Below are 72,089 nucleotides of genomic sequence, written 5' to 3' on the forward strand. Positions count from 1 at the left end.
GCCAGTCTGGTGCCCCTTTCTGGCGTTAAACGTCCAGAATGGTGCCAGACTGGGCGTTAAACGCCCAATTGCTAGCCTCACTGGCGTTTAAACGCCAGTGGGTTCTTCCTACAGGGTGTGCTGTTTTTCTTCCTGTTTTTCATTCTGTTTTTGCTTTTTCAATTGATTTTGTGTCTTCTTATGATCATCAACCTACAAAAAACATAAAATAACAAAGAGAACTAGATAACATATAACATTGGGTTGCCTCCCAACAAGCGCTTCTTTAATGTCAGTAGCTTGACAGATGGCTCTCATGGAGCCTCACATTTTCTCAGAGCAATGTTGGAACCTCCCAACACCAAACTTAGAGTTTGAATGTGGGGGTTCAACACCAAACTTAGAGTTTGGTTGTGGCCTCCCAACACCAAACTTAGAGTTTGACTGTGGGGGCTCTATTTGACTCTGATTTGAGAGAAGCTCTTCATGCTTCCTCTCCATGATGACAGAGGGATATCCTTGAGCCTTAAACACCAAGGATTCTACATTCACTTGAATGATCAACTCTCCTCTATCAACATCAATCACAGCCTTTGCCGTGGCCAGGAAGGGTCTGCCAAGGATGATGGTTTCATCCATGCACTTCCCAGTCTCTAGGACTATGAAATCCGCAGGGATGTAATGGTTTTCAATCTTCACCAAAACATCCTCTACAAGTCCATGAGCTTGTTTTCTTGAGTTGTCTGCCATCTCTAATGAGATTCTTGCAGCTTGCACTTCAAAGATCCTTAGCTTCTCCATTACAGAGAGAGGCATGAGGTTTACACTTGACCCTAAGTCACACAGAGCCTTCTTGAAGGTTATGGTGCCTATGGTACAAGGTATTGAAAACTTCCCAGGATCTTGTCTCTTTTGAGGTAATTTCTGCCTAGACAAGTCATCCAGTTCTTTGGTGAGCAAAGGAGGTTCATTCTCCCAAGTCTCATTTCCAAATAACTTGTCATTTAGCTTCATGATTGCTCCAAGGTATTTAGCAACTTGCTCTTCAGTGACATACTCATCCTCTTCAGAGGAAGAATACTCATCAGAGCTCATGAAAGGTAGAAGTAAGTCCAATGGAATCTCTATGGTCTCATTTTGAGCCTCAGATTCCCATGGTTCCTCATTGGGGAACTCATTGGAGGCTAGTGCACGCCCACTGAGGTCTTCCTCAGTGGCGTTCACTTCCTCTCCTTCCTCTCCAAATTCGGCCATGTTGATGGCCTTGCACTCTCCTTTTGGATTTTTTTCTGTGTTACTTGGGAGAGTACTAGGAGGGAGTTCAGTAACTTTCTTGCTCAGCTGTCCCACTTGTGCCTCCAAATTTCTAATGGAGGACCTTGTTTCAGTCATGAAACTTTGAGTGGTTTTGATTAGATCAGAGACCATAGTTGCTAAGTCAGAGGGGTTCTGCTTAGAATTCTCTGTCTGTTGCTGAGAAGATAATGGAAAAGGCTTGCCATTGCTAAACCTGTTTCTTCCACCATTATTGTTGTTGAAACCTTGTTGAGGTTTCTCTTGATTTTTCCATGAGAAATTTGGGTGATTTCTCCATGAAGAATTATAGGTGTTTCCATAGGGTTCTCCTAGGTAATTCACCTCTTCCATTGAAGGGTTCTCAGGATCATAGGCTTCTTCTTCAGATGAAGCATCCTTAGTACTGCTTGGTGCATTTTGCATTCCAGACAGACTTTGAGAAATCAAATTGACTTGTTGAGTCAATATCTTGTTCTGAGCCAAAATGGCATTCAGAGTATCAATCTCAAGAACTCATTTCTTCTGATTGGTCCCATTGTTCACAGGATTCCTTTCAGAAGTGTACATGAATTGGTTATTTGCAACCATTTCAATTAGCTCTTGAGCTTCTGTAGGCGTCTTCTTCAAATGAAGAGATCCTCCAGCAGAGCTATCCAAAGACATCTTGGATAGTTCAGAGAGACCATCATAGAAAATACCTATGATGCTCCATTCAGAAAGCATGTCAGAAGGACATTTTCTGATCAATTGTTTGTATCTTTCCCAAGCTTCATAGAGGGATTCTCCACCCTTCTGTCTGAAGGTTTGGACTTCCACTCTAAGCTTACTCAATTTTTGAGGTGGAAAGAACTTTTCCAAGAAGGCATTGACTAGCTTTTCCCATGAGTCCAGGCTTTCTTTAGGTTGTGAGTCCAACCATGTCCTAGCTTTGTCTCTTACAGCAAAAGGGAATAGCATAAGTCTGTAGACCTCAGGGTCTACCCCATTAGTTTTGACAGTGTCACAGATTTGCAAGAATTCAGCTAAAAACTGATGAGGATCTTCCAATGGAAGTCCATGAAACTTGCAATTCTGTTGCATTAGAGAAACTAATTGAGGCTTAAGCTCAAAGTTGTTTGCTCTAATGGCAGGGATAGAGATGCTTCTCCCATAGAAGTCGGGAGTAGGTGCAGTAAAGTCACCCAGCACCTTCCTTGCATTGTTGGCATTGTTGCTGTTTTCGGCTGCCATGTGTTCTTCTTCTTTGAAGAATTCAGTTAGGTCCTCTACAGAGAGTTGTGCCTTAGCTTCTCTTAGCTTTCGCTTCAAGGTCCTTTCAGGTTTAGGGTCAGCTTCAACAAGAATGCCTTTGTCTTTGCTCCTGCTCATAAGAAAGAGAAGAGAACAAGAAAATATGAAATCCTCTATGTCATAGTATAGAGATTCCTTGAGGTGTCAGAGGAACAAAAAAATAGAAAGAAAAGGTAGAAGAGTTCGAACTTAATTAGATAGAGTTCGAATTGTGCATTGAGAAGGAGTAGTACTCCGTAAAGAGAAGGATGTGGGAAGAGAGGAAGAAATTTTCGAAAATCAAGTGAAATATTTTGAAAAACATTTTTGAAAAACTTTAATTGATTTTCGAAAATCAAGAGTGGGAAAGAAATCAAGTAATTTTTGAAAAAGATTTTGAAATTAGAAATCAAAAAGATATGATTAAAAACTGTTTTGAAAAAGATGTGATTAAAAAGATATGATTGAAAAGTTATGGTTTTAAAAAGATATGATTGAAAAGATATGATTTTGAAAACAATTTAAAAAGATTTGATTTTAAAAATTAATGACTTGCCTAACAAGAAAAGATATGATTCAAACATTAAACCTTTCTCAACAGAAAAGGCAACATACTTGAAATGTTCAATCAAATCATTAATTGTTAGCAAGTATCTTTGAAAAAGGAAAGAAATTGATTTTGAAAACATTTGATTGAAAAGATATGATTTGAAAAAGATTTGATTTTGAAAAACTTTGAAAACTTGAAAAAAATTGATTTGAAAACAAAATCCTCCCCCTTGTGCCATCTTGGCGTTAAACGCCCAGAATGGTGCACATTCTGGCGTTTAACGCCCAATGCACTACCTTTTTGGGCGTTAAACGCCCAACCAGGCACCCTGGCTGGTGTTTAAACGCCAGTCTGTCCTTCTTCACTGGGCGTTTTGAACGCCCAGCTTTTTCTGTGTAATTCCTCTGCTGCATGTTCTGAATCTTCAGTTCCCTGTACTATTGACTTGAAAATAGAACCAAGATCAAATAAACAATGCATTGCAAGACACCAAACTTAAAATTAGACACTAGACTCAAACAAGAAACATAAAATATTTTTGGTTTTTATGATTTTGAAATTTTTTTTGTGCTTTTTTTCGAAAATTATATGAAAAGAAAATAAAGGTATCAAAATTCTTAATGAGAATTCCAGGAATCATGCAATGTTAGTCTAAAGCTTCAGTCTAAAGGAATTAGACATGGCTAGCCAAGCTTCAGCAGGACATTGCATTCAAGAGCTAAATTGATGAAGATCAATCAGCTTTGGTGATGATAAGAACATCACCTTGAAACACTAGAATTCATTCTTAAGAACTCTGAAGAAAAAATACCTAATCTAAGCAACAAGATGAACCGTCAGTTGTCCATACACAAAATAATCCCCGGCAACGGCGCCAAAAACTTGGGGTGCGAAATCGTGATCACTACAACTTCGCACAACTAACCAGCAAGTGCACTGGGTCGTCCAAGTAATAAACCTTACGCGAGTAAGGGTCGATCCCACGGAGATTGTTGGTATGAAGCAAGCTATGGTCACCTTGTAAATCTTAGTCAGGCGGACTCAAATGGATATAGTGATATACGAATGAGGCATAAAGATAAAGATAGAGGTACTTATGTAATTCATTGGTAGGAACTTCAGATAAGCGTATGAAGATGCCTTCCCTTCCGTCTCTCTGCTTTCCTACTGTCTTCATCCAATCCTTCTTACTCCTTTCCATGGCAAGCTTATGCAAGGGTTTCACCGTTGTCAGTGGCTACCTCCCATCCTCTCAGTGAAAATGTTCCTATGCTCTGTCACAGCATATGGCTAATCAGCTGTCGGTTCTCGGTCAGGCCGGAATAGAATCCAGTGATTCTTTTGCGTCTGTCACTACCGCCCCGCCTGCTAGGAGTTTGAAGCACGTCACAGTCATTCAATCATTGAATCCTACTCAGAATACCACAGACAAGGTTAGACCATCCGGATTCTCTTGAATGCCGCCATCAGTTCTCGCCTATACCACGAAGACTCTGATCTCACGGAATGGCTGGCTCGTTTGTCAGGCGAGCACTCGGTTGTCAGGCGATCAACCATGCATTGTGTATCAGGAATCCAAGAGATAAACACTAGAGCCTTGTTTGCTTGTAGAACAGAAGTGGTTGTCAGTCACTTTGTTCATAGGTGAGAATGATGATGAGTGTCACGGATCATCACATTCATCAAGTTGAAGAACAAGTGATATCTTGGACAAAGAACAAGCGGAATTGAATAGAAGAACAATAGTAATTGCATTAATACTCGAGGTACAGCAGAGCTCCACACCTTAATCTATGGTGTGTAGAAACTCCACCGTTGAAAATACATAAGAACAAGGTCTAGGCATGGCCGAATGGCCAGCCTCCCCCAAAGAGGGTTTAATCATCAAAGCATGATCAAAAGATGTCTAATACAATAACAAAAGGTCCTACTTATAGAAAACTAGTAGCCTAGGGTGTACAGAGATGAGTAAATGACATAAAAATCCACTTCCGGGCCCACTTGGTGTGTGCTTGGGCTGAGCAATGAAGCAATTTCATGTAGAGACTCTTCTTGGAGTTAAACGCCAGCTTTTATGCCAGTTTGGGCGTTTAACTCCCATTTAGGTGCCAGTTCCGGCGTTTAACGCTGGAATTTCTGAGGGTGATTTTGAACGCCGGTTTGGGCCATCAAATCTTGGGCAAAGTATGGACTATCATATATTGCTGGAAAGCCCAGGATGTCTACTTTCCAACGCCGTTGAGAGCGCGCCAATTGGGCTTCTATAGCTCCAGAAAATCCACATCGAGTGCAGGGAGGTCAGAATCCAACAGCATCTGCAGTCCTTTTCAGTCTCTGGATCAGATTTTTGCTCAGGTCCCTCAATTTCAGCCAGAAAATACCTGAAATCACAGAAAAACACACAAACTCATAGTAAAGTCCAGAAAAGTGAATTTTAACTAAAAACTAATAAAAATATACTAAAAACTTAACTAAAACTACTAAAAACATACTAAAAACAATGCCAAAAAGGGTACAAATTATCCGCTCATCAACTAGCTTGGCGTCACCCTCCAATAGGATCTTGTGCATGAATCTGGCTGGGCTAATGCCCTTTAGATCACTGATGGACCACCCAAGAGCTGTCTTGTGTGTCCTTAGCACTTGAATTAGTGCTTCCTCTTCCTGTGGCTCTAAGGTAGAGCTTATGATTACCGGAAAGGTATCACCTTCTGCTAGAAATGCATATTTCAGGGATGGTGGTAATGGTTTGAGCTCAGGTTTGGGAGGTTTCTCCTCTTCCTGAGGGATTTTCAGAGGTTCTATTATTCTCTCTGATTCCTCCAAATCAGGCTGAACATCTTTAAAGATGTCCTCTAGCTCTGATTCGAGACTCTCAGCCATATTGACCTCTCTTACCAGAGAGTCAATGATATCAACACTCATGCAGTCATCTGGGGTGTCTGGATGTTGCATGGCTTTGGCAACATTCAACTTGAACTCCTCCTCATTGACTCTCAGGGTTACTTCCCCTTTTTGGACGTCAATGAGGGTTTGGCCAGTTGCTAGGAAAGGTCTTCCTAGAATGAGAGTTGCACTCTTGTGCTCCTCTATTTCCAGCACCACAAAGTCAGTAGGAAAGGCAAATGGCCCAACCTTGACAATCATGTCTTCAATCACGCCTGATGGGTATTTAATGGAGCCATCAGCAAGTTGAAGACATATCCGGGTTGGTTTGACTTCTTCAGTCAAACCAAGCTTTGTGATAATAGATGCAGGTATTAAGTTGATACTTGCCCCAAGATCACATAGAGCCTGCTTGGTACAAGTACCCTCTAATGTGCATGGTATCATAAAGCTTCAGGGATCCTTAAGCTTCTCATGTAAGCTTTCCAGGATAACTGCACTGCATTCCTCAGTGAGGTAAACTTTTTTAGTTTTCCTCCAATCCTTCTTATGACTTAAGATCTCTTTCATGAACTTGGCATAAGAGGGTATTTGCTCAAGTGCTTCTGCAAACGGAATCTTTATTTCAAGAGTCCTGAGATAGTCTGCAAAGCGGGCAAATTGCTTATCCTGTTCCGCTTGGCGGAGTTTTTGAGGATAAGGCATTTTGGCTTTGTATTCCTCAACCTTAGTTGCTGCAGGTTTATTACCTGTAGAAGTGGGTTGGGAAGCCTTTTTAGAAGGGTTGTTATCAGCACTTGTATGTGACTGATCCCCCACTGGCGTTTGAATGCCAGGGGTCGAAGCTGGAGTGGCGTTAGACGCCAACTCCTTATCTGTTACTGGCGTCTGAACGCCAGAACTGTGCTCCCTTTGGGCGTTCAACGCCGGATTCATGCTTGTTTCTGGCGTTGAACGCCAGGAACGAGCATAGTCTGGGTGTTCAGTGCCAGCATTATTCCTCTCTGGGCTCTGATTGTCCTCAGAGGAATTTTGAGTAGCCATTTGTTCATTTCTCGGCTTCCTGCTGCTTTGAAGTGAGGTATTTAATGTTTTTCCACTTCTTAATTGAACTGCTTGGCATTCTTCTGTTATTTGTTTTGACAATTGCTTTTCTATTTGCTTTAACTGTACTTCCATATTCCTGTTAGCCATTCTTGTTTCCTGTAGTATTTCCTTGAATTCGGCTAGCTGCTGAGTTAGAAAGTCTAATTGCTGATTGAATTCATTAGCCTGATCTACAGGATTGAGTTCAACAGTTACTGTTTTAGCTTCTTTTTTTATGGAAGATTCACTGCTTAGGTACAGATGCTGATTTCTGGCAACTGTATCAATAAGCTCTTGAGCTTTTTCAATTGTTTTTCTCATATGTATAGATCCACCAGCTGAGTGATCCAGAGAAATCTGAGCTTTTTCTGTAAGCCCATAGTAGAAGATGTCTAATTGCACCCACTCTGAAAACATCTCAGAGGGGCATTTTCTTAGCATCTCTCTGTATCTCTCCCAGGCATCATAAAGGGATTCATTATCTCCTTGTTTGAAGCCTTGGATGCTTAGCCTTAGCTGTGTCATCCGTTTTGGAGGAAAATAGTGATTCAGGAATTTTTCTGACAGTTGTTTCCATGTCTTTATGCTGTTCTTAGGTTGGTTATTTAACCACCTCTTAGCTTGATCTTTTACAGCAAATGGAAACAGTAATAATCTGTAGACATCCTGATCTACTTCCTTATCATGTACTGTGTCAGCAATTTGTAAAATTTGTGCCAGAAACTCTGTAGGTTCTTCATCTGGAAGACCGGAATACTGGCAACTTTGCTGCACCATGATAATGAGTTGAGGATTCAACTCAAAGCTACTAACTCCAATGGAGGGTATACATATACTACTCCCATATGAAGCAGTAGTGGGGTTAGCATATGACCCCAGAGTCGTTCTGGACTGTTCTTTTCCATTTAATTCCATGATGGAGCAAGGGAGATGGTATAGATGTTGATATTGTCTATTTTATTATAAGAATAATCTTCGAAATAATAAAATAAAGCAAAAACCGAAATAAAAATAAAATAAATAAAGAAAGAAAATTAAAAATTAAAAATTTGAAAACTTTTATGAAGATTTTCGAAAAATTTGATGAAAAAGAGAAAGTGGTTAGGATATTTTTGAAAAAGGTAATAAAATATATATTAAAAATATCTCTTTTTTTAAAAAAAAAAACTTAAAAAGATAAGAATTGAAAAATTTTGAAATTGAAATCTGAATTTTTATATAAAAATTTCGAAAATATAGTTTAAAATTAGTTAGAAAAGATATTTTTTTGAATTTTGAATTTTATGATGAAAGAGAAAAACACATAAAAGACACAAATCTTAAAATTTTTAGATCTAATGCTCCTTATTTTCGAAAATTTTGGAGGGAAAACAACAAGGAACACCAAACTTAAAAATTTTAAGATCAAAACACAAGAAAGACTCAAGAACACCTTGAAGATTCACAAGAACACCAAGAACAAAAGAAAGAACACCAAACTTAAAATTTTTAGAAAATTTCACTAAATTTTCGAAAATTGAAGAAAAATTAACAATAAAACACCAAACTTAAAGTTTGGCACAAGATTAAATCAAGAAAAATTATTTTTAAAAGAAGTTTTGAAATAAAGATACCCAATTACCAAGAACATAGACCAACGCTCTAGCCAATTAGGCAGAAAATGTAACAATTGTTCTGAATAGGTATATTTCTTTTGGAAGACTAATGCTTTAAAAAGAACACAAGTGAAACAAGAAAAGACACAGAACAAGAAAAATTAAAGATCAGACAAGAAAAATAAACAAGAACAACTTGAAGATCCAGGAAGAACAAAGAACACTAATACGAAAATTTTAAAGAAAAATATAAAATATGCAATTGACATCAAATTTAGAACAAGACACTAAACTCATGAAAAAAAATTAAAATTTGATAAAGAAAAATAATATTTTTGAAAAAAAATTTTGAAAAGGGAATAAAGGACTCAGATTTAATGACTCTATAGCATCAATACTATATTCCTAATCTAAGCAACAAAATAAACCTTTAGTTTGTTCAAACTCGAACAATCCCCGGCAACAGCGCCAAAAACTTGGTGCACGAAATTGTGTATGCCAATATTAATGGACTATTTAACACAGCTTCGTACCACTAACCAGCAAGTGCACTGGGTCGTCCAAGTAATACCTTACGTGAGTAAGGGTCGATCCCACGGAGATTATTGGTTTGAAGCAAGCTATGTTTATTTTATTAGTCTTAGTCAGGATATTAATTAAAATTATCAGTTAGAATTATTAGAAAAATAAAAGAGTGTGAAATAGTTACTTGTTGTGCAGTAATGGAGAATATGTTGGGGTTTTTGGAGATGCTTTGTCCTCTGAATCCCTGCAACATAATGCTTACTCACTTTCATAAATGCAAGGCTCCTTCCATGGCAAGCTGTATGTAGGGAATCACCATTGTCAGTGGCTACCTCCCATCCTCTCAGTGAAAACGGTCCAGATGCTCTGTCACAGCACGGCTAATCAGCTGTTGGTTCTCGATCATGTTGGAATAGGATCCATTGATCCTTTTGCGTTTGTCATCACGCCCAGCAATCGCGAGTTTGAAGCTCGTCACAGCCATTCAATCCTTGAATCCTACTCGGAATACCACAGACAAGGTTTAGACTTTCCGGATCCTCAAGAGTGGCCGCAATCATTTCTAGCTTATACCACGAAGATTCTGATTAAGGAAGCTAAGAGATACTCATTCAATCTGATGTAGAACGGAGGTGTTTGTCAGGCACACGTTCATGGATTGAGGAAGGTGATGAGTGTCACGGATCATCACCTTCTCCATAATTAAGCGCAAATGAATATCTTAGATAGGAACACGCATGTTTGAAAGGAGAAACAAAAACAATTGCATTAATTCATCGAGACGCTGCAGAGCTCCTCACCCCCAACAATGGAGTTTAGAGACTCATGCCGTCAAAGTGTATAAAATTCAGATCTGAAAATGTCATGAGGTGCAAAGTAAATCTCTAAAAGTTGTTTAAATAGTAAACTAGTAACCTAGGTTTACAGAAAATGAGTAAACTATGATAGATAGTGCACAAATCCACTTCTGGGGCCCACTTGGTGTGTGCTGGGGCTGAGACTTAAGCTTCTCACATGCCTGGGGCTGTTTTGGGCGTTCAACGCCAGGTTGTAACCTGTTTCTGGCGTTGAACTCCAGCTTGTAACCTGTTTCTGGCGCTGGACGCCAGACAGCAGCATGATACTGGCGTTGAACGCCAGTTTACGTCATTTATCTTCGCGCAAAGTATGAACTATTATATATTGCTGGAAAGCCCTGGATGTCTACTTTCCAACGATGTTGAGAGCGCGCCAATTGGACTTTAGTAGCTCCAGAAAATCTATTTCGAGTGCAGGGAGGTCAGAATCCAGCAGCATCAGTAGTCCTTTTTCAGCCTAACTCATATTTTTGCTCAGCTCCCTCAATTTCAGCCAGAAAATACCTGAAATCACAGAAAAACACACAAACTCATAGTAAAGTCCAGAAATATGATTTTTGCCTAAAAACTAATAATATTCTACTAAAAACTATTTAAAACATGCTAAAATCTACATGAAATTACCCCCAAAAAGCGTATAAAATATCCGCTCATCAGTACCCTAGGTTGCAAGTGAAGCATAAGCAAAACTTAAGGCACAAGCAACCCTAGGTAACACAAAAGTGAATTGAGTATTCGATATTAGTTATTGAAATTGTACAAGTGAAAGCGCAAAATTGATAGAAGATAGCACAATTAACAATAACCAATTTAATAATGAACCAAAAATACCTTATTCATCATGAAATATAAAGAAAACGTCACATGGTAAGATACTTGTTACAAAAAGTGACAAGCTTGATAAAAATCAAGTTGCGTCACTCAAATAAATGCAAGGCATTAACAAGGAACAAGTACCGGTCATGTGATGAATTTAATATGAAAATCATGATGAACAAGTAATATCTACTCAATTCACTTAATCCAATGCACTTATATGATTTGTCCTAGTGGTACAGTCAAAACTTGAGTATTCAAACCCACTAGATACTAGTAAATTAAAGCAAAGTATAAGTGCATTGGTGTACAATTTTCAAGCAACAAGCAACCCAATCAATCATCAAACAAACACTTGCAATTTATTCACTTAACAAGTAAGTAAACTAAATCTAATATAATTACTAAAGTGAAAATAAGATGCAAACAAAATGGACAATAACAAGGAGAAAATGGGGTGAAAGGAGAAGAAGAGAGAGGGAAAGAGAAGAAGTAGAGAGAAGAGAAGAAGAAAAAAGAAGCATAATAGTGAGAAAATAGAGGCGTGCGTACGCACACTATAAGGGAAAAGAAAGGTGTGCGCTCGCACACTCTATGCGAGCGCTCCTGGCAGAAGAGGGATTAAGTAGTGTGCGTGCGCACAATTTTTTTTACGACGGATCATGTGTGCGCACGCACAGAAGCAAAAAGGGGGTATGGGTTCATGCACACAGGCTGTGCCAACGCTCCCACCAGAAGGGATGCAAGCACGCACAGGTCGCTAAAAATCGAAGTTGTGTGCGCACGCACGAGGTGTTGCGCACTCACAAATGCCCTGTTTTCAAAAAAAATTTCTCAAAATTCTAAGGTACCAAGCCTTAGTTCAATGAAAGCTCAACCCCCAAAACATTCAAACACCCATAAATTCATGATCCATACCAAAATTAACCTAACAAATTCTCAAAATTAAACTAATTTTAAGCTAACCAAGCATAACAAAAAGAAACTAAGCTAAAATATATACAAAAAGAGAAGAGTTGGAACAATGTTACTGTTCATACCCTGGGTCAAGATGTCCGACCTGGGATGTTTAGCAACAAGCCAACCGACCTCTTCAGGTCAGGCTATCCGACCTCTTCTTAAAGAGCTCGGCCAATATCCGACCTCTTCTTAAAGAGCTCGGCCAATATCCGACCTCTTCTTAAAGAGCTCGGCCAATATCCGACCTCTTCTCAAAGAGCTCGGCCAATATCCGACCTCTTCTTAAAGAGCTCGGCCAATATCCGACCTCTTCTCAAAGAGCTCGGCCAATATCCGACCTCTTCTCAAAGAGCTTGGCCAAAACGCCACAGAGGCCCAAGAAGGCCCAAACGAAGGAACACAGCCCAATCCAAAGGCAGCCGAAAGATAAAGGCGGTTCCGTTGAAGATAAGCTGACCTCACCCAAAGATAAGATAAGATAAGATAAGATAACTAACTTATCTTATCTAAGAAGGTCACTTCTCACCATTATAAATACACTGGAGCACCCAAGTATAACTCATACTCTGATTCTACATAAAACCTGTTTAATACCCATGCTAACTTAAGCATCGGAGTCTCTTGCAGGTACCCCCCACCCTCCGGTGACGAAGGATCAGCAGTGCAACCAGTCCAACAAGTCGGACGCGGCAGCTCTGGCCACCATCTACAAGTCGGACGCGGCGGCTCCGACCACCCTCAACAAGTCGGACACAACAGCTCCGACCAGCACAGAAGATCTCATCCGAGATCGACCTACAGTTTCAGGTTACCCTCGGAACATTGGCGCCGTTGCCGGGGACCTGGAAGTCATCCCATCACCATGGCGGACAACCATGACAACGACCATGATTCAGATCTAGAGGATAGAACACCGCACAAAGACGCGGATACTACACCAAAAGATACTCTTCAACCCACCAAAGACGAGAATTCGCCAAAAGAGGAGGCTATGGAGGCACTTCAAGATCGCTTAAAGCAACTCGAAAAAAAGGTGGAACATCAACAAGAAGCTGAGAGAGACCTACGAAGGGAAGTTAGGTGATGCCACGAGTTAAAGGACAAGCTCCTAAAACTCGAAGCAGATCTCAAGGCCAAAACAACTCGATCCGGTCACGAAGACAGCCCCTACAAAGATCAAGACCCATTCACCAAAGATATCATGAAAGCTAAAGTCCCAAAGGACTTCAAGGCTCCCGACATGATCCCGTACGGCGGCACATTGGATCCAAGCCATCATCTCAGTAATTTCAGAAGAATGTACCTCACCGACACATCGGACGCCATTCGATGCAAAGTCTTCCCGACTACTCTAACGAAGACAGCAATATGGTGCTTCGACAGTTTGTCTCCAAGATCCATCACAAGTTTGACGACCTTGTTAAGAAGATTCCTCGCCAGGTTCTCCATCCAGAAGGATAAAGCCAAACACACTTCAAGCTTGCTGGGAATTAAACAAGGAGATCAGAAAAGCCTTCACAGCTACATGGAAAGATTCAACAACGCATGCCTTGACATACAAAGTCTTCCAACAAAAGCGGCCATCATGGGACTCATCAATGGCCTAAGAGAAGGACCTCTCAGCCACTCAATATCCAAGAAGCACCCAACATCTCTGAACGAGGTACAGGAACGGGAACAGAAATACATCAACATGGAAGAGAACTCTCGACTAGGAGAAAGCTAAAAAACCGAATTCTCCTAACCCACCACGGGACAAGGATAAAGAGTCTAAGAAAAGAGAAGATCAATCGGAGAAGATCCCACCACCTCGCCCAATCAAAAGCAAAAAGGAGAAAGAGGTCGGACGAGTTGAAGGCCCACCTCATAACAAAGAATTGGGCAAGTTGAAGGTCCACCTCACACCAAAGAGGTCGGACGAGTTGAAGGTCCACCTCACACGGAAGAGGTCGGGCGAGTTAAGGTCCACCTCACAACAAAGAGGTCGGACAAGTTGAAGGTCCATCTCACAACAAAGAGGTCGGACAAGGTGAAGGTCCACCTCACACCGAAGAGGTCGGGCGAGTTCAGGTCTACCTCACACCAAAGAGGTCGGACAAGTTGAAGGTCCACCTCACACTGAAGATGTCGGGCGAGTTAAGGTCCACCTCACAACAAAGAGGTCGGACAAGTTGAAGGTCCATCTCACAACAAAGAGGTCGGACAAGGTGAAGGTCCACCTCACACCGAAGAGGTCGGGCGAGTTCAGGTCTACCTCACACCAAAGAGATCGGACAAGTTGAAGGTCCACCTCACACTGAAGATGTCGGGCGAATTGAAGGTCCACCTCACACCAAAGAGGTCGGACAAGTTGAAGGTCCACCTCACAACCAAGAGGTCGGACGAGTTGAAGGTCCACCTCATACCAAAGAGGTCGAACGAGTTAAACATCTACCTCACACCAAAGAGGTCGGACGAGTTGAACGTCCACCTCACACCAAGGAGGTCGGACGAGTTGAAAAGGACAACGGAGTACGAACAAGCCTTCCGAGATTTCAAAATTCTTGGGGCAACCACCCATCTTTTCCAGACCACGGGAAAGTGAAGAACTCATTATACCTCGCAGTGGGAAGTCAGGCAATAGCCTCAGCACTAGTCAGAGAAGACGAAAGTGGGAAACAACTCGTCTACTTCATCAGCAAAGCTTTACAAGGGACCGAACTAACCTATCAACAGATAGAAAAAGTTCGCCTACACCCTCATACTCACCTCTCGACGACTCCACCCATACTTTCAAGCTCACACTATCAGAGTTCCAACCAACCAGCCAATAAAGGGCATCCTGCAGAAAACAAACTTAGCTGGAAGAATCCTACAGAGGACAGCTCGGATAATTCGGGAGACCTTGGACAAAACCAGAGAACATCTCGGACAATTCGGGGGACTCTGGACAAAAACAGAAAATAGCTCGGACAAATCGGAGAAAAATGAAGTCCGACACATAGAATGCCCGAGCTTATGCATTTTCAAAACCAGCCAGCACCAACAGCTCGGACAATTCGGGGATATGAGGTCCGACACATACCTTGAGAGCAGAATGCCCGAGCTGATGCATTTTCAAAACTAGCCAACCAAGGGGCAATAACAGAAGCCTCATCCGAGCTACATTACAAGACCACAACAAATCGGTCTCGAAGGCGGTATAAGGGATGTACTCAGGGTCAGCCACAGTAACACGCATTTAAACTATGAAATCCAGCTAATCAGACACGCTGTCCGGGATCTTAGTAGACATCTCAAAGACATAGGTCGACTATGGAATTACTACCAAACAACTCGGGCAAATAAGGAAACAACTCAGACAATAACAGTAAAACATAAAGTGACAGACGTGGCAGTAAAAGGGAAACCCCAGGACTCACACAAAAGTCCAAGGGCACCCTTTGGAGGCAACAACAGAGCAAAAACCCAAATACAAAGTCAAAGCTTTACATCAAAAAGCATGCCAACTTCCACATTGCCCCACCAGATGAGCTCATCAGTGTAACATCACCTTGGCCGTTCGCAAAGAGGGGACTCGACCTCCTCGGACTATTTTTCCAAGGATCGGGACAAGTCAAGTTCCTCATTGTAGGGTGGATTACTTCACAAAATGGATTGAGGCAGAGCCCCTAGCTAATGCCACTGCTCAAAGAAGTCAGAAATTCTTGTACAAGAACATTATTACAAGGTTTGGGGTTTCTTACTCCATCACCACAAACAATGACACTCAATTCACGGACACAGGTTTCAAGAAAAGAGTGGCTAACTTGAAAATAAAGCACCAATTCACATCCGTAGAACACCCACAAGCCAATGGACAAGCAGAAGCTGCCAACAAAGTCATACTAGCTAGGTTAAAACGGAGACTAAAGGACACAAAGGGAGCTTGGGCTGAAGAGCTCCCACAAGTCCTAGGGGCATATCGGACAACTCCACACTTCACCACGGGGGAATCACCCTTCCGATTGATTTACGAAATGGAGGCAATGATCCCAGTAGAGATCGAAGAAGGATCCCCCAAGAATGATCTTCTACAATGAAGAGGTCAACTCCCAAATCCAAAGGAAAGAACTCGACCTACTTCCAAGAGTCCGAGAGAGAGCTCCGATCAAGGAAGAGGCGTTAAAACGTCGAATGGCCTCAAGATACAATCAGAAGGTAGTACAGCGAAGCTTTGCCAACAACAACCTTATCCTAATCCGAAATGATATCGGAACAACTCGACCTGGAGAAGGAAAGCTAGCACCCAACTGGAAAGGACCATACCAAGTTGTTTAGAAGAACTGGGGAAAGGTTGCTACAGACTGCCCGAACTTGAAGGGCAAGAGCTACCAAGGTCATGGCATGCCTGCAATCTAAAAAGGGCGCCAGGCCGAGATCCAAAAAGATCGCCCGACCAAGAAAGGTAAGTACTAACATGTACACACTCTTATCTTTATATTATTGTTTAAAAGATTGCAGATTCCCTAAAAAGTTTCCTACCAAGACGCCCGACTACGGCAGGTCGGCAAGGTGAAACACCAAAATCATCGCCCGATCATGACAAAGTCGGCAAGATGAAAACCAAACTCATCGTCCGATTACAAAGCGACAAGTCGGCAAGGTGAAAACCAACTTCACCGCCCGACCACGATGAAAACCGAATTCATCATTCGATTTCGACAAAGTGAAAACAAAATTCACTGCTATACCAAGACGCATTAATCTGAAACGCAAATTTCACTGCCGGATCACGACAAGGTCGGCGGGGTGAAAACCAAATTCACCGCCCGATCATGATAAAATTCGGCAAAGATGAACACAGAATAATGTAAGAAGTTATCGAAAGTGATCCAAAAAAGAACCTGACGAGGTCTTACGGATTGCTAAAATAGTAACTTAAAGACTGGCCGACGTTGAGAAGTCGGACCAAGTCAACCCAAGTTATCAGCAAATCCCTGGAAAGAGGTCTGGACAACCCTATAAAAGAGGAATTGCTATAACTTAGAAGAGATCGACCTAACGAAGTCGGTTTCCTACAAAAATAAGTTATAAAAGTAATCCCTAAAAGAGACCTGGCAAAGGTCCAAGAAAGAGGATTATGAAATAACTTAGAAGAGATCGACATGACGAAGTCGGTCTCCTACAATAATAAAGTTATAGAAGTAATCCCTGAAAGAGACCTGACAAAGGTCCAAGAAAGAGGGTTACGAAATAACTTAGAAGAGATCGACATAAAGAAGTCGGTCTCCTACAACGGACAAGTTATAAAAGTAATCCCTGAAAGAGATCTGACAAAGGTCCAAGAAAGAGGATTACAAAAATAACTTGGAGAAGGGACTGACGTAAAGAAGTCGTCCCATAAACAAAAAGTTATAAAAAGTAATCCCTGAAAGAGACCTGACAGAGGTCCAATAAAGAGGATTACTAGAAATAACTTAGAAGCGACCGACATGAAGAAGTCGGCCCAAAGCTACAGCTTGGAACAACAAGAAAAAGTCGGACCAACAAAAGCTACAGCTTGGACCGACAAGAAGAAGTCGGACCAACGAAAACCACAGCTTGGACCGACAAGAAGTCGGACCAACGAAAGCTACAGCTCGTCGACACGAGAAATTGGACCAACGAAAAGCGTGCGCTAAAAGGGACATAGCTTTGCCCAAAAAGCCACGGCTCCATGACAAGGCTATCAAAATTGTTCAGACCAACTAAAAAGGTTCTACCAAAGAACACTAAAAAGTCGTCGGACAAGTTAGCCCCAAGGACCACCTCAACCAAGCAGAAAGTGGACAAAACCGGCAGTGATCAAAAGAGGTCGGACAACAAAATACCGACACTCTACAAAGATCCACAAAGGGGACAAAGACATCTCGCAACGGCCAGAGGAATGCCAGGAATGCTTTGCTAAAAGGTACGAAGTCTTGAAAAAAGACACTACTTAAAAGGCAAAAGCACAAATCAAAACGGCGCTAAAAAGTCATCCAAACAGACTATAAAAGGTTTCCCATCAGGAACTATACCTAAAAAGTTGTTGGATTATGACTAAAAAGCCCGAACAGTGAAGACAAACAAGTCGGAAGAAGGCTGAAAAAACCTCTCAACAAACTAAAAAAGGCAATGCCAAACTCGCACAAGATAAAACTACTCAAGATCGACCAAAGTCAGGATGCTTGAGTACGACTTCCCCCAAAGAGCACGATCTCACGGAAAGATCGAACTCAAGCAGGGGCAAAGTCGTACAGGTCGACGTCAGCTAAGAAGAGGCGCAAGTACAATCTCAAAAAAGAACAAGCCAAAAGGTTAAGAAAAAACCTTAAGGCTCAAAAGTGCTTAGCTAAAAGGGATACAACTCCACTCAAAGAAGGCACAATCTCAAACAGGGCTACGTACGTCATCCGAGACTAAAAAGGTTCTATACAAAGAACACTAAAAAGTCATCAGACAAGTCACTAAGAGTCCGGATATCAAGCCGCAAGGATAACTTCACCAAAGCAGAGGGTTGTCAACACAAAAGCAAGGCGTGATCCAGAAGGCAAGGGTAGAAAACCCACACTACTACTCAAAAGAGGACGGACTGTGAAGTACCAAACCTCTAGAAAATCTGCAAAAGATTTCAAAGCAATGAAGAATCAAAGCCAGACAGATGCTTGAGCACGACTTCCAAAGAGATCGAAGCTCTGAAAAACACGTTCTCACGAAAAGATCGAACTCAAGCAGGGGCACTGTTCATACCCTGGGTCAAGATGTCCGACCTGGGATGTTTAGCAACAAGCCAACCGACCTCTTCAGGTCAGGCTATCCGACCTCTTCTTAAAGAGCTCGGCCAATATCCGACCTCTTCTCAAAGAGCTCGGCCAATATCCGACCTCTTCTCAAAGAGCTCGGCCAATATCCGACCTCTTCTCAAAGAGCTCGGCCAATATCCGACCTCTTCTCAAAGAGCTTGGCCAAAACGCCACAGAGGCCCAAGAAGGCCCAAACGAAGGAACACAGCCCAATCCAAAGGCAGCCGAAAGATAAAGGCGGTTCCGTTGAAGATAAGCTGACCTCACCCAAAGATAAGATAAGATAAGATAAGATAACTAACTTATCTTATCTAAGAAGGTCACTTCTCACCATTATAAATACACTGGAGCACCCAGGTATAACTCATACTCTGATTCTACATAAAACCTGTTTAATACCCATGCTAACTTAAGCATCGGAGTCTCTTGCAGGTACCCCCCCCCTCCGGTGACGAAGGATCAGCAGTGCAACCAGTCCAACAAGTCGGACGCGGCAGCTCTGGCCACCATCTACAAGTCGGACACGGCGACTCCGACCACCCTCAACAAGTCGGACACAACAGCTCCGACCAGCACAGAAGATCTCATCCGAGATCGACCTACAGTTTCAGGTTACCCTCGGAACAGTTACCATGGTGGGGTGTCTCCCACCTAGCACTTTGGTTTAATGTCCTTAAGTTGGACTTATGGAGAGCTCTCATCAAACCTCCTTGAAATCCCAACCAAACTTGTATTCTCCAAGGCTTTTGAGACTCCAAAGCTTGTGCACACACATCTTGTTGTGAATTTCTTTCATTCCATATAGGTAACAAGCAATAGAAATTCTCAATTCCTATGGCACAATAGCACAAAACTCACAATGCAATGGGTGATAATTCATAGGATAAAAAGGAAATAGAAACCAAAGGTAATAAGAACAAGTAAAATGAACTCCTAAAACTAGCAAAAACAAGCAATCAACCAAAACAACTATTCACATATTCACATATTCACATTAACCATAAGCAAGCAACATATGTACAATTAACCAAAATTAAGCTATTCACACTATTCACATATTAACAATAGCCAAGAATACAACACCATTGCAACTCCCCAGCAATGGCGCCAAATTTGACAAGAGCATTTATTGTATAGTTTGGAATCAATCAAAATATAAGCATCAATTCGTTAGTAGCATAGTTCAAACCATCAATGAATTCTCTTAATCAAATGTTTACAATTTTTAATTAACCGAGAGTATTTAGACTCCCCGGCCGTTCTCTCTAAGAATTGCAATTAAGTGTCCCATTATTGGCTATGAGGAAATGGGGGTTGGATGATAGCAATTGGCAAGAAATTAAAAGGCAAGAAGGTAACTTAACATGCAAGAAATTAAATGAAGGCAAGTAAAGGCAATGCAATTGGAAATTAAATACTAAAAGAGCTCTTGGTAAGGATTGGATAATTAGGGCTTGCTATCCTAGTTGTGGATCACAAACATGGTGATTGTGTGTTGTAACACCCTAACTACCAAAGTTCACGCTTCCGGCTGCGCTACTCTGATAGCTCGGACATTACGACGACTCTTATACTATTTATTACTAAAATATGAGCCTGTTTGAAACTTTAAACTGCAAATACCGTTCCCAAAAATACTTTCGTTCGATAACGTACATCCAAAGAAACCATACAACTTACAAAAACTCATAAAGAGTACATCCATATATATACTCACATATATATAAATAATATTACAGACGTTAACCAATACAATTCCTATCCCTCTTACAGAATATATCAAGATAAAGGCGAGGGTGCAATAATTAATAATCTAAAGCAATACAGAGCATCTCAATAACAAATAATTAAACTCTTCATAACGTCTGCGCCCAAATCCTGAAAGGGGAAAAATGTAGGGGGGTGAGAACATCATCCTCAAAAGGGTTCTCAGTAGAGGGTTTTTGGGAATTACTGTAATAGGATACATGAAGATAAACCGTACCAGTGATTAATAACCGTCCTATGCCTCTTTTCAAAAAAAACAACAGTTTACAATAAAAAGTAAAGTCGGAAATCTTTTCTGAAAGAGGAACCATTCAATTCTCAAAACATCAAAGCATTTCAAAAAGGTTTATCTATACTGAAACAAAATGACCTTTCATATCTTATTCCAAACCAGAACCACAAAACCGAAATCAACCATCGGTCCATCTCATTCAACCACGGCCCTAGGCCCAAACAATCCAACCACAACCAATCCACCACAATCCAACAGAGTTCCAGATGCAAACACAAGTAGGAAGATGCAAACACAAACAAACAGTTATTGCAAGTAGAACAATTAGCAGTTAATCACATAGGCAAACCAAGTACAATATGCATACCCAAACAATGTCACATAGATGCATATGATGCATGCCTGTCCCTAGTGGCTGATGATATCATCTGTCGGTTACCAAGCCAACCCGACGTGTCCGGTAGCTAACCCGGATACAGTCTCTCTGTTGCGCATTATTATCATTAGAGGGTATCTGCGCCCTGTCGCCATTAGAGGGTATATGCGCCCTGTCGCCATTAGAGGGTATATGCGCCCTGTCGCCATTAGAGGGTATCGGTGCCCTGTCACCCTTACAACCAGAGAGAAAACACAAGCATACTCGCTTACAACTTTCATCTCAGCCATTCGGCTTGAATTCACAAATCATTCAATTGCATACATGCACATATATTCAACCATGGATCACCATCCATCTCAGCCATCTGGCTCACGGTTCAATCCAGAACCAGTCAACTTATCAATAAATACAGCCCTTCGGCTTAAATTCATAATTCATAATCGGCCATACGGCTTATAACTCATTCGATAATCAGCCATAAATCAATATCACACACAGCTATTCCAGCTCACGGTTCAATCCAGAACCAGCCAATATTTATAATCATACATAGCCATTCTGGCCCATAACAAAACCAATACTTCCATCATTCAATATCATCAAATTCATAAAACCGGCATTTAAGCCATAAATCACTTTTCTCAAGCCATTTCTCTTTGAAATCAAATTTCAACCCTTTTCAGCCTTGGCTTTTAAAGATCTTATTTCTCAAATCATCTCAGGCTCATAAGCCAAATTTACTCAAAGTGAGTTTCCTTTTTAAAACAAAGCCACTCTCGGCATTCTCTTTCCAAAACTTCTGGAAACATGGCAAGTTACGGATTTATTTCAAAGTATTCAAAACCACCCATCCAACAATGGGATTTTTATAACAAAAGCTTCTCGGCAAAGTTCCAAGTCTTTAGGGAAGGTCAACTTATATAAATTCCTTAAAACTCATTGAAACTCTTAAAATCATAAATCCTCGGTTCAAGTGAATAAAACTAAATTTATTATAAAACCGATCATACAAAATCACAAGTTCCAACCCGGTCCAAAAATCAACTCATTTGAAATGGAACCGGTTCATTTGAATCAAACCACTTTTAGGTTTCTTTTTGGAACCCATTTTTCCAACTCTTCCAAAATGCCTCATACTTGATTATTCAATCAAAAGTCTAGGTTCCTTTAAAAATCACTAAAAACTCCTTTTTATATTGAAATCAATATTAAAGCATCAATCTTTCCTTCAGTGATTCAAACGGTAAAAATAGTTCAGTTCTAAATAAGCCGAACTCAACGTATAAGGTTCATCAAATAAATTAAGCTTGAAAACATAAATATCCTTTTAATAAATCAAATAATACAATTTCTCAAATCCAACCCTTTTTAAGTAACCTTACAAACAAGTGTAGGATTTTGTAGAAATTTTGGCAGCACCTCCCCTAAAACTTGGACTTTTGCCACCCGGTTCGGGTCCCAACTAAACCATTTCTCATTCCTTTTCAACAGCTCAAAACCAAAAATCAATTTAAAGCAAGCTAAATCCAACAATCGCCTCAGTGGCGTATCTCAAGGAAATCATTTCAAAATCAACTCAATATCAATCGATATAGCTCATTTCCAAAGCTTTAAAGAAACGGCTCAATAACAAATCATTTGTCCAAAGCCAAATCAATTAAAATAAACCGTGCTGAATTCAAAAGTGCATTCGACTTTTCACATCATTAAAATAATTAACTCAAATCAAATCAATCCTCAACGGATTAAACTCAAATTCAAATCTTTAAAGAATCAACTTCAAACATTACATTTCACAAGCCGCACAACAAATTCAGCCAAACCAACATCCATAATCATTCGAGTCAATCAAATAATACATAAGGCAGATACAATCACTAAATACACAATATCTCACATCAGTATCCATATGTAATAATTCCAATACATAAAACATAGTTTTTGGAAAGCGCCCCTACCTCAAAACGCAATTCCATAACCCAAACGTCTCACAGAGTCCTTTCCGTCTCAACTCGAAATCACCGGCAACCAAAAGCCTCAGCTCCCAGCCACTTTTGAAATGACCATAGCAACACTAATCGCAACATATAACAATCAGGACTCGACCCCACATTACCAAAACTCGTTTATTAACCAAACAGAACCGAAAACTAACGTGAGGCTTTCCGAAACATACTTACCGAAGAAGAAACGGTTGAACCGAACAGCGGCGGTCTCTTGAACCGGTTCGGCAGCAGCACGTCAGCCACCTCAAGTGACAGTGGCGACCGGACTCCGGCGTTGGTAACTGAAACCCACATACAGAGGCGATAAAGCTGTCGGAATCTTAAACGAATAAACCAAATTCAAAGCCCTTACCGGTAGAGTTTTTCCGGCGACGGAAGAAGTAGCCAGAGGCTCCGGCGGTGGTCCCGGGAGTCGCAGAACCCCCCTGGCGGCCAGAACCCTTGTCTGATGGCGGCAGTTCCGACCGAGGCGGCGCCGGCGACGCAAACAGCGGCTGGGCGCGGTGGCTGGACTCCCAGCACACCTTCAGATCTCTCTCGTCTGCTCTGCTCCGGCGATGGCTGAACGACGATGACACGAGCTCCATGGCGAGGAGCGGCCGCGGCCACCCAAGTTCCTGCGAAGACGGCGGCGGGTGCAAGGCTACTCTGCGGCGGCGGCTGCACGAGGGTGACGGCAAACCAGAGTCTGAACAGCGGTGAGTTGAGCGCGGTTCTTCGGTGGCGCCAGGGAGCAACGGCAACGGCGCGGTGGTGGCGCGACAGAGGCTCCCTCCGCCTCTGCCCCTCGCACGACGCTTCCTTCTACCCGGAACGGCGCCGATGGCGCCCTCCTTCTCTGGCGACAGCAACGGCGACGGCACTCCTCACCGGTACTGCACCTCCCTTCGTCTCCGATTCCTCTCCCCACTTCCCTCCTTGGTTCGACGATGGCGCGACGGCGGCGGTGAGGTCTAGCACGCCGGCGCGGCCTTCTTCCTCTCTTCGGCCAATAGTGCTTCATGGGTGTGTGTGTTGTGTTTCAGTTTTTTGGGGGAAAGAAAAGGGACTTGCGGCTGCTGCTGAATTAGGAACAAGGGAAGGTTTTGGCTGCAGCTGGGGAATGGGGAGCAACGGGTAACCGGGTAGGGTTTTAGGGTTAGGGTTTTATTTTCAAAAATTAGGGTTAAGGGCATTATGGTAATTTCACATAAAATTGGAAATAATATAGTAATTAGAAATGAGTTCTAATCCAACAATAATAGTGTATAAAAATACTACTTGCTCATCAATCATACAAATTATTTTTCGTAAAATGCCCAAATCAAAATAATTAGAAATAATATAATTAAACCCTTTATTTTTCAAAGTAACGTATTAATATTTGAAATATTAATTATTTAATCCAAATCATACAAAAATCCTTATTATTTCATAACTATCAACTTTATACACTATTATTCACATAAAATTGGATAATAATCATAACTCGTCTCAAATTCAATAAATCAAAACTTGCCTTAATTATCTTTAATAAAATAATTTCTGAAATTAAGGCTATAAATAACTATATGATTTGAGACTTACTCATAAAAATACTTTTCAAAGGTTTTGGGTCTTACATGTGTGGATTAATCCCAATTAGTCAACCCTACATCGAGAATAAGTCAAAAGGGCATAATTAACCTCAATCCACAAGTCCTAGCTAACATACTAATTAACTTAGTGAAAGACTGGCGTTAGTGGAAACCAAGTTAATTAACAACCCTCACACAATGTGGCATAGACATCCACCACTCAAGTTAACCCAAACCACACAATTTCCCAACCAAGAGTGAGAAAAATTATGTAAAAATCCAACCAAGAATTTTATCAAACACTTGGTGGGTATGAAAAGAAAGCATAGTAAATGACAATAAATAGTAAATACTACAACTACCAAGTAAGGAAAATAAAGATAGCAACTCAATAAAGCAATAAAAGAAGCATGAAACATAAAATTGCATTAAATTTAAATTAAAGTAACAAGAGTGCAAATACATAAAAATGACAATAATGGAGAAAATGACAAGATAAAGTAATGAAATTAAAACAAGAAAACAAGGAAAGGTAGAAGAAACTAGATTAAAACAAGAATTAAAAAGGAGAGTTACAAAGAAAATAAACTAAAAATCTTAATTTCTAGAGAGAAGGGGGAGTTTATCTCTCTAGAAAATAACCTACATAATGCTAAACTAACCCTAATTTTCTCCCCCCTTTCACATGGAGTGAGGCCCTTTTAGATATAGGAAGAATCAGCTTCAGAAAATCCAAAAACTAGGCTCTCGAGGCCCAGAAATCGCCCCCAGCAATTTTCATTAATTGAGTCACGCGCTGAGACCTGTGCGTACGCACAAGTGTGTGCGCACGCACACAAGCTGATTTTCCTCTTATGCGTACGCATGGGACGTTGTGCGTACGCACACATGGCTTTGCGGTTCTTGTGCGTACGCACAGTAGGTTGTCCGCACGCACACTCCAATGTGTGCTTCTCCTTTGTTTTCTTCCTTTGTACATGCTTCCTTCCACTTTTGCCTTGCCAAACTTGCCTCTACGACCTAAAATCACACAACAAACATGTCATGGCATCGAATGACATAAAAGTGGGATTAAAATCACTAATTTAATCTCAAAATAGCATGTTTTCACAATTAGGCACAATTTAGAGAGAAAACACAAAAGCATGCTATTTACATGAATAAATGTGGGTTTATATGATGAAATCCACTCAAATCAAACCAAAATATATCGTCAAATATGGATTCATCAGAGCCCAGTCAAGTATTCGAAGCTTCTCTCTAACATCTTGCTCATAGTATGTTGTAGTCTGCTGGTTCTTATTTGGTATTATATCCCACTTGTTAACAACTATTACACAACCTTTCCCTTCTTGTTCTATTCTTTCAGCTATCTTGTAGTCCTTCAAAACATATTCATAGATGTGTGAGGAAAAATAAATTAAATAAATGAATAACCAGTGTATGAAAATTGATTATGAACTAGAATACATAAAATAAAAGCATCTACCAAGAACCTGTTTTGTGATACAAGCCATGGCCTCAATAACAAGGGCTCAAATGTTCATAAATGACAAATAAGAATAAGAAACATCAGCATAAATAACTCAATCAGAAAAATCAAAATAAACAAAGAAAAATTTCAACATAGCTCTGCACCATAGTATTTTTAACATTTCAAATCAGACAAACAAACAACAAAATCAACAAATCAGAAAAATCAGCATAAAAAATTCAAAATCAGAATCATAGAATAAACAACTCAATTGATTCCAGCATAGAAATCAATGAATTGAAAGGGCTAAGTTATATGTCTCTGCAATCCCTACCAGCCCAGTCCCACAACATTCGTTTGCAACATTTATAGACCCTGAAATGATTAATAAACTTAAAACATACATGATATGGTGATTATCAATTGCCACCAAATTAAATAGCATATGAGACCACACTAACCTGAACTAAAAGGATTTTGTATGATCTTGAGCAGTGCAGCATAAAAATCAATGAATTGAAAGATAGAACTAGAAAGTGTGGCTTGCAAAGAGCTAATAGTCGATGCTAATTGACCATTGAATTATTGAGCTTTTCCATGGACAATATCATAATACACTCTTAAAGGTCCTTCTGCTGCAGTTCTACCTCCTGGTAAAGCACCCCAATGGCAATGTACTCAAAACCCACACTTTTCTTGCTCCGGCATCGTATAGTTGCTTCATCATATAATCATCAATTAACCAATAATAACATTATATAACGGTAAGCATGCATGTTAGAATTGGTGACAAATTAATTACCTTGGAGACGGAGCTTCCCAGCGGAGGAGAGTTCTGTGATGACAACGAAGTGGGGCTGCGGGAGCTGCAGTGACTGCGGGGGCTCCGGTGGCTAAGGGAGTTACGGTGGTTGCGGGGCTGCGGGAGGTTGGGGGTTGTAGGAGTGGGATTGGACTGCGTTGGGAGATTTAGGATTTTAGGGTTAATGATAAACAAAGTAATTTTTTAGTATATATGAATAATAAAAAGTTAATTGAATTTTGATTAAATTAAAGAATTAAGGTTGTTTTTGCCCAATACAAAAAAAGGATATTTAAGTCTTTTTATAAAAATTAAATAAAATTTATTTTTATTTTTATTAAAGTATAAGGTGATTTAGTAAAATCATTGATATGATATGTATTTAAAAGAAGAAAAATTAATTATTAACGTGGAACACATAATCCACATGTCGTGTTTTACTTTGTCCATATTTTTATTGTATTTGTACGTATAAATTTATCATCGTATCGAAGCAAACACCTTTATTCTTTGGCACCTACTCAAATAAAGATGCTAAAAACATCTTCTTATTGTTGTAGAATAAATAAACAAGGAAGAAAATAAATATAAAATAAAGAAATATAAGACTCTAGTATTAACGTTCACCAATACTCTTATCTTGCCATAATAGAAGTAATTTCTATATTTACTAATATTATAATTCTTATAATTTAAAATTGTAGAGAGATAAGAGATAGTTTATATTGTAATGTGAAGAGAGAAAGAAAATATTTGTTTTATTGTTGTGTGTATTGTCTAGTACCATACCTCCTATTTATACATGTATAGGGTTCATATTTTCAACCTTTATTAAATGTAAATTCTTTCTTGGTAACATGAATATTCTTTCATGGAAAAATCTGAGTGACCCATGATATTAATGGGCATCACATCCTTCGTGCTTATCACAATACTCCCCATTGGATGACCATTTAGGATTATGGCTTGTTAAAACCTTACTAAAGAAAAACCCAATGGGAAAAACTTTAGTGAAGGAAAAAGAGTACAAAATCCTTTGTGATGGAGACTGTCTCATTAAAAACCTTGTCAAGAAAAATCCAATGGAAAAAAACCTGATCAAGGAAAAGAGTACAGTCTCCCCCGCTTGTCGATATCATTTAATGTCTCGAAATCGACGCATCCCAATCTCATGTACCAATCTTTCAAAGGAGGATTTTGGGAGTGACTTTATGAATAAATCTGCCAAATTATCACTTGAACGGATCTATTGGATATCAATTGTCCTTTAATTTTGAAGATCATGAGTGAAGAAGAATTTAGGAGAAATATGCTTTTTGCTGTCACCTTTGATGTATCCACCTTTAAGTTGAGTAATGCATGTTGTATTATCTTCAAACAGGACAGTTGGAGCTATCTTATGATCAATTAGTTCACATGATGACTAAATATATTGAAACAAACTTCTGAACCAAAACCACTCGCAACTTGCTTTATGAGTCGCTAGTATTTCAGCATGATTAGAGGATGTTGCTGCAATTGTCTATTTCGTGGACCTCCATGATATAGCTGTTCCATCATATGTGAACATGTATCCTATTTGAGATCTCCCTTTATGTGTATTAGACAAATATCCTGCATCTGCATAGCCAACTAGTTGTGACTTAGATCCACAGGGATAAAATAATCCCATATCAACCGTTCCATGAAGATATCAAAATATTTGCTTGATTCCACTCCAATGTCTTCTGGTTGGAGAGGAACTATACCTTGCTAGTAAATTCACCGCGAATGATATGTCAGGTCGTGTATTATTAGCGATATACATTAGCGCCCCAATGGCACTAAGATATGGTACTTCAAAACCAAGGATATTTTCATTCTCTTCTTTAGGACGAAATTAATCATTTTCCACATCTAAAGATCTTACGATCATTGGGGTACTTAATGGATGTGACTTATCCATATAAAATCTCTTCAAGATCTTTTTTGTGTATGTTGTTTGATGAATAAAGATCCCATTTTTTATATGCTCGATCTGCAGGTCGAGACAAAATTTAGTATTTCCAAAATCTTTCATCTCAAACTCTTCTTTTAGAGTTTTTACAATTGTTGGAATCTCTTCAGGAGTTCCAATGATATTTAAATCATCAATGTACACAGCAATTATAATGAATCCAGATGCATATTTCTTTATGAAAACACACGAGCAGATATCATCATTTTTGAATCCATTTTTGGCCAGATACTCAATAAGACAATTATACCACATTCGTCCAGATTGCTTTAAACCATATAAAGATCTTTGCAATTTGACTGAGTATAACCCTTACGAATATTCATTGGATGGTTTAGATATCTTTAGTCCTTCAGGGACTTTCATATAGATATCCTGATCTAATGAGCTGTATAAATAGGTTGTTACCACATCCATTAAATGCATATGTAGTTTATGATATGCAGATAAACTGACAAAATAACGCAATGTTATCGCATCCACTATAGCGGAATACGTTTCTTCATAATCTATACCGGGCGTCTATGAAAAACATTGTGCTACAAGTCGAGCTTTACAGCACACAACTTCATTTTTCTCATTTCGTTTTCTCACAAATACCCATCGGTATCCAACAGGTTTACATCTTCTGGTGTACGGACTACAGGCCCGAAGACTTCACATTTTGCAGGTGAGTCTAACTCAGCATTCATGGCTTCTTTCTATTTTGGCCAATCATTCCTTTGTCGACATTCTTCGACTAATCTTGGATTAAGATCCTTACTTTCATGCATGATATTTAATGCCATATTATATGCAAATGTTTCATTGAAAATTGTTTTATTTCGGTCCCATTTCTCTCCTGTAAAGATATAATTTATCGAGATCTCGTCATTTTTACAATTTTCAGGTACCTGAACGTCTTTTGGCGATAAAACTACATCAGAATTTTGGACAACTGCAGATGTCTTTACTATGTCTTTTTCAACAGGAATAATATTTACCTCTTTTCTTTTTTAAGAATTTTTGTCTTTGGAACCGACAGGCCTGCCACGCTTCTGGTGTGAATTTGTTTCAGTGGCTATTTGTCTGACTGGGACCTCAATTCGAAAAGGGGCATTTTCCGCTGGTATATAAGATTTGGTTATCTTCTTTGTATCAGAAAATGCATCAGGCAATTCATTTGCTATTCTTTGCAAATGTATAATCTTTTGAACTTCTAGTTCACATTGCCCTGATCGAGGATCTAAATGCCTCAAGGATGATGCATTCCAATTAAGTTCCCTTTCAGGAAGCTTATTCTCTCCCCCTAGTATTGAAAATTTTGATTCATCAAAATGATAATCCGAAAACCGGGCTTTAAATACATCTCCAGTTTGTATCTCAAGATACCTCACTATAGAGGGAGAATCATATCCAACATATATCCCCAATTTTCTTTGGGGTCCCATTTTGGTGCGATTTGGTAGTGCAATAGGAACATATATCGCACACCCAAATATTCTTAAATGGGAAATATTTAGCTGCTAGCCAAAAGCTAATTGCATAGGAAGAGAACTGATGGTAACTCGTTGGCCTCAATCGAATAAGTTCTGCGGCATTTAAAATAGCATGCCCCCAAACCGAAGTTGGAAGATTTGTTCTCATAAGTAAGGGTCTTGCAATTAATTGAAGGCATTTAATAAGTGAGTATGCGAACCCATTTTGTGTGTGAACATAAGCTATTAGATGTTCAACACTTATTCCATTAGCCATACAATAAGCATCAAAAGCTTGGGAAGTAAATTCACCAGTATTATCAAGACGAATTATTTTGATTAGATTTTCTGAAAATTGTGCTTTTAATCGAATAATTTGAGCCAGAAATCTCGCAAACGCCAGGTTGTGAGAAGACAATAAGCACACATGTGACCATCTCGAAGATGCGTCTATTAGGACCATGAAATATCTAAAAGATTCACATGGTGGATGAATAGGTCCACACATATCGCCTTGAATCCTTTCTAGGAATTCATGGGACTCAAATCCAATCTTTACTGGTGATGGACTTAAAATTAACTTTTCCTGAGAACATGCAGCACAACAAAATTCACTAGATTTAAGAATCTTCTAGTTCTTTAGTGAGTTTCCATGGGAGTTTTCAATAATTATCCGCATCATGGTTGATCCCGGATGACCCAATCGATCGTGCCAAGTTATGAATTCATTTGGGATAGTAAACTTCTGGTTTACAATGGCATGTGATTCAATGGCTCTAATCTTGGTATAATATAACCCAGATGAAAGTGAGGGTAACTTTTCTAATGGCACTAATCATGACCTCCCTCATTCATAGTCTCAATATGATATCCATTTTGGCGAATATCTTTGAAACTCAATAAGTTTCTTAGAGACTTGGTAGATAATAGTGAATTATTTATTATGAATTTTTTCCTCCAGGAAACAAAATTATAGCTCTTCCAGAGCCTTCTATCACATTGCCTAAGCCAATAATAGTATTAACATATTCTTCTTTTGACACAAGATAGGAAAAATATATATCATTTTTGAGAATGGTGTGCGAACTTGCATTATCCACAAGGTATACATCTTCATTATATATCCTTGCAATTTTCTTCAAAGATAAATAATAATAAAATGAGTAGTAATACATGTATAGTCAAATTGAATTCTTGATTGGAATTATTTTTCTAAGAAACGCTACACATAATGTCATATACTAAAATTTTATTTTAAAACTTGACACATTTAATGATTTCAAAATTCATAAACATTAATATTTCATTATTTATATATATCATATTTGAAACTTAAATACATAGAAAATAAAACTTAACAATAAGTTCTTTACATTATTTATTTACATGGATACTTAATAATCCCACATATTAAATAATTCCATCATTGATCAAATGACCAATATTTCCTTCAGGATCCTCAAAGAAATCAGATACATCATAATTAGTGGTGAAATTTTCAGCATCATTTGAAACAAAATTCGTTTCCTTTCCTTTGTCATCCTTTTTCAAAGATGCTTGACGTCGGGATTTTTGCTAGTAAAGAATTTTATAAAAATAGTCGCGTTGTAGATATAGATTCTAAACCAACAGAAATCCTTTCGTACAAACATTTTGGTTGTCACAAGTAACAAACACCTTTTTAAAATTGATAACCGAGTATTAAACCTCGGGTCGTCTTCTCAAGGAATTGCAGGGAGGTATGTTCTTATTATTGACTATGAAAAAGGTAAAATTGGGGTTTTGAGAATTTGGGCAATGGGCACAAGTATATTTTCAAAGCAATAAAAATAAATAAATAACTGTAAAATAAACTCTTGTTAAGGTATAAGAACTGGAAGTCCTATCCTAGTTATCCTGATTAGTTGTGATGAGAATTGGATTCTTCTCCCACCTCGTTAACCTCTAACTATGAAGGTAAGTTAAGTGGATGAATTAATTCGAATCCTCAAGTCCTAGTCCTTCCTTGGGAAAAGCTAGAGTTATTGGAATATGAATTAATGAAATGAAGAAATCCAATTTTCAATCAACAATGAGTTTGATAACTCTAGAGTCACCAATTATTTAACCACAGCCAATAATGTAAGAAGCTAAATTGAAATATATCTTATCTGAAATATCTTCAATTCATTCAAAGCAGTAAAATCTAACATGGAAAATATTCATAAGCCTAATTGGGCAATAGGAAAATCCAAATTATTTATATCAATAAAAGACAGCAATCATCAATCTGAAATATCTCAAATAACATTAATTAAGAAAATCAATCTAAACATGGAACACTGGAAATAAATAAATACAAAGAACCTGGGATTGCGAGTCATTCCTAAAACTAAGAGAAGTCCTAAATCCTAAATCCTAAAGAGAGAGAGAGGAGAGAACCTCTCTCAAAACTAAACCTAAATCATGGAAAGTGACTAAAAATTCGGATACTCTTCAATGGATGCATTCCTCCACTTCATAACCTCTGGTCTATGACTTCTGGACTTGGATTTGGGCAAAAAAAAAAAGCTTCAAAATCCGCTATGAGCGTTTTCTGCAATTTCTGGTGCGTGGCCTCTGTCACGCGTCCGCGTGGGTCACGCGATCGCGTCACCTGGAGTTCTTCTTATCACACGGTCGTGTGGGTCACGCGTCCGCGTCGTATGCAATTCACTCAAGTCACGCGGTTGCGTCAGCCATGCGGCTGCGTCGCTGCTTTTTCGCTCTTGGCAATGCGATCGCGTCGTCCATGCGATCGCGTGGATGCCAATTTCTTCAAAACTCCATTTTGCACTTTCCTTCCATTTTTGTACGTTTTCTTTTCCATCCTTTAAGTCATTCTGCCTTAGAAGATCTGAAACTACTCAACACACTAATCACGGCATCGAATGGAAATAAAGGTAATTAAAATAATTAATTTTAAAGCATAGGAAACATGTTTTTCACATACATCACATAATAAGGAAGGGAAAGTAAAACCATACAATTAATATGAATAAGTGGGTGAAGGATTGAATAAATCACTCAGATTAAGCACAAAATATATCATAAAATATGGGTTTATCAATGCTTGATAAAGATCAACTAGGGGCCTTGGTGTACGACAGGTACACGACCAATGGCCCTTTCCACCACAACGGAAAAACTTATCCTTTGTTGATTTATTTTGCCCAATATTTCTTTCTTTATCCCACTTCTGGTGAGATCCTCTCTTTTGAACATACTTCCTTTTCCTTCCATAATTTTTCTTGTTACCAAAACCTTGCCATTTACCTCTTCTACGGTAATGATTTGCCGCATTTACTTCTGGAAATGGGGCGGCGCCAGTTGGGCACTCTTCATGATTCTTTAAGAGCAACTCATTGTTGCGTTTAGCAACAAGAAGGCAAGAAATTAACTCAAAATATTTTTTAAATCCTTTTTCTCGATACTGTTGCTACAGGAGCACATTCGAGGCATGGAAGGCCGAGAAAGTTTTCTCTAACATATCATTATCAGTTATCTTTTTTCCACAGAATTTTATTCGTGAGGTGATTCGGAACATTGCTGAATTATATTCATTTATGGATTTAAAATCCTGTTGACGCAAATGCGTCCATTCATATCGGACTTGAGGAAGTATCACCGTCTTTTGATGATTATACCTTTCTTCAAGGTCTTTCCAAAGATCTGCAGGATTTTTTAATGTGAGATATTCATTTTTCAATACTTCATCAAGATGATGAAGAAAAATCATGGCGTTGGCTTTATCCTTTTGGGACGCATTATTTTCAACCTTAATGGTATCTCCAAGATCCATTGAATCAAGATGGATTTTAGCATCTAATATCCGTGATAAATAATTGTTTCCAGATATATCAAGAGCATTAAATTCAAGATGAGAGAGCTTCGACATAATGAAAATTTGTTACCTGAGTCTTCCTAAAAATTTGATCAGAGTCTCGTGCTGATAACATGTTGTAGAATAAATAAACAAGGAAGAAAATAAATATAAAATAAAGAAATATAAGACTCTAGTATTAACGTTCACCAATACTCTTATCTTACTATAATAGAAGTAATTTCTATATTTACTAATATTATAATTCTTATAATTTAAAACTGTAGAAAGATAAGAGATAATTTATATTGTAATGTGAAGAGAGAAAGAAAATATTTGTTTTATTGCTGTGTGTATTGTTTCGTACCATATCTCATATTTAAACATGTATAGGGTTCATATTTTTAACTTTTATTAAATATAAATTCTTTTTTGGTAACATAAATATTCTTTCATAGAAAAAACTGTATCACCCATGATATTAATAGGCATCCACATCCTTCATGTTGATCACAATATTTAAAAAGATTTTTGTATTAAAAATGTATTTTATTTGTTTAGTCATATTTAAAAAAAAGAGGCTTGCTACACATACAAGTCTTTTTGACTTACAAGTTTTACAAGTTGCTACACATTAGAGTCTTTTAATGCGTTATTTAATTTCCAAAGCGCTACACTCACCGTGAATTATGAACGACTCCTCTTCCTCTTCCTCTTCCTCTTTCTCTTCTTCACTCACCGTGAATTATGAACAACTCATCTTCATCTTCCTTTTCCTCTTCCTCTTCCTCTTCTTCTTCTTCTTCTTCTTCTTCTTCTTCACTCACCGTGGATTATGAACAACTCATCTTCCTCTTCCTCTTCCTCTTCCTCTTCTTCTCCTTCTTCTTCTTCTTCCTCCTCCTCCATGTATTTCTTCGTTATTCTCTTTGCCTTTTCATTAGTTGTTTTATTTGCGTTTATTACTGGTATTCTTGCTTCGTTTTTTTTTTCGATTTTCATGGTTTCTGAAATCAAGCTTTGAAATCGTTTTGAAGATAATGAAACTTCAGAAATACACCCAAACGATTATAGAAAATACACCCAAACGATATTTCTTCGTTATTCTCTTTGCCTTTTCATTAGTTGTTTTACTTGCATTTATTACTGGTATTCTTGCTTCTTTTTTTTCGATTTTCATGGTTTCTGAAATCAAACTTTGAAATCGTTTTGAAAATAATAGAACTTCAGAAATACACCCAAACGATTATAGAAAATACACCCAAACGATTATAGAAAATACACCCAAACGATATTTCTTCGTTATTCTCTTTGCCTTTTCATTAGTTGTTTTACTCGTTTATTACTGGTATTCTTACTTCTTTTTTTTTGATTTTCATGGTTTCTGAAATCAAGATTTGAAATCGTTTTGAAAATAATGAAACTTCAGAAATACACCCAAACGATTACAGAAAATACACCCAAACGATTATAGAAAATACACCCAAAGGACACTTTATGCATAATTCAGAACTCTTTCTCTTTCTCCTCCTCATATTCTGCTGCTTCTTCTTCTTCAAAAATGATTTCAGAGCTTGATATCAAAAAATAATGGAAATCAAGAATAACGAAAAAAGAAAACAAAGAGAAAAGCACGTAAATGAAGAAGGAGAAAGAGAAGGCAAAAAACGAAAAAAAAGAAGAAGAAGAAGAGGAGGAAGAGGAAGAAGAATATGCAGCAAGAAGAAGAAGACGATGCAGTGAAATTGTGCAGTAACGGTTGAAGAAGGAGAAAGAGAAAGTAAGAAACGAAAGAAAAAAAGAAGAAGAGGAAGAGGAAGAAGAACGTGCAGTAACGTTCAAGCGCGTTAATATAATAACTTGTAAAGACTTGTATAAAAAAATGCTTGTATATGGAGAATTTCTCTAAAAAAAAATATTTTTATAACACATCAAAATCAAACCATATAATTGATTATCTAATAAGAAAAAAAGGAAAAAATTTAGGGAGCCAACAATTTTATTGTATTTTAGCTAGCATGTAATAAGCAGAAAAAAGTGAACCATTGAATAAAATCTCACACCAATGTCATACCATTAAATTATCATTGATATCTAATTGATGGCAACCAATCACAAATGTTACTTCCCTGGTCAAAAAAATATATCTTGGTAAGGACAATTGTAAAATTTTTATGTAGTATCCACGTTATTCTTTTTCCAATTACCCTAATTTTATTATAACACACTCACAGAGAGGGAGAAGGGGGCACGAAAAGAAAGAAGACAGGGAGAACCAGAAGAACACAAGGGACAGGTGAAGAAGAAGAAGAAGAAGAAGAAGAAGAAGAAGAAGAAAGGGTAGAGGGAAGCGATGGCGGGGAGGGGTGGTGCTGTCGCTAGGTCACAGTCGTGCTGAGAGAGACAGTTCGGTTGAGAGAAGCAGAGAAGGGGACAGAGGAGGTTGAGCCCGTCGTAAAAGAGAGAAGAAAAGGAGAAAGCGACGGCGGAAGAAGCCATCGCCTCCGCCGCCGCCGTCGAGCTAGAGAGAGAGAGAGAGAGAGAGAGAGAGAGAGAGAGAGAGAGAGAACGCGACGAGCAATGGGAGGAGGGGGTTGTTTCCGCGCAGCCGAGCTTCCGTCACCGTCGCTGGCTCCCTTCTCTGTCATTGTCGCGTGTTAGTTTCCTAAGCTAATTCTTATTAATGCTTTGAATAGTAATGTCAGTTAATGTGACAGGATTAGTTACCAATTTAATTTCCAGCATTTGGTGAAGAATCTTTTATGTTACATCTCTGCATAAATCATATTACATATGATGAAGAAATTTTTAAAAGCATCATAATTTGGTCAGCTACACCACACACATTTTTAAAATGAAGTAAGTCTTTTGGAAAAGAAATAAATAGAAGTCAGTATGGTTTTATGTGGTTGATGTGAAATGTGAGTTGCAGCATATAGTGCTTGCAAGGATCCTTTGTCCCATAAATTGTGAACCTTTCATCCTTTTACTACAGAGAATTACGCTTTCATTATCGAAATATTAGCCTCTTTTACCAAAACTTTTTTCACCCTTCAGAGCACAGGAAAGATCTCAAGCTTGCAACTGCAACCATGGTTGGTAACAGTGACACCGAACACAGCACAACACAGATGTGGCGATTCACCTGGGAAGCACAATCGCCTACCCCAACACTTCGCCTATTGCTCTTCACCACTGACACCACCTTCAACCCTTCCCTCCAATGCTACAATCTCAGTGTCAAATTTACTTCCCCACACTCTGTCCTATCCGTGGAATGGTCTGACTCTGATGGCGCTGCACCCTCCAAGCTCAGCGTTCCGGTTCCAAGGGTTTTGGTTGACAGGGAGTCACCGGTGATCTTCCGGGCACTCAGCGATCACATTGAGGTGAAACTCTGCCTCCTCCTTCCTGTGAATCACCCCATCCTTTCCTGCCTGCCCGACGACCTCCAAAATCTGTTGCCCGGTGCCTCCAGGCCTCTCAAAATGCAATCTGGTAATCTTAAAATGTTGCTTATTTGGTGCCATTTTGGGGCCTTATGTTTTTTTCTTGCAACTTCGTGTTGAGGGGTTTGTGACAATTGCATTGACTTTTGCATGGTATAATTGTTTATGTTACCTCTGTTAATCTCTGACAATTGCTTACTTTCCTCGTTCGTTGTTTCCTTACATTGAAGAATGTGTTCTTTCTATTATGTGTTAGCTAGTTTCTTTGTGTTCATTTTGGCCAATAATTTTTGTTCTTTCTTGTTGCTTCTTTTGTGTTTGCATTATAGAAGATGTTGATGTTATAACAGTTTTTTTTTTTTTTTTTTTTTTTTTTTTTTGGGTTCAGATGTTGAAAGTTTATCTTCTAAAGGAGAAGTAGACTTCTATTGCAGAAGATGCTCATTCCAATTAAACAGATATCCTCTGAGGTAAGATTTTATACTTCTCATTTAAATAAAAAAAAAAAAGAAAAAAAAAGAAATATTGATTATCTAGTATTTTGTTGACTTTTCATAGATAGTTTAGCCATGAAGTGCAGACATAGTTGCTTTATGGTTCAAATACAAGAAAGCAAACTGATGAGACTTCATCACTTACAGTTTTAATACCAGTAAACCTGGGATTGCTAATTCATATAGTTTTTTATATTTAAATATCTTCGGCATTCTCATTTTCCGTCTACATCACGTATTTAGGAATTTTGTTGAAATGCCATCAGCGAATTGGAGGGAGGTTGCCGACAACTGGTTCGGGGCTTGTTGTTGTTCATTTGGTGGTATAAGTGAGAAGCTGGTGGTAAGGTATGCTAATTCTTATGCATGTTCACAGGGGATATGCCTATTGAGCTATACATCTGTCACTCTTTGCAAGGATGATCTGCTGGAATCTAATTTTCCTGAAGTGTGTGCACAAAAAGGGTGTGATTCTGTCGTCGATAACCTTGCAGATGAAATTGTCTGCAAAGCCACAATAACCTCTGGATTAACCAAGGAAAGCACCTCAACCTTCAATCATACTGATACAAGTCAAGTGATATGTACTTTTAATGAGAATTCAAGGTTTACATTTCCTCAGAATGAAAAGCTTTCTGTGAATTTGAGACATGAAGTCACTGTGAATAAGCCTAATAATAGTGACTTCTCTAATTCACATCCAGATTCAGATGGGGCTGAAGATGTGGCCATCACTCCTAATTGTTGTGTTCATAAGGCTAGTATTCTTGGGGATGAAGACATGGAAATTCTAGGAAATAAGAGATCTTTCCTCAATGGGTTTCTTGAAGATGTTTTCATGGCTAGATCTTCAAATCTTTCAAATGATATTGATTGGCATGAATTTAAATGCCCTCAATGCAGGTCTCTTCTTGGAGCCTACCCCTGTTGTGAGGGCCTTGCTCCTGTAGATGGAGGAGTACGATTAATCAAATGTTGTATATCAACCTGTGTGCCAAATGGAGGATCAGGTGACATATTCAGGTTAGCCAAGATAATTCTTCTATATCAAAAAGAAAAAACATGAATGATTTTTCTGAATTGTGCCCTAATAACACAAATGCAGCTGATTGTGATAAAGAAGTTTGAGTAAAAGAACTATGATCCTTGAGCATCAAATAAATTGTTGATGCTAAAATGTTTTTAGGGAGGTAACATATATTGAGGATCCTAAAACAAGTATCTGGGTACTTTTTTTATTTGAATACTTTTGTGAGTGACATTTTATCTTTATTCCTTTCCAGCTGCTCATTTTAAGTAGGATATTGTTGACAAGTGTCCTTAATACAAAAAATAGATGGATTTCATAGAGAAAGTGAATCTCTATTGCTTTTACTATCAATGGAAATTTCAAAATGTTATTTTTCTATAAATTCCTTCCATATGTATATTAGCTAGGCCATTTTAAATATGTGCATGCAAAATGTGGGGTGAAAATTGGATGCTTTGGACTGGATCATGATGGAGATAGGTAACAAATGATTAATTTGCTTTTGATGATTCATAAAAAAAAAAACTATTAAAAGATTCATCACCTCCATGACCCATTTAGTAAACTATTCAACCCATTCGATTGCTCTGGTTATCTATAATTTACAGCATTTCCTGGTCTTTCCTATATTCCAGATTCTATTACTAGGAGCTATTTTATCTTTGTAATGGCTAGCTCCTTTAGCTAAAGCTATATATATATATATATTGCTTCAATGCTTATGGCAGTTTTAGTGGAACAAACCTTAAGAGTTCAGTTTAGTTTATTTATTTATCTTTTTTATTTAGAGCATGAGAGTTGAATTTATTCTTAGGTTTGATTGTCAATATGGATGAACTGAAATAATTCTGATGCATTATATTCGTTTCCAGCAACTATACAGTAGACAGAATGTTTGCAAATCAGTTGGTGGAGTGTGCAAGTGCTGAATCTTCCTTCCGGTTTGTTATAAGAGAGCTAAACACTAAATCCCCTGTCCTGCAAATTGTTCTTTTAAATCCAGACAATTGGTCATGTTTTGGCAGTTGTACAGGCACTGGGGATGAAAATATACTTCCTAAATTACAGTTACAGCCCATCATCAAGGTACTTTTTTCTGACTGCATGACTGGAGATGAAACTCAATTAAGGTCAGTTATCAAGTTTGAAGTTTTTAATTCTTTATTCTCTTCGAAGTTGTTGGCTTGGGCTTTAAACTTAGGAGCATCTATAACTTCAGTCTTACTCCTTCAGATCTATATTGCTCTTTTTAAAAATTAATTGTTGTTTGTCTTAGATGTAAAGAATTCAATATGAGATAAGCCCAAACAGTTAAGGATAGCTGGTACCTCTGGTTCATAATATCTGTTGCTTGAGCCGTTTACACAGGAATTTAAGGAACCTAAATTCAAGACTGATTGCAAAATTCTTTATCAAAATACCCTTGGTGTAAATGTTTCGTTATCTTTAGTGCTTAACGTTGTGTGGAGGGTAAAGATGATAACTGGTTAATAATGCTACATTGAAATGTGAGAATGGTAAATTACTGAACAAACAAAGTGTCTTCAGTTAAGGTAGTCATAAGTAAATAGGGTTTGTTATGAACCGAAGGACTTGGATTCATGGTCTCAAACTCGATATCCATTTGCCTCCTTTACATCTATTGCATTGATTGGTTCTTACGAGGTTGGATAATTTGTACAGAATAATAGAGGAATGGGCGACAAAGAATTCAGCTGAAGATATTTTCATGCTGACCCAACAAATTGAAGAATTGGTCAGGTCGTTGATGTCAGCAAAGGATAAATATCCACCTTCATGTGCTTCCCTTCAAAGGTTAATTTTGTCATCTTTGCAACGATAGGCGATAGCAAGCTTCTCAATGACTCATTCATCTAGTCATCCATGCTTTGATTAGTGATAAAGAGCAAATAATGGAGGATTATTTTTGAATGTACAAAAAAAAGTAGATGGCTATGGTTAATTGATAATTCCGTGGGGTAAGCCAAAATGTGGATAAATGATCACAGCATTGGAGTTGTTAGGCGACCCTCAAATGAGACTACCATGGAAACACTAAGAATTTTGTAGTAATTATCCTGAGCTTAAGAAATGCATGAGGGCGGAATTATTTTCACAGAAGCTATTTGATCATGGTGAATTTACATATATACATTGGGGAAAAAAAGGGCTGAGCGTAGCTTTAGATTCGAAGATTAGAGATCTAACTTGTATTCCTTCAGAGTTCAGATGATCAGTAAGAGTAGTGTGATGTCATATTGCCGTGCGTCTGGAGTTCTTGTTACTATATAGATTTTGTTTAAAATTGTAGGATTAGTTTATACTCCTTAATTTTCTATATGTATCCATTATTGTAACTGGCTGGGCTGCTGTTTTTCAATGAAATTGTATTTACAAAAAATGTATTACAAATTTCGAGACATCATGACATGTATGATGTTAAATGTTGAGGATCATGAGTCAAAATGTCGATGAGTCTTGTAGCTATTAAATTAAACCATAGGAAAGCTTACACATGTTCCATACTATCTATTTGGAACATTTATGTTCCAATCAGCAGAGGAGTTAAGATAGATTGTGGGCACTAAATTAAGGTACTTGAAAAGAAACGCCTTTCAATATGGTCAAATGGAATTCTAAACAAAACCCTTTACGTGCTTATTGAACATGTAAAAGATGTTTCAGTAGTTAGTATTATATAATGTAAAAAATTAAAGAAAATTAAAGCAAACTGATAATGTACCCATCTTTATCGATTTTCTTATTGAAATAAAATTTTAAAGTTACTGCAATTACATGGATAGAAATTTTGATATAAATTGTTTTTGGTTTTTATTAATATTGAAATGCATGGAAAATATGATAACTGTGAAAAATTGAGTATAAGAGTGTACTCTGCATTGTATAATTATATCTTATGTTTTTAACCTATTTCTATCCTTGCCATCAATTAATATAAATATATTCTAAATTCTAATATCATATTATTATTATTATTATTATTATTATTATTATTATTATTATTAATGCTATTATTTATATCCAAAAACATTCATACAAAAACATACCAAAATGTGGCATTGTTAAGAACTTAATAGATAGGGAATACACAAAATCATACTAAAATTGTACCATGTCCTAAACATGGACATTCTCTATTTTATCCTTTTAGTAAAATACTTTACCTTTGAAAAAAAAAATCATATTAAAGTTAGTCAAATTAAAATTATATACTGAATACTAAAGTCAGGGAATCTAAACTTTCAAGTTCAATGCAATGAATATTCCAATTGAAATCACTACTACACTACCAGGAAAAAAAACTATCTTAACAACAATTACATGACATACACAGCAAATTTTATTACCATATTAACTTTACAAATTTTTAGACAAGAAATGAATAGTATATCATTATCTTATAACATTCCAAATATTTATGGTAAAGATTAAATACTACTGATATGACAATTATAGTTATAAATAAATGATATTATGCTTGAGTCAAAATAATAATAGAAAACAAAATTTACATCAAACATATATCCTATAACATTTCAAATATTTATTATAAATATTAAATACTATTGATTTGACTATTATATTATACAGAATTGAATAACTATCATTGTTAAGTCAAAATGATAATGAAAGAAAATTAATCATCCTTACATTGTATACGGCTCACGAAAACAATTTTTTAGATACCAAAATCCTGTATTAAAAGAATCTCAAAATCCTTTAGGACCACTCTCTTTCAAAACAGTGGGCTTTTCAGCCATGGCAAGACAATAACGGGCAATCTCCCTGAACTTTGGAACGCTCCTAAGGTGTACCTTGGTGCCATCTTTCAAGGTGATCACAATGTCACCCCACTCACCAATGAATCTTGGCACTACCTGAAAGTATGAATTTCAGTACTCATTCAATCAAAAAAAGATTCATCATAAAAACTAAAATATCTACATTTAGATCATCATATTCAAGCTCATTTACTCTTTCAATTAAAAGTTAGATTTCAGGAAGAAACTTAAATACAAATGGCATAACTAATAAATGTAAGATATGTTTTGATGTTAACCTAAAATTTAGCGAGATTAACTAAATTTTAAAATCCTTAATTGGGATGGCCGTGAAAAACTTGTATACGCTGTGGAGCCTTATTTGTGAGTAGTGTGGACTCAATACTGAATTAAGATGACTAGACATATAGACATAATCTACCATTCAATTATTAGAATAATTCTTGCATGTTAAGATACAAAAACATTCATAATTCATGTTCATCTAATAATCATATTATACTCAATGACACCATGATCAGTAATTAGGCTACAGAACATACTTGAATCACCCTTATTCTTGAAATTAACATACTAAATATTGAATCCCAAAATTGCAAGAAGTGTTCAAGCAGTAATTTGTAATAAATTCCTGTAAGATCTAACTATATGAATATACTAAAACAAGATGTGATTTGAAAAAACAATATTAGCTCAAAGAATGATGACGCTGCTGAAATTAGAAAAAAAAAAGCAAAATAGAAATAGATAACTTGAAAAAGAAGGAAGTGTTGCATTTGATTGTAAGTCTAGAGAATAAGTGTCTACACCACACTTGCATCTCAAATCAAGAATCTCTTCGAATCATTCAATAACTAACTGAATTCTGGCTCTAACTAATTGCACAATGTACAACCTACTAACTGAATTTTGTTTTCACCCTTAATATATACGACACTTGAGAGTCCAAAGATTAATATCACTGAATTATATACAATTTAGAATTTAAAGATAATGTCACCTGAACATCTTTGACAACTGAATAGGAAAAATCGCTGCGGTCCTCACCGGTGAGACCAGAGATAACAGTCACTCTAAGGTTGGTAAACCTATACCTCAAGTTGAAAGCACGGGACACCGCAGCAAGAGTCAGAGGGAGCCACAACAAGGTGAATCCAAGGAGAAGGTTGGCCAAGAGATCTCCGTAGTGGGCTCCGCCGTCAAAAAATATAATTTCACCCGCGGGTTTTGATGGGCTGGAAGCTGGGGTTGTGGTGGTGCTAGGGGGTTTGTTGGTAGGAGAGGAAGACACACGAAGCTTTGTGATTGGTCTGCGGTGTGGAGTCAGAAACTTAGGGAAGAGTGATACAGAGGTACGGTGGGTGATGACAGCACTAGTGATGATTGGTGGTGGCAAGAAGAGTGGTGTGGTAGCCATGAGTGAGAGTAGTGTACTGTTGAGCGTTATGTTCTTTTAACTCTTCAATTATATTATCCGAAATATTAAATTGAGTGGCAGAGAAAAAACATAATAGAATAAAAAAAATCTTTTCTTTGTTTTATTTTTCCTTCTCTCTCACTATCTTATGGTTGATGATGTAGCCAAGTCGCCTCACTATTTTATTTTTGTCCGAGTACATTAGAGTACAAAGAAATTGAAAAGCGAAGCTTACATAACACAAATAAGTTCCGTTTGTAAAACTTCAAAAATAATTTTTGAGTTTTGATTTATGAAAAGTAATAGTTTTAATGTTTGGTATAATTTTTAAAATCAAATTGTATTTTTTTAAAAAGTTATTTAAGAGTTTATAAAAAAGTTAAAAAAATTTATTTTTTTTTAAAATAAAAAACTTTTTATCATATTTTTTTAAAATAAATATTTTTAGAATTAAAAATCCAAATACAAAATAACTTATTTATAAATTATTTTTAATATAATTAGTTATTATTTAACCTATTAAAAAGTTTAATTAAATTATTTATTTAAATTAGACCTAATTCCTCTAGCAGGTCTATTGACCATAGATCCAATTTGAAAGAAATTATTTTTATATCATCCAATGCATTTGATGGCCACTTAAATCTGATAAACATATGGTAAGATTCAAATAACCTAACAGAAAAAAATTCCTTTAGTCTTGAAGAGAACAAAACAAAACATAAGCCTAAAAAGAAAGAAATATTGTCCTTAATAATGATTCTTCTTACTTTAAGAATAGAATAAAACAATTCCTTTAAAAAAATTTTAAATATATTTTGAATTTGAATTTTAACTTTAATTTTAAAATTAATAATTTTAAATAATTTGTTTTATTCTTACAAAATATGCATATTTAGTGTTAGCCTCATTATATAATTGGTTTATTGACATAGTAGCATTGCATTATTATTAGTTATTACACATATTAAAAACATAAATAATGTTTGAAAATCAGGTTTGATAGATAAAGTTACTATTATTTAAGAAAGCTAATTTAATTAACCAAAAGCCATAGATTTTATGTCAACCCAATAATTATGGGTAAAAATTTTATTATTAATATACATATTAAATTGTAACGAAGAAAAGGTTTATGTTAAATTAAACTAAACATTTTTTATACTGTGATTGTTTGTTTATTGTTCTTTCAAAGATACTTATTAATTTTGAATATCTATGTATACTTGTGAATTACTCAGTTATAATGTTAGAAGATAAGTGGTCCTACAAAAATATTTGTAAATATTAAAAGAATATTATGGATTTTTTTTTTCACCAGTAAAATTAAAGTAGTAAGAATCGAATTGGTGATCGAACCGGTAAAATTATTGATTTATTAGTTTACTAGTTCAATCCATAAATTACTGGTTGAATCGATAGAATCAATTTTATATATATAAAAAATATAAGAGTAAAAAAAATGAGTAAAATAACAGTTAAGTCCTTGAAGTTTTCGAGTTCGAATTAATTAGTGCTTGAAAAAAATAAACAATTTGCTTCTCCATGATAGTAAACTGTGCACACGTTATGTCCCTCTATGAATTTATCATGCAAAATTTAATGATGATACTTATATGTCCCTACTAATTAGTACTAAGTAGAAAAAAAAGATCCTCTTTATTTTTTTTACTCGAGAGAATAAAGTGTGATTTCTCACCTTTAATTCTATAAGTGGGACCAGAAATTAATAAGAGAGAGACCAATGAATGGTGAGATCAAACACTAAACACTATATAGTTTTTTTTTTTCACTAAAAAAGATCCACTCTCAAATCGAAATCCTAAAGATCTACTACTTCACCCAATACTCTACAAAATTTAAAATAAATATCTTTACTAACATTTTAATATATAAATATAAATATTAAGATATTTAATATTTATTTTAATAATTGTATAAATTCTAAAAAATTATAAATTAAAAAAATAAATATAAAACTAAAATTAAATTAAATAAATATAAAATAATTCAGTTGTATACGTATATAATATATATATATATATATATATATATATATATATATAATAACTAGCACATAAAATAGTACAGGAGTATTCCTCGAGCTAAAGGAGTAGCTGAGTAATCCTCGAGCTACCAAGAAGCTTGGAGCACTCTACGGAATAGGAGCACGGCAGAACTAGTCAGTTAACGAATTTGCATCGAACTGGCTGATTTTGGTCGATTTGTGACGAACCGTTAGATTTTTGGTGATTTAATTACGTTTTTAATCCAAATTTTCAATCGAATCGGTTAAATTATTGGTTTATCAATTTTTTAGTTAGGAGTATACATGGGTCGGGTGAAGCCGGGTTTGATAGGACCCAGACCCGACCCGAAATATACACCGGGTCTATTTATTAGACCCGAACCCGACCCTAGACCCGATGAAACCAATACACTTTCGGGCCACAATTATATCGGGTGAAAACCGGGTGAAACCGGGCCGTTAACATTACATTACGTTGATACCTTCTTGTAAGCTAACATGTAAAAATATCCAAATTTCTAAGACTCCAACCATTATTTAACATGGTAAAATTCACTTAGAAAAATATAACAAGAACCAACCCTTCTTTAAAATTAAAGCATAACCACAATCAATACTAAAGCAAAACCACAATCAATACTAATATTGTCTAATAATACCAAATATTTAAATCAATACAAATAACACAATATTATGCATTAGTCTAAAGTCTTATGCATTCTAAACATAAAACATTAACTTATAGTCTTATAATGACTAATAACACAAACTATTAAGGTTTACAATACTTAAATTTCACATAAGAATAGTCATGATCCATCACTAATAACAAAAAATATTAATTGTGTATGATGACCGGGCCACCGGGCCGACTTCGGGTGACCCGAGCTATAACCCAGACCCGACCCGAAATAATGACCGGGTCTATTTTTGAGACCCTTACCCAACCCTAAACCCGATGAAATCACACCAAATTAGCCCCTAAAGTGTTCGAGACCGGGTCGGACCTTCGAACCGGGCCGGGTCTGTGCACCCCTATTTTTAGTCAAATCGATCAATTCAATTCAATTCTTACAACTATAATAAAATATTTTAGCAAATACTAAAGAGATTATAATAAATATTAACAATTTGACATTTATAAATCTATAATTAAATATTTTATAATCTTAAAAATTATGGCAATTGCGTCTTAATATTTTAAAACTTGAATATATCATCTCTTCAGTGTCTATATATATATATAAATATAAGGAGTGAAACATATTATAGAAAAAAGTAAATATAAATCTAAAGAAGTTAAATTAAATAAAAATATTTATATATTTCTAGAGTATATTTAATATGCATTTTAGAAATATTTACAGTTGTACATTCAATTTTTATTTAAAATAATAAAAAATGACATAAAATTCTAAAAATATATAATTATAAATATTTTTAAATATATATTAAATATACATTTTTGAAAAAACAAAGGAAAAAAAAGTGAGTGATAGCATGCATAGACAAGATTAACAATAGTAGACTCCAACCCACTCAAATCACATGGCCAAGCTCTAGCCATGATCCCTCTTTTATTTCTTTCTTCATTTTTTTTTCAAACTCTAAAGAATCCTATTTAATTTTCTGCATCTACCTTATATATACAAGTTTGTATAGGTAGTAATGATAGGGTAGGGTAGGATTTGGACCCAACCCTAATCCTACTGGCAGGTTGAGCCCTATCCTACTTACGGGTTAAGAATATGCTAACCTTAATCTTATCTATTCTCAATCCGTAGATACCCAATCCTAAATATAGATTAGCAAAAAGATGCAACATTATTCTATAACCTAATAAGTATGTAAATTAAAAATTCAATACAAACAACGCAATCATCCTAAAAAACAACATAATTATTCCACAAACAACATAAACATAAAATGTTCAATTCTGTATAGCACAGTATAACATCCTGTTACCCTAAGCCTTACCTAATGCCGTAAAACAAAGGATAACAAAGTACCACGATATTTTTAAAACTCATATAATATTATATATAGAAAGAATTAACAATATTAGAAGCTCAATGAAGGAATAAAGCTCAAAATAGAGACTGAAAAGTGAGAAGCGTTCACACGATAACTAAAAGCGTAAATGATAAGATATATAAGACAAGGATACAAATGATCACCAGAATATAGAAATATATAAGTATAATAGCCAAAGGATACTAGCTGCAGCCCGCGGAGTTTAGGCCGACTAGACATATACAGACATAACAGAGTGTTTGATTTAAAACAGCATATACATCCTGTCTCTCAAGTTTAGCCTCTAAGGAAACAAAATATAAAGTACAAAAGTGAGAGAACTACAACAGAATATCCAAAAATACAAAAGATGATAAAGATCCTCCATTTTGTTACCATCCCGTAACTCACCGAGGTGGGTTACGACCTGCATCTGAAAAAGAACAATAACATATGGTATGAGAACCAGAGGTTTCAGTATGGTAACAGTGCCCAATATATAAGATGTAAGGTTCTGGGACGCCAAAGGCAATTCTAACTTAAGGAATTTCTAACTAACATAACACCACTATCCCATAGCCTTCGCCAGCCTAACCTCCATGTGATCCCATCGCCACCGCCTACCGAGCCTCCTCAATCCTAGTAGAAAGCACAAGTAATTGCAGGCAAGTAAAACATAAGTAATTTTGCATATACAACAAGTAAAACAAATAGCAAGTAAAACATGTGATTCATGTAGGCATAACAGAAGTTAAGTAAAGCAAACAAACAGTTAGAAGATGCACATGATGAATGCCTGTCCTATTGGCTTGTGATATCACTTGTCGGTCCATAATTGTCAACCCGACACATCCTCCTAGATGTAGCCTTCCTACCACGTCTGAGGATATAGTGTCTGGCACGCTTTTGTTCCGAGGATATAGTGCTTGGCACACTATCGTTCCGAGGATAGTGCCTGACACACTTGCATGCTCATTCCGAGGATATAGTGCTTGAAACACTCTTGCGGTAGAGACGGTTATATGAGCGGGATACCACCCCAGCCCTCACATCTCAATGTAAGCGGGATTAACCTACCGTTCTTACGTCGTCGCTACGACCTCGACAAGCGAGATTAACCTACCATCCTTGTTAGGTGCATAGCTCAACAGTCTCATCACAAATCATTCCAAGGATATAGTGCCTGCACACTATCGTTCCAAGGATATAGTGCCTGGCACACTCTCAATATCCAGCAAGTTCCATTCATAGTCAAGTCATCAACCTCATTAACCATACTCATTCATTTCCAAGTCCCAACAACTTCTCAATTCCTCAAGTTCACAAGTTCATCATCACAATAGCACTCCACCAGAATTTCCCGACTAGTCCATCCTCAGTACTTCGAAAACCAAAGTCTCCATCTTCTAAACTCATACAAAAGTTTATGCAATTAAGTCATTAACCTATCTTTAGTAATATTAGGACCTAATTACTAGATAGTGTTCTTAAACGGTACTTAAAGAATGTTTGGAAGGCTAGATAATCCTTGAAAAGTAAAGAAAAATAATTTTTCAGCAAAACAGGAGTCTCGCATATGTGATAAATGAAAATTATTGCCGGTTAAGAATCAATCAAAACAAGAATCAATTCATTAGTTGCATAGTCCAAACCAACAATGAATTCTCATAATCAAATGTTAATTCAAAGGATGTCACAATCAATACAAAATAACCGGGAGTTTGAATTTCCCAGACGTTCTCCCTAGGAATTGCAATTAAGTGTTTAATTATTGGCTCTGAGGGAGGCAAGGGGTTTGTGATGGCAAGAAGCAAGAAATTAAAATTCAAGAAAGCAAATAAGCATGTGAGGAAATCAAAACTCAAAGCAAGTAAATTCAAGGGTGATTAACCAAGGAAAAGGGGAATTCAAATGCAATAAAAACCTCTTGGCAAGTAATTGAGAGCTGGTTACCTATCCTAGCCATTGACCACAAACACATGATGATTATGAAGAGTTAATCCTACCTAGTCAACCCTACATCGAGGACAAGTCAAATAGGCATAGTTGATTCCAATCCCTAAGTCCTAAGTCAACACTATTGGGTCACTTAGAGTCAAGGGAAACCAAATCACTTAACTATTGTAATATATCAAACAAGAATGGACATCAATGACTCAAGGGTCACCAAGGTCATCAATTCCAAGCCAAGAGTGAAGAAAAACTAAGTAAAAACTAAGCCAAGCATTTTATCAAATACTTGGTGTGCATGAAAATAAAATAATATTAAATTGCATTAAAAATAAAAGCTAACTACCAAAGGCAAGAAAATGATAACAACAACTAAAGAAAGCAATAAATGAACATAAAACATAAATCGCATTAATTGAAAATTAAAATAACAAGAGTGTGCATAAACATAAAAGGTAACTAAAATGAGAAATTAACAAGATAAACAAAGGAAATTAAGACAATAGAACAAGAAAAGGTAGAAGAGACTAGATGAAAACAAGAATTAAAAGTAGAAATGGCATGGAAATTAAACTAAAAACCCTAGGTTCTAGAGAGAAGGAGGAGCTTCTCTCTCTAGAAAATGAACTACATGATGCTAAAGTAACCCTAATTGCTCCCTCCCTTCACATGGAAGGAAGCCTTCTTTGATATAGCACTCAATCAGCTTTAGAAGATCCAAAATTGGGCCCTAGAGGCCCAAAAATTGCCCCCAACGATTTGCATTAAAAGAGTCACGTGCTGGAACTTGTGCGTATGCATAGGTGTGTGCGTACGCACACTTGCTGATTTTCTTCTTGGGTGCACGAACAGGATTTTGTGCGTACACACACATAGCTTTGTGGTTCTTGTGCGTACGCACAGTAGGTTGTGCGCAGGCACACGCCAGTTGATGAGCGGATATTTTATACGCTTTTTGGTAGTATTTTCATATAGTTTTTAGCATGTTTTATTCACTTTTTGTTGTGATTTTATTAATTTTTATTCAAAAATCACATTTATGGACTTCACTATGGGTTTGTGTGTTTTTCTGTAATTTCAGATATTTTTTGGCTGAAATTGAGGGACTTGAGCAAAAATATGATTCAGAGGCTGAGAAAGGACTACAGATGCTGTTGGATTCTGACCCTCCTACACTCGAAATGGATTTTCTGGAGCTAAAGAAGCTCAATTGGTGCGCTCTCAATTGCGTTGAAAAGTAGATATCTTGGGCTTTCTAGAAATGTATAATAGCCCATACTTTGCCTGAGATTTGATGGCCCAAACTGGCATTTAACGCCAGCTAGAAACCCTTTTCTGGCAAAAAACGCTAGAACTAGCACCAAAACTGGCACCAAAGCTGGCGTTTAACTCCAGGAATGACCTATGCACGTGAAAGCTTCAAATCTCAGCCCAAACACTCACCAAGTAGAACCCGGAAGTGGATTTCTGCAGTATCTGTACTTAGTTACTCAATTTTTGTAAACTTAGGTTACTAGTTTAGTATCAAAACTACTTTTAGAGATTCATTTAGGCACTTATGACATTTTTTACATTTCATATTGTATCTTCTACGGCATGAGTCTCTAAACCCCATAGATGGGGGTGAGGAGCTCTGCTGTGTTTCAATGATTTAATGCAATTACTACTGTTTTCTATTCAATCACGCTTGCTTCCGTTCTAAGATACTCACTTGTACTTCAATAGGATGAATGTGATGATCTGTGACAATCATCATCATTCTCAAACTTATGAACGCGTGCTTGACGACCACTTCCGTTCTATCTGAGCTCAACATAGTCATTGGGCGACAGCTTGAGTGCGTATCTCTTTAGTTTCTGATCCACGAGTTTGGCTTGCCTCTCCTGACAACAGAGCATTCGAATCCGTGAGATTAGAACCTTCGTGGTAGAGGATAGAACCAATTGGTAGCATTCCTGAGATCCAGAAAGTCTAAACCTTGTCTATGGTATTCTGAGTAGGGTCTGGAAAGGGATGACTGTGATGAGCTTCAAACTCACAAATGTTGGGCGTAGTGACAGTGTGCAAAAGGATAAAGAGATCCTATTCCGACACAAGTGAGAACCGACAGATGATTAGCCGTACAGAAACTATACCTGGACCATTTATACTGAGAAGACGGATGGTAGCTATTGACAATGGTGATCCACCAACATACAGCCTGCCATAGAAGGAGCCTTGCGCGTTTGAGAGAGAAAGACAGTAGGAAAATAGAGATTCAGAAGATAGAGCATCTCTAAAACCTCAACCTGTTCTCCATTACTGAATAACAAATATCATTCATTTCATGCTCTTTTACTTTTTGCAACAAAATCATTTTTATCACTAATCTCCTGACTAAGATTTACAAGATAACTATAGCTTGCTTCAAGCCAGCAATCTCCGTGGGATCGACCCTTACTCACATAAGGTATTACTTGGATGACCCAGTGCACTTGCTGGTTAGTCGTACGGAGTTGCAAAGGTGTGATTGCAATTTCGTGCACCAAGTTTTTGGCGCCGTTGCTGGGGATTGTTCGAGTTTGGACAACTGACGGTTCATCTTGTTGCTTAGATTAAGAATAATTTATTTTTGTTGGTTTAGAGTTTTCTGTTTGAGTCTAGTTTCATATTTTAAGTTTGGTGTCCTTTGAGTTTTTATTTTCTTAAAAATTTTCAAAATTTGTTCTTGGTGTTCATCTTGATCTTCAAAGCGTTCTCGGTGTTCATCTTAACATTCAAAGTTTTCTTGTTGTTTCTTTGTTTTGATCTAAAAATTCTAAGTTTGGTGTCATTTTACTGTTTTTCTCTTTTCTCATTAATTTCAAATATATATATAATATGAATTCGAAAATGATGAGTAAATAAAGGATATATATATATATCTTTTCCTTTATTTACTCATCATTTTCGAACTCATTAGGTTGATGATGAGCAGATAATTTATACGCTTTTTGGCATTGTTTTTAGGTAGCTTTTAATAGGTTTTAGTTACTTTTTAGTATATTATTATTAGTTTTTATGCAAAAATCACATTTCTGGACTTTACTATGAGTTTGTTTGTTTTTCTGTGATTTCAGGTACTTTCTGGCTGAAATTGAGGGACCTGAGCAAAAATCTGATTCAGAGGCTGAAAAGGGACTGCAGATGCTGTTGGATTCTGACCTTCCTGCACGCGTAATAAATTTTCTGGAGTTACAGAAGCCCAATTGGCACGGTCTCAATTGCATTGGAAAGTAGACATCTTGGGCTTTCCAGCAATTTATAATAGTCCATACTTTGCCTGAGATTTGATAGCGCAAATTGGCGTCTAAATGACAGCTTTTTACTCTTTTCTGGCATTAAACGCCAGAACTGGCATAAAAGTTGGAGTTAAATGCCAAACTGGCACCAAAGCTGGCGTTTAATGCCAGGAATAGTCTATGCACGTGAAAGCTTCAATGCTCAGTCCAAACACACACCAAGTGGGCCTCGGAAGGGGATTTCTGCACTATCTATCTTAGTTTACCCATTTTCTGTAAACCTAGGTTACTAGTTTAGTATAAAAACTACTTTTAGAGATTCATTTTGCACCTCATGATATTTTACATCTGAATTTGTATCTTCTACGGCATGAGTCTCTAAACCCCATGGTTGGGGGTGAGGAGCTCTGCTGTGTCTCGATGGATTAATGCAATTATTTCTGTTTTCTATTCAATCACGCTTGTTTTTATTCTAAGATATTCATTCGCACTTCAACATGATGAATATGATGATCCGTGACACTCACCACCATTCTCAACTTATGAACGCGTGCCTAACAACCACTTCTGTTCTACGTTAGATTGAGTGTGTATCTCTTGGGTTCCTGATGAGCGGATAATTTATACGCTTTTTGGCATTATTTTTAGATAGTTTTTAGCATGATTCATTTAGTTTTTAGTATATTTTTATTAGTTTTTAAGCAAAATTCACATTTTTAGACTTTACTATGAGTTTGTGTATTTTTTTGTGATTTTAGGTATTTTCTGCCCGAAATTGAGGGACTTGAGCAAAAATCTTATTCAGAGGCTGAAAAAGGACTGCAGATGCTGTTGGATTCTGACCTCCCTACACTCGAAATAGATTTTTTGGAGCTACATAAGTCCAAATGGCACGCTTATAATTGCGTTGGAAAGTAGACATCCAGGGCTTTCCCGCAATATATAATAGTCCATACTTTTCCCGAGTTTAGATGACGCAAACTGGTGTTCAACGCTAGCTTTCTACCCTATTTCGGCGTTAAACGCCAGAAACAAGTTACAAGCTAGAGTTAAACGCCCAAAACAGGCTACAAACTGGTGTTTAACTCCAAAGAAAGCCTCTACACATGAAAGCTACAATGCTCAACCCAAGCACACACCAAGTGGGCCCGAAAGTAGATTTCTGCATCATTTACTTATTTCTGTAACCCTAGTAACTAGTTTAATATAAATAGAACATTTTACTATTGTATTAGACATCTTGGATGCTGGAATCTTTTGATCATATTTTGATCTCTGGATCACGGTTTGGGGACTGGCCATTCGGCCATGCCTGGACGATCATCACTTATGTATTTTCAACGGTGGAGTTTCTACACACCATAGACTAAGGTGTGGAGTTCTGCTGTTCCTCGAGTATTATTGCAAAGTACTATTGTTCTTCTATTTAATTCAAGCTTATTCTTATTCTAAGATGTTCACTCGCACTTCAACCTAATGAATGTGATGATCCGTGACACTCATCACCATTCTCACTTATGAACGCGTTCCTGACAAACACTTCCGTTCTACTTGCGAAAGCTAAAGTGTGTATCTCTTGGGTTTCTAATCAACGATTCACATCGACTCCCCTCTGACAATGGGGCATCTGAATATGAGATTAGAACCTTCGTGGCATAGGCTAGAATCAATTGGCAGCATTCTTGAGATCTGGAAAATCTAAACCTTGTCTGTGGTATTCTGAGTAGGATCTGGGAAGGGATGACTGTGACGAGCTTCAAACTCGCGACTGTAGGGTGTAGTGACAGACGCAAAAGGATAGTAAATCCTATTCCTACACAATCGAGAACCAATAGCTGATTAGCCATACGATATATGTGCATGGTATTTTTCATCCGAGACGAGAAATCCGACAGTTGATTAGCCGTACAGAAACCGTAGAGGACCATTTTCACTGAGAGGACGGGAAGTAGCCATTGACAACGGTGACTGATGAGCGGATAATTTATACACTTTTTGGCATTGTTTTTAGGTAGTTTTTAGTAGGATCTAGCTACTTTTTGGGATGTTTTTATTCGTTTTTATGCAAAATTCATATTTCTGGACTTTACTATGAGTTTGTGTGTTTTTCTGTGATTTAAGGTATTTTCTGGCTGAAATTGAGGGACCTGAGCAAAAATCTGATTCAGAAGTGGATGAAATTGGTAGATGCTGTTGGATTCTAACCTCCCTGCACTCGAAGTGGATTTTATGGAGCTACAGAATTCCAAATGGTGCGCTCTTAATTGCGTTGGAAAGTAGACATCCAGGACTTTCCAGAAATATATAATAGTCCATACTTTGCGCGAATTTTGATGACGTAAAATGGCATCAAAATGCCAGCTCTCTGCCCTTTTCTGGCGTCAAAACGCCAGAATTGGCATGAAAGTTGGAGTTAAACACCCAAACTGGCACCAAAGCTGGTGTTTAACTCCAAGGAAGACCTCAACACGTGTAAAGCTCAATGCTTAGCCCAAGCACACACCAAGTGGGCCCAGAAGTGGATTTCTGCATCATTTACCTATTTTTGTAAATTCTAGTAGCTAGTTTCATTATAAAGAGTACTTTTAGAGATTTATTTTGTACCTCATGACATTTTACATCTGACTTTGTATCTTCTACGGCATGAGTCTCTAAACCCCATGGTTGGGGGTGAGGAGCTCTGCTGTGTCTCGATAGATTAATGCAATTACCACTATTTTTCTATTTAATCACGCTTGCTTCCATTCTAAGATATTCATTCGCACTCAAACATGATGAATGTGATGATCCGTGACACTCATCACCATTCTCAACTTATGAACGCGTGCCTGACAACCACCTCCGTTCTATCTTAGATTGAATGTGTATCTCTTAGCCTCTATTCCGAAAGATTGGAATCTTCGTGGTATAAGCTAGGATTATTGGCGGCCATTCCTTGGATCCGGAAAGTCTAAACCTTGTCTGTGGTATTCCGAGTAGGATCCGGGAAGGAATGACTGTGACGAGCTTCAAACTTGCAAGTGTTGGGCGTAGTGACAGACGCAAAAGGATCACTGGATTCTATTCCAACATGATCGAGAACCGACAGATGATTAGCCGTGCGGTGACAGCGCACATGGACAATTTTCACTGAGAGGATGGGAAGTAGCCGTTGACAACGGTGACACTCTACACACAGCTTGCCATGGAAGGAGCCTTGCGTGCGTGAAGAAGAAGGCAGTAGGAAAGCAGAGATTTAGATGACAGAGCATCTCCAAAACTCCAACCTGTTCTCCATTATTGAATCACAAGTACCTTTTATTTCATGCTCTTTTATTTTATTGCAAACAAAACCCTTTTCATTGATACTCTCTTGACTAAGAGTTACAAGGTAACCATAGCTTGCTTCAGGCCGACAATCTCCGTGGGATCGACCCTTACTCACGTAAGGTATTACTTGGACGACCCAGTGCACTTGCTGGTTAGTTGTGTAGAATTGCAAGTGTGATTGCAATTTCGTGCACCAAGTTTTTGGCGCCGTTGCCGGGGATTGTTCGAGTTTGGACAACTGACGGTTTATCTTGTTGCTTAGATTAGGAAAATTTTGTCTTTTGGGTCAGAGTCTTTTATTTTCTTTTCAAAAAATTTATTATTTTTCTTTTAGATTTTTCTGTTGGAGTCTAGTTGCATGTTTTAAGTTTGGTCTTTTCTTGTTAGTTTTTATTTAATTTCCAAAAATTTATTTTTAATTTTCTAAAAATTTTAAGTTTGGTGTTCTTTTTATGTTCTTGAATCCTTCTTGTGTTTTGATATTAAAATTTTAAAGTTTGGTGTTCCTTGGTGTTTTCCTCAAATTTTCGAAAATTTTTGCATTAAATTAGTCATCAATTTTGAAAATCAAATATTTTTAAGTTGTTTTTCAATCATATCTTTTTTTACTTTATTTTTTTAGTTTCCATTTTTTCATTATTATTTCGATATATATATATATATATATATATATATATATATATATGTATATATAATAAAATAAATAAAATAAATCCACATCATCTCCCTTTCTCCATTATGGAACTAAGTGGAAATGAACAGTCCAGAAGGACTCTGAGGTCATATGCTAACCCCGCTACTTCTTCATATGGGAGTAGTATCTTATACCCTCCATCGGAGTCAGTAGTTTTGAGTTGAATCCTCAGCTCATTATCATGGTGCAGCAAAATTGCCAGTATTCCGGTCTTCCATAGAAAGAACCTACTGAGTTTCTGGCACAGTTCTTACAAATTGCTGACACAGTACATGATAAGGAAGTAAACCAGGATGTCTACAGATTATTGCTATTTCCATTTGCTGTAAAAGACCAAGCTAAGAGGTGGTTAAATAACCAACATAAGGCCATCAAAAGGACATGGAAACAGTTGTCAGAAAAATTTCTGAATCAATATTTTCCTCCCAAGAGGATGACACAGCTAAGGCAAGACATCCAAGGCTTTAAACAAGAGGATAATGAATCCCTTTACAATGCCTGGGAGAGGTACAGAGAGATGCTGAGGAAATGCCCCTCTGAAATGTTTTCGGAATGGGTGCAATTAGACATCTTCTACTATGGGCTTACAGAAAAATCTCAGATATCTCCAGATCACTCAGCTGGTGGATCTATACACATGAGAAAGATAATTGAAGAAGCTCAAGAGCTTATAAACACTGATGCTAGAAATCAGCATCTATACTTGAGCAGTGAATCATCCATGAAGGAAGAGGCTAAAGCAGTATCTACTGACCTTAGTCTTCCAGAAAAAGTTGCTGAACTCAATCATCAATTACTTACTCTGACAAAATAGTTAGCAGAATTTAAAGAAATGTTACAAGATACTCGGGATGCTAATAAGAATATGGAAGCATAACTTGACCAGGTGATGATTGGATTGCTGATGGCTTAGAATTTCACAAATGAAATCTCGTTGAAGTATAGTCTCTAAACCAACAATAATCCTTTCATGCAAAAATTTGTTTGTCACAAGTACAAACCCCTAAAATCTATAAACCGAAGTATTTAAACCTCGGGTCATTCTCCCTAGGATTTACAATAAAGTGTCTTGTTATTGGTTAGAAATGTGTTTTGGGGTTTTGGATAAGAAGCATGAAAAGTAAATGGCAATGAAAATAAACTAACAACTATAAAAGGCTCTTGGCAAGGTATGAAAATTAGAAGTCCTATCCTAGTTATCCTTCTTAATTGTGATGAGAATTGTTCATTGCTACCACTTAGTTAACCCTTACTAAATAAAGGAAAGTCAAGTGGATGAATTGACTTGAGCCACAAGTCCTAGCCAACTCCCAAGGAAAGACTAGCTTTAGTGCACTCCAAACCAATTAGCAATCTCTCCAATTACCAATCAACAAAGGAATTAGATAACTCAAGTGTCACTAATTACTCTACCTAGGCCAAGAGGAACAAAATCTATACTATATCTAGAAGAGGCATTTCAACAAACACATAAAAGGCAATAAAAGTAAACAACATAAATTGCAAGAATTAAAGAGAGATCTAACTACAAAGATAAGAGATCAACAATAGAAAAGCAAAGAAGAACAATTATTATGAATTACCTCTTATTGAATTAAAAGAAAATGGAAGGAACAATAGTAGATCTACACCAAAACATAAGAACAACATAAAGGAAATTACAACAAAAGAATAGAGGAAGATGATTGTAACAACAAAGAATTGAAAGGTAGAAATAGAAGAAAGCAAAGATTAAAACCTAGATCTAAGAACTAATCCTAATCCTAATCCTAGAGAGAAGTGAGAGCTTCTCTCTCTAGAAACTAACTCTAACTACTAAACTATGACTAATGATCAAAAGTATGAAAGTATGTTAAGTTTGTTAAGTATCTTCATTCCCTCTTCAATCCTTGGCTTAAATAGCATCAGAAATGAGTTGGATTGGGCCCTCAAGGCTTCTAAAATCGCTGGCCACGTGTTGCATTAAGTGGGTCATGTGCTACCATCGGCACGTCCGCGTACCGTGCGCGTGCGCGCCCCTATGCGCGATGCAACTATGGAAGCCCCGGATGTTAGCTTTCTAACCCAACTGGAACCGCATCATTTGGACCTCTGTAGCTCAAGTTATGGTCGTTTAAGTGCGAAAAGGTCGGCTTGACAGCTTTCCGGTTCTTTCATTTCTTCATGAGTTCTCCAACTTTTCATGCTTTCTTTCTTCATTCCCTTGATCCAATCTTTGCCTCCTAATCCTTAAATCACTTAACAAACATATCAAGGCATCTAATGGAACAAAGGTGAATTAAATTTATTTATTTTAAGACCAAAAAAGCATGTTTTCACTCTTAAGCACAATTAAAGGAGAATATATAAAACCATGCTATTTCAATGGATAAATGTGGGTAAAAGGTTATAAAATCCCCTAAATCAAGCACAAGATAAACCCTACAAATGGGGTTTATCAACCTCCCCACACTTAAACCAAGCATGTCCTCATGCTTAAACCAAGAATGAAATAAGGGATATGACACTTATTCAAAGCAAAGAAACTATATGCATGCAACTAAATGCAAAATGATTCTACCTACTTGGTTAAAAAATAAATCAATCTCCAAGACATGCACAAGTAGGGCTCAAGATCATATAACGATTCATGAGTCCTACCAATTGAAGTATAAACCTGAAGTTCACATAGACTTGCAAGAAGAAAGCTTATGAAAGCCGGGAATCATGGAATTGAGCATCGAACCCTCACCGGAAGTGTTTGCACTCTAGTCGCTCGGTGTTTGGGGTTGATTCACTCAATTCTCTCCTAATCATGCTTTCTAAGATTTGTTTTTCTTCTAACAATCAACATATATTTCATGCATGCATACAATTACCATGAGGTCTTTTCTTTAGGTTGTAATGGGGCTAGGGTCAAGGTAGGGTCATATATGGCTAGTGGACTAGAATTTGAATCTTTGATTAGCATAGACTTTCCCACCTAACCTATATAATGACCTATACAATTAAGTACTAACCTAACTCCCCATTCCTCACTTTTTCACATACTCATGCATTTTCTTTTCATTTCACAACACTTATGCATTGATTCTTATTGAGCATTACTTTGGGGCATTTTGTCCCCTTTTTTATTTCTTTCTTTTTCTATTTTTTTCTTTTCTTTTTCTTTTTTTTTCCTTTTCCATATTATTTTTCTTTTTTTTTTCTTTTCTTTCTTTTGTTTTTTTTCTTCCTATATACAAGAGCATCAATGCATAAGGTTTTACAATTGATCAATACATGAGCATGTACCCAATTTCTAATAATTTCAATAAAAAATACAAAACTACCCTTTTATTCCTCCAACGTCCCAGGATTCCCACACTTGAATGATACTTACACACACTAGCCTAAGCTAATCAAAGATCCAAATAAAGACAATTATTGTTTTCCGCTTTAAGGCTTGTAATGTGCTAAATTAAGAACAAAGTGGGTTAATCGTAGGCTCAAATTTGGCTAACAAAGGAAGATAAAAGGTAAGGCCATTTGGGTAAGTGAGCTAATGAAATGATGGCCTCAATCATATAAATGCATGAATATAAGGAATAACGGATATAAAGAATCAAACAAATCAAAGATTACAATCATAGGAAGAGAATAATGCACACAAGAAGGAAAAATAAGTGGTTATAGATGTAACCACACCATTAGGCTCGAATCTCCCAAGCTTGTGTTCTTAACTCAAAAACCATGTTCCAAAATAAATTCTTTCAAGCAAGTTCAACAAAAATTTTCCAAATTGGTAGGTTGCCCTAAAACGGTTTCTTGGGAAAGAAATCATCATCCTAACCAAGTAGTCCTAATAAGAACCAAGTAGTCCTAATAAGAAAGAAGTGGTAAAAATATGTACAAATTCTAACTAACATGCAACCTATCATGCAATGCAATAGCTAATCTAACAAAGAAAATAAAAAATTTGGTGTTGAAAAGGAAATTTTTACCCATGGAAATCGGTCGAACGACCTCCCCACACTTGAAGATTGCACCGTCCTCGGTGCATGCAAAGAAGAGCAAGGTTGACGGGTTGCTACAATTGATGAGCTCCTCAAATGGTTGTACATATGACTTGTTTGTTGCCCCATTTAACAGCTATTCCTTTCTCCCTTCTTGGTGGCCAACCTAAAAGGAAAGAAAAAGAAAGAAAGTTAAGCCTATAACAAAGATATCAAAGCAAATAGAACATAGGCGGGGGCTAATGCAAAATAAAGGTATGGTTCGCTACTACATGGTAGCTACAACATGTAGAGGAGGAAACAATAAGAGAAAATGGCATATCAATGATACTTGATGCAAGAGTAAGGTCAAAGCATGAAGAGCATGATGAGCATCAAGTTCGAACAAGAGAGAGTGGGCCATGAAAGACAATATAAGGTCATATCAACGCACAAAGAGCACAAGTGCATAAAAGATTGAGCATTGATTTGAAGAGAAACATCACCCAACAATATGAAACAAGTCAAGAAGCACCAAAATAATGCAAGAAAGTCTCAACAATTGAGTAGGAAGATGCAACACCATTATTAAAATGACTAAAAAAAACGAAAACATGCTACAAAAACTAAATGAAAATGGGGAGAGTAGAAGTATGCGAATGTGATGAGCAAAAGAAAATGGAAGGGGAGAAAAAAAAACTCTTTTTTTTTACCGACGCGTACGCGTCATGCGTGCTTACGCGTCGATGTGCATATTGGCCTAAGGACGTGTACGCGCCAGATGCGCGCACGCGTGGGTCGAGTTAGGCGAGAGGCATAATGTTGGCCCAAAAGTGGCACAACTCTCGGGTAAACGTACCGGGGGTGCAGATTGTGCAATTGACGTGCGCGCGCACAGTGTGCGTCCGTGGTGCACGAAATTGCAATCACACTTTTGCAATTCCGCACAACTAACCAGCAAGTGCACTGGGTCGTCCAAGTAATACCTTACGTGAGTAAGGGTCGATCCCACGGAGATTGTGGCTTGAAGCAAGCTATGGTTATCTTGTAACTCTTAGTCAGGATATCAATAATTATCAGGTTTAATTGTGAAAAGTAAGGCTCCGTTTGGTTGATGTATTTGATGAGACATAGACACAGAGACACAGACATTAAAGACATGGACATAAAATATTTGTGTCTATGTATTGTGTTTGGCAAAAATAAGAAATAAGACACATGTATTTAAAAAAGACTAAATTACCCTTCATTCAACCACAAGTTTTACCACTATTACAATACACCTATTATCCCAAACAATGCATGCCATCACCATTAAATTATTATTTCTTCTAATAATTTTTTATTTCTTCTAATACCATCTTAAATTATCATTTAAATATTAAATATATAATTGTTCTTGAAAAAAAAATAGAAAATTAAAGTTCAGAATTTATCAAAGATTAATCAAAATTTAAATAAATAAAAAAAATTAAATGTACAATTTTTTTTATAAAAAAAAAGAAAAGTAAATTTAGTTGTAGAATCTAAAAGAGAAAGAGAAAAAAAAAAGATTTGGGAAGATAAGAAGACAAATTTTAAAAACTCAATAAGGGTAAAAGAGTAAAAAATTAGTGTCTCACAAGTTGTGTCTCAGTGTCTCACCAAATTAGAGGTACACAAATTTAGTGTCTCCGTGTCCATCCGTGTCCTCCCGTGTCCTTCGAAAATCTGTATCTCACCAAACCAAACAGCAGACATGTGTCACCGTGTACCACTGTGTTTATGTCTCAGTGTCTGTGTCTCAGTAACCAAATGCTACCTAAAAGAACAAAAAAAAAGTACTTGTTTTGCAGTAATGGAGAACAGGCTGAGGTTTTGGAGATGCTCTATCTTCTAAATCTCTGCTTTCCTACCGTCTTCTTCTTCAAGCACGCAAGGCTCCTTCCATGGCAAGCTGTATGTAGGGTTTCACCGTTGTCAATGGCGACCTCCCATCCTTTCAGTGAAAATGTTCAGCGCACTCTGTCACAGCACGGCCAATCATCTGTCGGTTCTCAATCAGGTTGGAATAGAATCCAGTGATTCTTTTGTGTCTGTCACTAACGCCCAGCCTTCAGGAGTTTGAAGCTCGTCACAGTCATTCAATCATTGAATCCTACTCAGAATACTACAGACAAGGTTTAGACCTTCCTGATTCTCTTGAATGCCGCCATCAATCCTAGCTTATACCACGAAGATTCTGATTAAAGAATCCAAGAGATATCTACTCAATCTAAGGTAGAACGGAGGTGGTTGTCAGGCACACGTTCATAGGTGAGAATGATGATGAGTGTCACAGATCATCACATTCATCAAGTTTAGGAACAAGTGATATCTTAGAATAGAAGCAAGCGTGATTGAATGAAAAACAGTAATAATTGCATTAATTCATCAAGACACAGCAGAGCTCCTCACCCCCAACCATGGGGTTTAGAGACTCATGCTGTAGAAGATACAATGGGAAACGTGTAATGTGTCATGAGGTAGAGATACGATATCAAAAGGTCCTATTAATAGTGAACTAGTAACCTAGGGTATACAGAAATGAGTAAATGACGTAAAAATCCACTTTCGGGGTCCACTTGGCGTGTTCTTGGGCTGAGCATTGAAGCTTTCATGTGTAGAGACTTTTTCTGGAGTTAAACGCCAGCTTTTATGCCAGTTTGGGCGTTTAACTCCAATTTTTGTGCCAGTTCCGGCGTTTAACGCCGGGATTTCTGAAGCTGATTTGCAACGCCAGTTTCGGCCATCAAATCTCGAGGAAAGTATGAACTATTATACATTGCTGGAAAGCCCAGGATGTCTACTTTCCAACGCAATTGAGAGCGCGCTAATTGGGCTTCTGTAGCTCCAGAAAATCCACTTCGAGTGTAGGGAGGTCAGAATCCAACAGCATCTGCAATCCTTTTCAGCCTCTAAATCAGATTTTTGCTCAGGTCCCTCAATTTCAGCCAGAAAATACCTGAAATCACAGAAAAACACACAAACTCATAGTAAAGCCCAGAAAATTTAATTTTAACTAAAAACTAATGAAAATGTAATAAAAGCTACTTAAAATATACTAAAAACATACTAAAAACAATGCCAAAAAGCGTATAAATTATCCGCTCATCACAACACCAAACTTAAATTGTTGCTTATCCCCAAGCAACTGAAAACAAAAATAGAATAAAAAGAAGAGAATATACTATAGACTCCAAAATATCAAAGAAACTTAGCTCCAATTAGATGAGCGGGACTAGTAGCTTTTTGCTTCTGAACAGTTTTGGCATCTCACTTTATCCTTTGAAGTTTAGAATGATTGGCATCCATAGGAACTCAGAACTCAGATAGTGTTATTGATTCTCCTAGTTAAGTATGATGATTCTTGAACATAGCTACTTTATGAGTCTTGGCTGTGGCCCAAAGCACTCTGTCTTCCAATATTACCACCGGATACATACATGCCACAGACACATACTTGGGTGAACCTTTTCAGATTGTGACTCAGCTTTGCTAGAGTCCCCAATTAGAGGTGTCCAGGGTTTTTAAGCACACTTTTTTTGCCTTGGATCACAACTTTATTTTTTTTCTTTTTCTTTTTCCTCTTCTCTCTTTTTTTCGTTTTTTTTGTATTCACTGCTTTTTCTTGCTTCAAGAATCAATTTGATGATTTTTCAGATCCTCAATAACATTTTTCCTTTTCCATCATTCTTTCAAGAGCCAACAATTTTAACATTCTTAAAACAACAAATTCAAAAGACATATGCACTGTTCAAGCATTCATTCAGAAAACAAAATGTATTGTCACCACATCAAATTAATTCAACTAGTTTCAAAGATGAATTCGAAATCCTGTACTTCTTGTTCTTTTGTGATTAAAGCATTTTTCATTTAAGGGAGGTGATGGATTCATAGGACATTCATAGCTTTAAGACATGAACCTTAAATTTTATTAATCATGAATTAAGAACAAGACTCAAAAATAGATATAAGATAAGACTAATAGTAATAGAAACCAAAAAATTAAATAGACTCCTAATGATAGAGGTTATCACAGAGTTAGGACTCAACAACCTTGATTTTGAAAAGTGGATGCTCCCTCAACTTGTGGGGTATTTGACCCTTCAAGGGAGAGCTTTTGGCGTTTCAACTCCTGTAGCTCACGCCCCTGGTTCTCTTGTTCCTTCAACAATTTGCAGAGCATGCAGTTTTGATTCTGCTGTTCTTCCTTAATTTGTTCCATAGCTTCTTGCAGCTTGGCAACAGATGCTTCTAGACGAGTCCAGTAGTCAATTTCAGGAAGTTCAGGGAGGAACTCCTGCGCCCTCCTTTTGATAGAGTTATCTTGCATTTGTCCTTCCATTGACCTCTTGGTGATTGGGTGCTCAATTGGGATGAATTCATCTACTCCCATCCTCACCCCAGCATCTTTACATAGCAAAGAGATTAAGCTTGGGTAAGCCAGTTTGGCTTCAGTGGAGTTCTTGTTTGTAATTGTGTAAATCTCACAAGCAATCAGATGATGAATCTCCACTTCTTTTCCCAGCATAATACAATAAATCATCACTGCTCTCTTGATAGTAACCTCAGAATGGTTACTAGTGGGCAAGATAGAACGCCCTATGAAGTCCAACCAGCCTCTTGCAACTGGTTTGAGATCTCCCCTCTTGAGTTGGTTTGGGACACCTTTTGAATTGGTCATCCACTTGGTTCTAGGGAGGCATATGTCCTCTAGAACTTGATCCAACCCCTTATCTACTCTCACCATTCTCCTATTAAAGGATTCAGGATCATCTTGTAGTTGAGGTAATTTGAAGACCTCTCTTATTTTGTCCAAATGGAAGTAAATAATTCTCCCTCTGACCATGGTTCTGTAGGTATGAAAAGTGGTTCCAGTCATTCTCTGCTTATCTGTCAGCCACAGATTTGAGTAGAATTCCTGAACCATAATTCTTCCAACCTTTGTCTCAGGGTTGGTTAGAACTTCCCATCCTCTGTTTTGAATTTGCTCTTGGATCTCCGGATATTCATCTTCTTTCAGATCAAATTTAACTTCCGGGATCACTGACCTTAAACCCATTATTTTGTGGTAATGGTCTGCATGCTCTTTGGTTAAGAACTTCTCTTGACTCCAAAGGTCTTTTGGAGCATTCTCTTTCTTGCCTCTTGAATTGGTTTGTTTTCCTTTGGGGGCCATGATCTTGATGAGCCTTAACTTAGTGATCACGGAAAAACATACCAAACTTAGAGGTTTGCTTGTCCTCAAGCAAAAGAAAGGAAAGAGGAGAGAGAGAAGGAGAGCAAATTCGAATGGTGGGGAAGGGGGTGTGGCTGAACATATATTTATAAGAAAGGGGGAGAGAGTTCGAAAATTTTGAAGGAGATTTGAGAAGATATGGAAAGAAATTGAGAGATATTTGAGTTTTTTTGAAGAAGATTTGGAAAGGATTTGAAAGAGATTTGAAGAATGATTTTAATTTTGTAAATTTGAAGGTGAATGATGAAAGTTTGAAATGTGTTTAAGTAGAAAATTATGGATCAAAACAGGAAAGTTTGAAAAAAATTGAAGTGGAAAGCAAAATCTCTGTCCCCCACCATTCTGGCGTTAAACGCCCAGAATGGTATCCATTCTGGCGTTTAACGCCCAAATGTTGGCCAATTTGGGCATTTAACGCCCAGCCAGGTACCCTGGCTGGCGTTAAACGCCAGAAACCCCTTCATCAGTGGGCGTTTTGCTAAACGCCCAGGATGCTGCACACCTGGCGTTAAACGCCCAGAATGGTGCCCATTCTGCCGTTTAACGCCCAAAATGGCACCTTTACTGGCGTTAAACGCCAGAATGGTCCCTTACTGGCATTTTTTCGCCAGCAAGCTCCTTTTCTCTGCTTTTTGCACTGAATCCTTCTGTAACTCTGTGAATTCCTTAATTTTGATAATTGCCCTTTGAGAATATGTATCAAACTTTGATTAAACAAAACAGATAACCTACTAGTGATTGGGTTGCCTCCCAGCAAGAGCTTCTTTATTGTCTTTAGCTGGACCTTCACTGAGAATCATTCAAGCCTCAGTTTTGAGCATTCTTGCTCAAAATTTCTTTCAAGATAATGCTTGATCCTCTGTCCATTAACAATGAACTTTTTGGCAGAATCAGTATCCTGAAGCTCAACATATCCATATGGTGACACTCCTGTAATCACAAACGGACCCCTCCACCGGGATTTAAGTTTTCCTGGGAACAGTCTGAGCCTAGAGTTGAAGAGCAGAACATTTTGTCCTGGCTCAAAGACTCTGGATGACAACTTCTAGTCATGCCACTTCTTTGCCTTTTCTTTATAAATTTTTGCATTTTCAAAGGCACTGAGTCTAAATTCATCTAGCTCATTTAGCTGGAGTAATCTTTTTTCACCAGCTAACTTAGCATCCAGGTTTAGGAATCTGGTTGCCCAGTAGGCTTTATGTTCCAGTTCCATGAGCAGATGACAGGCCTTGCCATACACAAGTTGGTATGGAGAGGTTCCTGTCGGAGTCTTGAATGCTGTTTTGTATGCCCACAGAGCATCATCCAAGCTCTTCGCCCAATCCTTTCTACGGGCAATTACAGTCCGTTCTAGGATTCTTTTTAGCTCTCTGTTAGAGACTTCAGCTTGCCCATTTGTCTGTGGATGATACGGAGTTGCTACTTTGTGGCTAATTTCATATCGGACCATAGCAGAGTACAGTTGTTTGTTGCAGAAATGAGTGCCTCCATCACTGATTAGGACTCTGGGAACACTAAATCTGCTGAAGATGTGTTTCTGGAGGAATTTCAGCACGGTTTTAGTATCATTAGCGGGTGTAGCAATTGCTTCTACCCATTTAGATACATAGTCCACTGCCACAAGAATGTAAGTGTTTGAGTATGATGGTGGGAACGGACCCATGAAGTCAATACCCCATACATCAAACAATTCAATCTCTATGATCCCTTGTTGAGGCATGGCGTATCCATGAGGCAAGTTACCAACTCTTTGGCAACTGTCGCAGTTACGCACAAACTCTCGAGCATCTCTATAGGGAGTAGGCCAGTAGAAGCCACATTGGAGGACCTTAGTGGCTGTTCGCTCACTTTCGAAATGTCCCCCATACTGTGATCCATGGCAGTGCCATAGGATCCTTTGTGCTTCCTCTCTGGGTACACATCTGCGGATCATTCCGTCTGCACATCTCTTAAAGAGATATGGCTCATCCCATAGGTAGTACTTGGCATATGAAATTAATTTCTTTCTTTGCAACCTGCTGTACTCCTGGGGTATGAACCTCACAGCTTTATAATTTGCAATATCTACAAATCATAGAGCTTCCTGAATGGCAAAGAGTTGCTTATCTGGGAAAGTCTCAGAGATCTCAGTAGAAGGGAGGGACGCCCCATCTACTGGTTCTATTCGGGACAGATGATCAGCTACTTGGTTCTCTGTCCCTTTTCTGTCTCTTATTTCTATATCAAACTCTTGCAGAAGCAGCACCCACCTTATGAACCTGGATTTTGAATCCTGCTTTGTGAGTAAGTATTTAAGAGCAGCATGGTCAGTGTACACAATCACTTTTGACCCTACTAAATAGGATCTAAACTTGTCAATGGCATAGACAACTGCAAGTAACTCTTTTTCTGTGGTTGTGTAATTCTTCTATGCATCATTTAGAACACGACTGGCATAATAAATGACGTGCAGAAGCTTGTTATGCCTCTGTCCCAACACTGCACCAATGGCATGGTCATTGGCATCACACATTAGTTCGAATGGCAATGTCCAGTCTGGTGCAGAGATGACTGGTGCTGTGACCAGCTTGGCTTTCAGGGTCTCAAATGCCTGCAGACACTGTGTGTCAAACACAAATGGTGTGTCAGCAGCTAGCAGGTTGCTCAGAGGTTTTGCAATTTTCGAAAAATCCTTTATAAACCTTCTGTAGAATCCTGCATGCCCCAGAAAGCTTCTGATTGCCTTAACATTGGCAGATGGTGGTAATTTTTCAATTACCTCTACCTTTGCCTTATCCACCTCTATTCCCTTGCTTGAAATTTTGTGCCCAAGGAGAATTCCTTCAGTCACCATAAAGTGACATTTCTCCCAGTTTAAAACCAGGTTAGTCTCTTGGCACCTTTTCAGGACAAGTGCTAGGTGGTTAAGACAGGAGCTGAATGAGTTTCCATATACTGAGAAGTCATCCATGAAGACTTCCAGGAATTTCTCCACCATATTAGAGAAGATGGATAGCATGCATCTCTGAAAAGTTGCAGGAGCATTACACAGACCAAAAGGCATTCTCCTGTAGGCAAACACGCCAGAAGGGCAAGTGAATGCTGTTTTCTCTTGGTCTTGAGGATCTACTGCAATTTGGTTATAACCTGAATAGCCATCCAAAAAGCAGTAATAATCATGACCAGCTAGTCTTTCTAGCATTTGGTCTATGAATGGTAAAGGAAAATGATCCTTTCTGGTGGCTGTATTGAGCCTTCTGTAGTCAATACACATACGCCACCCTGTAACTGTTCTTGTAGGAACCAGTTCATTTTTTTCATTATGAACCACTGTCATACCTCCCTTCTTGGGGACAACTTGGACAGGGCTCACCTAGGGGCTATCAGAAATAGGATAAATAATCCCAGCCTCTAGTAATTTAGTGACCTCTTTCTGCTCTACCTCCTTCATGGTTGGATTTAGCCGCCTTTGTGGTTGAACCACTGGTTTGGCATTATCCTCCAATAGGATCTTGTGCATGCATCTTGCTGGGCTAATGCCCTTAAGATCACTTATGGACCACCCAAGAGCTGTCTTGTGTGTCCTTAGCACTTGAATCAGTGCTTCCTCTTCCTGTGGATTTAAAGCAGAGCTTATGATCACTGGAAAAGTGTCACCCTCTCCCAGAAATGCATACTTCAGGGATGGCAGTAGTGGCTTGAGCTTAGGTTTGGGAGGCTTATCCTCTTCCTGAGGAATTTTCAAAAATTCTTTTGTTTCCTTTGTTTCCCCTGATCAGGCTGAACATCCTTGAAGATGTCCTCTAGCTCTGATTCTAGACTTTCAGTCATATTGATCTCTTCCACCAAAGAGTCAATAATGTCAACGCTCATGCAGTCATCTGGTGTGTCTGGATGCTGCATAGCTTTTACAGCATTCAACTTGAACTCATCCTCATTGACTCTCAGGGTTACTTCCCCTTTTTGTACATCAATAACAGTTCATCCAGTTGCTAGGAAAGGTCTTCCTAGAATGAGAGTTGCACTCTTGTGCTCCTCTATTTCCAGCACTACAAAGTCAGTTGGAAAGGCGAATGGCCCAACCTTGACAATCATGTCCTCAATTATGCCTGATGGATATTTAATAGAGCCATCAGCAAGTTGGAGACATATCCGGGTTGGTTTGACTTCTTCAGTCAACCCAAGCTTTCTGATAGTAGATGCAGGTATTAGATTGATACTTGCTCCAAGATCACACAGGGCTGTCTTGGTGCAAGCACCTTCTAATGTGCATGGTATCATAAAGCTTCCTGGATCTTGAAGCTTTTCTGGTAAGCTTTTCAGATGACTGCACTGCATTCTTCAGTGAGAAACACTTTTTCAGTTTCTCTCCAATCTTTCTTATGACTTAAGATCTCTTTCATGAACTTAGCATAAGAAGGTATTTGCTCAAATGCCTCTGCAAACGGAATCTTTATTTCAAGAGTCCTTAGATAGTCTGCAAAGCGGGCAAATTGCTTATCCTGTTCCGCTTGGCGGAGTTTCTGAGGATAAGGCATCTTGGCTTTATATTCTTCAACCTTAGTTGCTGCAAGTTTATTCCTTACAGAGGTGGTTGGAGAAGCCTTTTCAGAGGGGTTACTATTAGCACTCTCAGGTGTCTGATTCCCCATTGGCGTTTGAACGCCAAGATTGGGTGAAGAATGGGCGTTTAACGCCAACTTTTCCCCCTTTTCTAGCGTTTGAACGCCAGAACTGGGCAGGGAATGGGCGTTTAATGCCAGCTTTTCCCCCCTTTCTGGTGTTTGAACGCCAAGAGTATTCCTCTCTGGGCTCTTACTGTCCTCAGAGGGATTTTGGATAGTGGTTTGGTTATCCTCTGTCAATTGTTCCTTTATTGGCTTTTTGCTACTTTGAGCAGTATTATTCAATGTCTTCCCACTCCTCAGTTGAACTTCTTGGCATTCTTCTGTTATCTGTTTAGATAACTGCTGTTTTGCCTGATTCAACTGTGATTCTATGTTCTTGTTAGCAATTTTAGTTTCTTGGAGCATCTCTTTAAATTCTGCTAACTATTTTGTCATCAGGTGTAATTGCTGATTAAGCTCAACCATCTGTTCTTGAGGATTAGGATCAGTGGCTACTGCCATAGCTTCTTCTGTTGTAGAGGACTCATTGCTAGAGTACAAATGTTGATTTCTAGCAACAGTATCTATGAGCTCTTGAGCCTCTTCAATCGTCTTCCTCATGTGTATAGATCCACCAGCTGAGTGGTCTAGAGACATCTGAGCTTTTTCTGTAAGCCCATAGTAGAAGATGTCTAACTGTACCCATTCTGAAAACATTTCAGAGGGGC

The 72,089-nt window shown here is 37.7% G+C and overlaps 2 protein-coding genes and 1 non-coding gene across 3 annotated transcripts; 2 read left to right on the forward strand and 1 right to left on the reverse strand.

Moving 5' to 3' along the window:
• Window positions 1–1,992: 1,992 nt before the first annotated feature.
• LOC130983316 (small nucleolar RNA R71) lies at window positions 1,993–2,100 on the forward strand. Its single transcript, XR_009087312.1, has one exon. It is a non-coding gene; the product is annotated as a small nucleolar RNA R71 (small nucleolar RNA).
• Window positions 2,101–36,342: 34,242 nt separating this feature from the next.
• Window positions 36,343–41,732, forward strand: LOC130979004 (uncharacterized). Its single transcript, XM_057902342.1, has 6 exons — window positions 36,343–36,770; window positions 37,172–37,612; window positions 37,952–38,033; window positions 38,301–39,080; window positions 39,960–40,217; window positions 40,771–41,732. Exons 2-6 carry the CDS (start codon window positions 37,207–37,209, stop codon window positions 40,928–40,930), a joined length of 1,686 nt encoding a protein of 561 aa, XP_057758325.1. The 5' UTR covers window positions 36,343–36,770; window positions 37,172–37,206; the 3' UTR covers window positions 40,931–41,732.
• Window positions 41,733–42,558: 826 nt separating this feature from the next.
• On the reverse strand, window positions 42,559–44,355 carry LOC130982543 (uncharacterized). The gene is made up of 2 exons (XM_057906580.1): window positions 43,891–44,355; window positions 42,559–42,986 (listed from the first exon to the last, which is right to left on the reverse strand). Exons 1-2 carry the CDS (start codon window positions 44,305–44,307, stop codon window positions 42,819–42,821), a joined length of 585 nt encoding a protein of 194 aa, XP_057762563.1. The 5' UTR covers window positions 44,308–44,355; the 3' UTR covers window positions 42,559–42,818.
• Window positions 44,356–72,089: the final 27,734 nt, after the last annotated feature.

This window comes from Arachis stenosperma, chromosome 5 (assembly GCF_014773155.1).
Source record: "Arachis stenosperma cultivar V10309 chromosome 5, arast.V10309.gnm1.PFL2, whole genome shotgun sequence".
Classification (NCBI taxonomy): Eukaryota; Viridiplantae; Streptophyta; class Magnoliopsida; order Fabales; family Fabaceae; genus Arachis; species Arachis stenosperma.

What these genes read in the sequence shown, in the direction of transcription:
- LOC130979004 (XM_057902342.1), top strand. Translation starts at nt 37,207, where the DNA reads ATGGTTGGTAACAGTGACACCGAACACAGCACAACACAGATGTGGCGA. An exon ending in TTAAACAGATATCCTCTGAG is followed by an intron (nt 38,034 to 38,300) that starts GTAAGATTTTAT and finishes TCACGTATTTAG; the next exon opens with GAATTTTGTTGAAATGCCAT. An exon ending in GGAGATGAAACTCAATTAAG is followed by an intron (nt 40,218 to 40,770) that starts GTCAGTTATCAA and finishes TAATTTGTACAG; the next exon opens with AATAATAGAGGAATGGGCGA.
- LOC130982543 (XM_057906580.1), bottom strand. Translation starts at nt 44,307, where the DNA reads ATGGCTACCACACCACTCTTCTTGCCACCACCAATCATCACTAGTGCT. An exon ending in CAGTTGTCAAAGATGTTCAG is followed by an intron (nt 42,987 to 43,890) that starts GTGACATTATCT and finishes TCATACTTTCAG; the next exon opens with GTAGTGCCAAGATTCATTGG.